This window comes from Callorhinus ursinus, unplaced genomic scaffold, assembly GCF_003265705.2.
Source record: "Callorhinus ursinus isolate GAN/ISIS: 27379988/994484 unplaced genomic scaffold, GSC_fseal_2.0 scaffold13, whole genome shotgun sequence".
NCBI lineage: Eukaryota > Metazoa > Chordata > Mammalia > Carnivora > Otariidae > Callorhinus > Callorhinus ursinus.
In genome coordinates, this window is record NW_027397075.1 from 13663825 (window position 1) to 13731862 (window position 68038).

The window sequence follows — 68038 nt, forward strand, 5'->3', positions numbered from 1 at the left end:
CCTGGTGTGCCTCGCCCAGGATGACGGTAACTGGCCTTCCTGAGCACCAAGCCTCAGGGACCAGCACTTGCCACATGGGCTCAGGTCACAGATCCTCCCAGAATGCCCGGTGGCCTTTCTCCTGACACGGTGTCACAGGGAGACCGAGCCGGGCACCCGCCGGTGCTCTGCAGACCACAAAGGAGACGCCTGGCTCTGGGAGGCAGGACTCTCTGGACTCATAACTAGATTCATCTCCCATCCCAGGCTGGAGGCCCTGGACCACGCAGCACCAGGAGATGCCGGGGCCCCAGGAAGGCAGTGACCTTGTGCCTGAAGCGGGGCTGGCACTGCCTCAGCCGGGAGGGGCGGGGCTGTAGAGATGTCCGGAGAATCCACAGTCACTCCGGGCTCCCTGGCTTCTGGCCTGGAGAAGCAGAAAGGACGTATGACAGGGGCCGGTGGCAGGGCAATGTGGAGTAGCCTTTTTGTCTGTTGGGCGCGACTGAGTGGTGGGCAGATGGCAGGGTCTTCATCAGCGTAGTGTTAGCCCAGAAACAAGACGTCATCCTTAGCAGACATCTCCCCTCCTCATCTCAGGACCCAGGCAACGGCAAGGCTCACAGACATCTACCTGCCCCCCCGACCCTGTTTATCTAACCCGGTTTGCAGTTCTGTTTCCTGGGACCCCTCCGAAGACATATGGCTTGAGGTGGTCATGCCCCGATTTCCAAAGTTTTCTAAGACCCCATTCATGAGAGAAGTCAGGGGTGCAATGCCAAAGAGGTTTTGGGGTGCCTTGTCCCCTGCAAGCCCTCCTCCCCAGTCCCTTGGCCACTAGACATAACAGCAGAGACCTCTTGGACTGTGACAGACGTGGAGCCCCCACCTCCAGGGGGTGAGCCCTCAAGGAAATCTGCCTGGTAATGGGTCACCTGACCAAGGCACCCCTGGGATCAGTGTCTCTGTATCCCTCCTGCCCCTGGCCCCCCAGTTCAGCCCTGGGACAAGCCAACCTCTGTTCCCCCAGCGCAGTCCTTCCCTGCCCTGCTCATCCTGTCCCACAGGGTGACGTAGCAGTCCTGGAGGAACATGGGGACCAGATTCAGAAAGGACAACGCCAAAGCCTCCCCTGGAAGAGCCATTCTGGGCAGAAAGAGGTTATGGCAGAAGCCCTAGCACAGGCCGTCCTGCCCAATCCACACACAGATCAGCTTCAGTGCACATCTCCCGGAGCCAGCCCACCTTTCCGGCTTGCAGGCTCCCCCTAGTCTGGGGATGAAATCCCGCAGCGCTGGACCCCCTCCTCACACCATATACAAATACTAACTTTAAAATACTCTTTAGGGGGGCGCCTAGGTGGCTCAGTTGGTTAAGCGACTGCCTCCAGCTCAGGTCATGATCCCAGAGTCCGGGATCGAGTCCCACATCGGGCTCCCGGCTCAGCAGGGAGCCTGCTTTCTCCCTCTTACCCTCTCCCCTCTCATGCTGTTTCTCTCTCTCTCTCTCTCAAATAAATAAATAAATAAATAAAATATTTAAAAAATAAAATAAAATACTCTTTAGGGGCACCTGGGTGGCTCAGTCGGTTGAGCATCTGCCTCCGGCTCAGGTCATGATCCCAGGGTCCTGGGATTGAGCCCCACATCGGGCTCCCTGCTCAGCGGGAAGCCTGCTTCTCCCTCACACTTCTCCCTCTGTGCTTTCTCTCTCTCTCTCTCTCAAATAAATAAATAAAATCTTAAAGAAAGGGGCGCCTGGGTGGCTCAGTCGTTAAGCATCTGCCTTCAGCTCAGGTCATGATCCCGGGCTCCTGGGATTGAGCCCCGCATTGGGCTCCCTGCTCAGCAGGAAGCCTGCTTCTCCCTCTCCCACTCCCCCTGCTTGTGTTCTCACTCTCTTGCTGTGTCTCTCTCTGTCAAATAAATAAATAAAACCTTTAAAAAAATAAAATCTTAAAAAAAACTCTTTAAAAAAAAAAGATAGGAGTAAAGCTTCATGACCTAAAATCAAAGATTTCTTCAATATGACATGGAAAGTACAGGTGACCAAAGAAGAAAGAGATAAACTGGACTCCATCAAACTTTAAAACTTTTGTGAATCAGAGGACATCATCCAGAAAGTTAAACGACAGCCCACAGAGGGGGAAAGAATTTTTGCAAATCATATCTTTGATGAGGGAATTATATCTGGAATTTATAAAGAACTCTTACAACTCAGTAACAAAAAGACCAATAACCCAATTTAAAAATGGGCAAAGGCTCCGAAAAAGCCTTTCTCCAAAGAAGATACACAAATGGCCAGTGAGCATATGCAATGCTCAACAGCATTAGTCATGAGAGAAACAGAATAAAACCACCATGAGACACGACTTCACACCACCAGGATGCACATAATAAAAGGAACACGCACAAAAAACAGACAAAACAAGTGTTGGTTTGGATGAGGAGAAACTGGAAGCCTCTAACACTGCTGGTGGGCTTGTCAACAGTGCAGCCATGTTGGCAGTCTGGCAGCTCATCAAAATGTTAAGCACAGAGTCACCATATGACCCAGCAATTCCACTCCAAGTACATGTGCAAGAGAACTGGAAACAAATGTCCACATTAACACTTTTAAGTGAGGGGCGCCTGGGTAGCACAGTCAGTTAAGCGCCCGATTCTTGATTTTGGTTGGGGTCATGATCTCAGGATCCTGAGATCAAGCCTCTCTTTGGGCTCTGTGCTCAGCACAGAGTCTGCTTAGGATTCTCTCTCTCCCTCTCCTTCTGCACCACCCTCCACGCCCCCCACTCTCTCTCTGAAATAAATCTTAAAAAAATTTGTATATGAATGTTCACAGCAGTATTATTCACTGTCACCAGAAAGTGGAAACAATTCAAATACCCATCAACAGATGAATGGATAAAAGATGGCATATCCATATAATCGAATATTGTTTGGGTATTCAAAAAAATTATGCTACAACATAATTTAAAAGATTATGCTGAGGGGTGCGTGGCTGGCTCAGTCAGTAGAGCATGCGATTCTTGATCTTGGGGTCATGAGTTCGAGCCCCATGTCAGATAGTAAATTGTAATCTTAATTAAAAAAAACTTTAAAAAATAAAAATAAATAAATAAAAGATTATGCTAAGTGAAAGAAGCCAGTCATAAAAGACCACATATCATATGGTTCCATTTATATAAAAAGACCGAGGGACCAATCTATAGAGTAGAAAAATCTATCCTTAAGAGATAGTAGATGCGTGGTGGGCTAGGGGTGGGGGGCGGCTAGCGGGAGAATGAGGAGTGGCTGCTAGTGGGGATGGTTTCTGCAGTGGGGAAGGCAATCTTCTGAAACTGACCATGGAGATGGTTGTGCAAGAAGAATTGTACCTTGTGAGAGAGTGAGATGCACAGTATGTGAATTAGTTCCATAAAACTATTAGAATTAGGAAAAAGGGAAATGAAGTCTACAACCAGTGGTCCCCCAACTTCACCATACCTTAGAATCACCGGGGTTCTTGTGACAAATGCACAGTCCTGGATTACTCCACTACCCACCCCCATTCAAGGGGTCTGGAGAGGGGCTGGAGAATCTACATTTTTTACCAGTACCCCATCTGATTCTGATACTGTGAGAGACACGGATGACGCCATGGGCCTTTCACTTGGGAAATCTGTAACTGCTAGTTGATGGGTTGAACTGCTTGTCAATCTCTCCATGAACAGGAGTGGGTACGTCCTTCAGGCTGGATCAGTCTCTTTTCTGGAGTCATCCTTCTAGAAATTTTCTAGGTATGGAGGGAAGACTTGACAGGCAGCTATTTTAAGCCTAATATATATTTTTTGAAAGTTAAATTTCACTCAATGAAAGTTCACTGAATGAATAGAATTTTTATTTTATTTTATTTTTTAAAGATTTATTTATTTATTTATTTGACAGAGAGAGAGACAGCGAGAGAGGGAACACAAGCAGGGGGAGCAGGAGAGGGAGAAGCAGGCTTCCTGCCGAGCAGGGAGCCCAATGAAGGGCTCGATCCCAGGACCCTGAGATCAGGACCAGAGCCAAAGGCAGACGCTTAACGACTGAGCCACCCAGGCGCCCCTATTTTATTTTTTAATAACAAAATAAAGTAAAAATAAAACACAGGGCTCACGACCCTGAGATCAAGACCTGAACTAAGATCAAGAATCAGATGCTTAACCGACTGAGCCACCCAGGTGCCCCAAATGAACAAAATTTTTAAAAGCGAAGTAGAAATGAATTAAAAAGAGCAAAGGCCTTAATAGTTCACTTCCCTCACTTGACACCCTTCCTCTAATTCTGAAATCCGGTGGTTTGAGATCACCATTGACCTCCAGTCACCCATTCATCCTAACCCGCTGTCACGACATGGGTCTGCACAAAGCCAACCCAGAAGTGTCAAGACGGCTCAGTGCGAACCCCAAATCATACAACGTTAGGAACTGGCAGCAGCCCCTCAGACACTCTGGGAAGCAGAATCACGGCCTAATGGCCGTAACCTCTGGAACCTACAGGATGAAGTCTGCAGATGGGATGAAAGTTACTGAAGTAGGAGAGCAGCTTGGATGACCCGGGTGGGTCCAATCACAAGGGTCCTAAAAAGTACAAGACGGAGGCAGAAGAGAGAAGGAGAAAGCGGGGTAGAAGCAGGGGCAGAGAGACCAGGATGGTGCTGGCTTTGAAGGAGGAGGGAGCGGCAGGGAGCCAAGCAGGAGGCGGCAGGGAGGCCTCCAGGAGCTGGAGAAGACAAAGAAACAGATTGTCTCTCCTGGAGCCTCTGGAAAGGAACACAGCTCTGCCTGCACCTGGCTTTAACCCCCTGAGACCCACATCGGACTTCTGACCTCCAGAACTATGACTGTTAGGAAGCTGTGTCGTTTAAAGCCACTACATTTGTGATAATTTGTTACAGTAGCAATAGGTAACTAATACAAGGTCTGATCCCTTGTTCCTGAGGCTCTGGAAGGCTTGAACCCTGCCTGGCCACTGACAAGGGCTCAAAAGAATGACCTCCACACATATGGGAGAAAAGTGCCACCAACATCCACCAGCACCTGTGTCCTCAGCCACCAGGACAAATCCCTTACCCTCTCCGGGTTGGTTCCACCTGTATGATGGGAATAGTGGGGGATTTGGCAGAGGTTCTTAATAGCGGGTAGGCAACCGTACGCTGTTTCCAAAAGTCCTGGGGGTACTGGCAGCTGCACCCCAGATCATCACTGTCCCACGGGGCTCACGGAGGACTGTGATTGGGCTGCCGGTGGGATGACGGGCCCACTCAGGTGCGCAGGTACACAACCTCACACGGAGAGTTTCAAGGCAGCAGGAATCCAAAAAAGGTCAAGGACTGCTACTCTAGTCCGTAGGGGAGAGCCTGCCCACAGTGGGATTTTCAGGTAACGACACCTCCTTCCCCTCAGCGCCCTGGCTCTTAGGTACCTGTGCTCCTCCTCACACATTGTAATTTGTCATCAGTCCTGTCTGTGCTGCACCCAAATGGCCCCTCCTCTCGGCTCTCCTCCCCTCCGGTTAGTACCACCACCTCGTCAGCAAGCCTCCGGGGTGTCCCACCCCCGTGCCCCAATATCTCACAACTCCAACTGCCAGAGTGGGACGAGGCTGAGGATGGCTGCAGGGAGGGGGGCAGTATTGGGTGTGGTCAAGGAAAGGCAGACCAATGTGGGGATCCTTGACTGGGGGTGTCGGGGCTCAGTCCGGAGCGGGGTGGGATGGGGGGAAGAAGGAGCCAGGAGGAAGGAGGCGGCCTGAGCGCCGGGACGCAGAGCCGGGTGACCCCCCTCCCAGCATCAGCAGCCCTCGGGACCCCCGGGAGGGCCGGGCCACTCCGTGGGACCTGAGACCCTCCCCGGCCCGCTGGGGCCCGTGCTCACCGGGCACCGGCAGGGCGGCGGTGGCAGCGGAGCGCTCCCTCTCCGACGACCGAGCCGCGGCAGGTCCTGCAGCCTCTTGCCTGGGGCCCCGCCTCGGTTCAGGCCGTCACCTCAAGCTGGGGTCACGGAGCGAGCATGCGCAGCAGGGCCGGGCGGGGGCATTCCTTGGGTGAATTTCGCTGCTCCGATTCTTCGCCGCACGGAGCCCAACTGGTGGCCTGACCAATCCGCGCGCGGGGGCGGGGTCACGGCCCGCGAAGGGGGCGTGGCCATCTCGGGATTGGACGGCAGCGCCCGGGGGCGGAGCGCCAGCTATCCTACGGCCTGGAATCGAGCTCTGCGCGGGGCTCTCCCAGCTTCAGAGGGTGGGTTTAACTGAGACCCCGGGACTTCCCCCCGGGTTTGACGCCTGCTAGCGGCGAAGGAAACCAGAGTTTTCGTTTGAAGGCCTCAACATCGCCTGTCACTTGCCTGAGCGAGCGGAGGCTGTTATGCTCATTGAAACCGCTGGCTCCGCTCAACCCAACATCCTAGACGACGCAGCATCCTCGCCACCGGCCCCTCCCTCGCCCATCCGCCCCCTCTCCCTCGCCCACCGGTCCCTCCCATGCCCACCATCCCCTCCTCCCTCGCCCACCGGTCCCTCCCTTGACCCTCGGCCCAGCCCCACCCACAACCGATGGACGCTTGTTGTTCTCCGACCACCTACTGCGGTGGGGACCGGGACCACGGCGGGGAGCTGCGGGTCTCGGAGCTGCGGGCTTGGGCGCTGCTTTCCTGGACACTTGGCGGGTGGCGGCCTCAGCGGCCCTAGCATCAGCCCAACTGCTGCCCGCTGGCCCCTCACCGGCCCCAGGTGCGGAGATGTCCCCGCCTCCACTCCGCAGGACGCCCCGGGCCCTCTGCTCACCGCGACCCTCCCCAGGCCCGCGAGGACCCCTCGATCCGCCCGCTCCCCTTCACCAGGCCGGAGCCCCCAGTGTTCCGGCTGCGCGTCCTCAGCCTTTGCAGAGTGAAGACGCTGCTCCTCTCCAGAAACCCCCACGCTGTCCTGACACCCCCGCCCCTGCGCCTCCCTCCTGTTGCCATAAAGCTGCTGCTGGAAGTGCCCCCGCTCCCGGGCAGGTGCAGGTGCAGGTCCCGTGGAGCCAGCCGGTCCTCCGACTCCTGGCACCCCTCGGCGCGCCCCCCTCCCTGTTCTCCATCAGCTCCAGATCCACAGGGACGTATCAGGGACCCAAATCCACAAAGACCCCTGCTCCGGGGTGCTAGAGCTTCTGTCTGGGGGACCCGGCGAGAAGCAGTGGGTACAATGAGTTGCGTGGGCGGTTACAGGTGGTGCGTGCGACAGGGGTGGGGCGCTGCAGGTGGTTACGGAGGAACCCTGTTGGCCGGATCGCCTACGCCCACCCCTGCGGAAGGCGGGTGGGAGCCGCTGCGCGCTCCTTCAGCTGGGGAGGGTCCGGGACCGCGGCCGGCGAGCCGCGCGCGCCCCCTGCCGGCCGCTGGCCGCCTCGGACCGGGATGTCAGGTCGCGTGTACAAGGGCGCGGGGCTGTTCGCACCCGGTTTCTGAAGAATTCGAAGACCTCCTTTTTTAGGCGACCGACTTCCTTTCATCGCAGTTTCGCTCTTTGGCCTACCCCGAAGTGACACAGATTTAGCCACAATGCTTTTTTGAATTATTTATAACTAACGGGGAAACAAATGTGAAGTGATTCAAGTGTTCATCAAGTGATGAATGGATAAACAGATGGCCGTGCTCACAATGCAGTGTCATTCAGCCAAAGGACAAATATTGCCTGATTCCACTGACATGAAATGTCCACAATCAGCAAGTCCATCTAGACAGAAAGTATATTAGTGGTTGCCCGGGGCTTGGGGGAGTTTTGAAGGGAACGGTGGACTATTGATGGGTGTGGACTTCCATTCTGGTGTGATGAGAATGTTTTGGAATTAAATAATGGTGACATTGCCCAGACTTGAGGATACACTGAAAACCGCTGAATTGGGGGCACCTGGCTGGCTAAGTGGAGGAATCTGCAACTGGATTTCAGGGTCCTGAGTTAGAGCTGTACGGTTTGGGGGAGAGTACTTAAATAAATGAACTTAAAAAAAAACAAAAAAAACCCTTGGGGCGCCTGGGTCGCTAGTTGGTTAAGCGGCTGCCTTCGCCTCGGGTCATGATCCCAGGGTCCTGTGATGGAGTCCCCCATCGGGCTCCCTGCTCACTGGGGAGCCTGCTTCTCCCTCTGCCTGCCACTCCCCCTGCTTGTGCTCTCTCTGTCAAATAAATAAATCTTTAAAAGAAAAGAAACCCCACTGAATTGTACACTCTAAAATGGTGAATTTTATGGCATGTGATTTAAATTCAATTAACATATAGTAGATTATTAGTTTCAGAGGTAGAGTTTAGTAATTCTTCAGTTGCCTGTAACACCCAGAGCTCATTCCTTCACCCAGTTACCCCATCCCCCCCACCCCACTTCCCTCCAGCAACCCTGTTTGTTTCCTAGACTTAAAGAGTCTTTCAGGGTCGCCTGGGTGGCTCAGTCCATTAAGCGGCTGCCTTCCACCTGGGTCATGATCCCAAGGTCCTGGGATTGAACCCCACATCGGGCTCCTTGCTCAGCAGGGAGCCTGCTTCTTCCTCTCTCTCCCTCTGCTTGTGCTCTCTCTGTCAAATAAATAAAATCTTTAAAAAAAAAAGTCTTTCAGTTTGTCTCCCTCTCTGATTTCGTTGTTTGATTTTTCCCTCCCTTCCCCTATAATCCTGTTTTGTTTCTTAAATTCCACATGAGTGAAATCATTGGTATTTGTTTTTCTCTGACAGACTTATTTCACTTAGCATTATACCCTCTAGATCCATCCACATCATTGCAAATGGCAAGATTTTTCTTTTTTGATGGCCAAGTAATATTCCACTGCATATATGCACCACATCTTTTCTATCCATTCATCTGTTGATGGACATCTGGGCTCTTTCCATAGTTTTGCTATTGTGGATGCTGCTGCTATAAACATTGGGGTGCAGGTACCCCTTCGAATCACTACATTTGTATCTTTGGGGTAAATACCTAATAGTGCAATTGCTTGGTCATACGGTAGCTCTATTTTCAACTTTTTGGGGTTAAATCTCAATTTAAACAGAAGAAATGAACAAAATGCAGCTTCATTAAAATTGCTCCCTCAAAAACGGTTTGTACTGGGGAGGTGGATGGGAGAATGGGTGAAAGAAAGAAAGGAGATTCAGAGGTACAAACTTGTGGTTTTAAGTGTTGGGGATGAGAAATACAGCACAAGGAATAAGGTTGATAATGTAAGAACGTTGCTTGGCGACACTGAGCACAGGTATCGTGGTGAAGACTAATGGATGGAACTGTTGAACTAATATGGTGGACACCTAAAGTAATATAACATTGTGTGTTATATTTCAATTAAAAAAAAAAGAACACAGGATGTAGGGTAAATAAGATGGACTCAGGATGCCAACCACAACACTTAGTAAGTTGTATGGCCTTGGGCAAACAACTAATTATTATGAGCCTTAATTTCTTTAAAAGAAATTGGAATTCTTTTTACTTTAGAGGGGATGTTGCATAGAAATCATTTAGCACATGTCTGGCACAAAACAGTACTCAATAAATGTTAACATTTAATATGCCTTATGTAAATACATCTCTTTTCAATCCTGTGGGTATTCTATGAGGTTGTTATTATTAGCCCATTTTATGCATGAGCAGATGGAGTCTAAGAGAATTTGAATGGTAAGAGAGCTAATGAAGGCAGAGTCAGGAAATAAACCTAGGGAAACAAACCTAGGTTTATCTAGCTAAAAAAAAAAATGTTTTGCACATCCACAATTACATTTATATATTATCTTTTTAAGATTTTATTTTTAAGTTATCTGTATACCCAACGTGGGGCTCGAACCTACAACCCGGAGATCAAGGGTTGCGTGCTCTACAGACTGAGCCAGCCAGGCGCCCCTCAATTATTTTACACAATTACATTTTAAATACTAAACAGTGAAACTAACATATCTTTTGTTCCTTGATTTTAGACATGCATTTTCTGCATATTTTCATTATCCGTTTCACACTAAAATCACTAATTGTTTAAATACCTGCAAAGGTCACTGATTTATTTTGTATTGATCCTGACCTCATTGGACTCAGGGGGTACTGGCTCCACTTTGTGTATAGTTTTCAATCAGATGTTACATGTGTCGAAAGAGTCATCCTCTTCACAAAGGCGAAGAAGGCACGTGTGTACTCCAGCCGGTGGGCTGACGGAATCAAATTACCAATGTGCCTTAAGCTCAGGCACACACGAGATGGTTCTCATTCCTAAAAGTATTCAGTGTCAATCTGGGGATAAATATAGCTTGAATCTTTTTTTTTTTGATAGCTTGAAATTTAAGCCAGACTATTGTTGATGTGCAAGCTAGCGGATGAGGCCACAAAAATCATTCAATTTCCTAGTTCATATTTTTCAAATAAAGTAGGACTGATGAAAATTTTGGGTCATGTGATTTAATACACATATGATTCAAATTACTAATGTTTGTAAGCATATTCTGGTTGTTGTCATTGATTAGTGGAGGCTAAGGAGACAGGACAAATAAATGCCTTGTGAACACAGGTTAGATCCTGCACCAGAGAAGGACATTATTGGAAAACCTGGCAAAATTTCAGTAAGTTTGAGAGTTTAGAAATTTAGTTAAAGGGTGGCTCAGTTGATTAAGTGTCTGACTTGGGCTTGAGCCATGATCTTCGGGTCCTGGGATCAAGCCCTGTGTTAGGTTCCCCACTCAGCAGGGAGTCTGCTTCTCCCTCTCTGCCCCTCCCCCACTTAGTGCACACTCTTGCTCTCTCTCTCTCTCAAATAAATAAATAAAATATTTAAAAAAAAGTTTAGGGGGCACCTGGGCGGCTCAGTCAGTTAAACCTCTGCCTTAGCTTGGGTCATGATCCTGGGGTTCTGGGATCAAGCCCCAGGGCTCCCTGCTCAGTGAGGAGCCTGCTTCTCCCTCTCCCACTCCCCCTACTTGTGTGTGCTCTCTCTTGCTCTCAAATAAATAAATAAAATCTTAAAAAAATAAAATAATAAAAAATAAAAAAGTTTAAAGGGATTGTACCATTGTTCATTCCTATAATTATACTGGCTATGTTAGATCGTAATATTAGGAAAAACTAGGTGAAGGGTATAACGGGAAATCTTTTTTGCAACTTTTCTGTAAGGCTAAAATTATTTCAAAATTAAAAATCAAGAAAAATTCTACTTCATGGTTAAGATATTTTCTATACTTTATCATAGAAATACATACATTTATAGTTTGATCTCCCTTGTGTGTAAAAAAGCATACAGGGCGCCTGGGTGGCTCAGTCGTTAAGCATCTGCCTTCAGCTCAGGTCATGATCCCAGGGTCCTGGGATCGAGCCCCACATCGGGCTCCGCACTCAGCAGGAAGCCTGCTTCTCCCTCTCCCGCTCCCCCTGCTTGTGTTCCCTCTCTCGCTGTCTCTCTGTTGAAAAATAAATAAAATCTTTTTTTTTTAAAGTGTACAGTTATATCCCCCAAAAAGGTACATTCAAATCTCAGTCCTCCCCCCGCCCCAGTAGCTGTGAACTTGACAGTATCTGGAAATAGAGTCATTACATATGTAAAGAGTTAAGGACTTCAGGATGAAATCATCAGAGATTTATGGCGGCCCTAAATCCAATGAATGATGTCTTGAGAGAGAAAAGAAAGGAAGATGGGGGCCGTGTGGCATTGCAGGCAGAGATATGGGATGCACCCACAAGCCGAGGATGCCAGGAGCCGCCAGCATCTCGAAGAACCCGGGAAGGAGCCTCCCCCTAGAGCCTTCAGAGGATGCCTTGATTTTGGACTTTGAACTCCAGAACTGAGAGAGAACAAAATGTTGTTTAAGCCACACAGTTTGTGGTAATTTGTGACAGCAGCCCCAGGGGACTAATACAACTACCTGGATTTGTCTGCACCACGAACACTGGAAGAACAAGGTGCAATCCACCGGAAGTGAGGTCTATAATTGGAGACGATGAGACAGGAAAATGTCTTTACTTAACAGTTTCCTTTGTAAATTTCTCTTCCATGTGAAATGTTTACTAGATGATGATTTCATCTGTTTGTTAACTGCTAAGAACTACACACACAAAATAGAGTCCTTTTGCCATTGTAATCATATTTGAGTGTATGATTCGGTGGCACTAATTATGTTCACAATGTGGTTCAACCACCACCACGGTCTATTTTGCAAAATGTTCCCACCCGAACAGAAAATCGTTCCCCATGCCCCCCAGCCCCCTAGCCATAGGACAGGAAGATAATAAATTGGTGTGCTGCGTTAAGCCGCTAATTTTTTTAAAAAGATTTTATTTATTTATTTTGATAGAGAGAGAGACAGCGAGAGAGAGAACACAAGCAGGGGGAGTGGGAGAGAGAGAAGCAGGCTTCCCGTGGAGCAGGGAGCCCGATGCGGGGCTCGATCCCAGGACCCTGGGACCATGACCCGAGCTGAAGGCAGACGCTTAACGACTGAGCCACCCAGGCGCCCAAGCCACTAATTTTGTGGTAGTTTGTTAACGGCAGCAATAGATAAATAATCTAACCTCATTCATTCATTCATTGTGTTCATGGAGCACCTGCGTTGGGCCAGGCACTGAGGAAAGGAAAGGGAAACAAACAGTAGCAACTCTCTGTCCTCCCGGAGCATAGGTTCTGGGATGGAAGGAGATGGTGCCACTGTCGCTCCATGATGATGGGTTGGGGGGGGATCAAGTCATGAGGGGAGACAGGGAAGGCGCCAATCACTGCTTGCTTTCTGCTGACTTCTTATTCCGTGCTAAGGCAGAACTAGAAACCTCATTTCATCTCCCCACCAGCCCTTGAGAGGGCTGTGCTGTGATTCCCATTGTACAGACGGGCCCAGAGAGGTTAAGGAACTTGCCCAAGGTCACACAGTAAAGTGCAGAACTGGGATTTGAACAAGCACTGTAATGCTTCCCTATGGCTGCCAGGAACCCGCCTGCTTGTTTCCACCTAGACTGGGCACAGTGGACAGCCGGTATTACCTCTGGGCTCCCACAGAGGCCTGAGCATGCCCTTTGGTCCCATGGCTGCTTGCGTAGACTCTTCTGTGGCCCTTGGGGTGCCTGGCAGCCTTGGAGTTGCCATAGCTGAGCATTTAGTGTGCGTGCACCTCTGGGGAGTGCAGGGGGCCCCTGGGGAAGCTGTCAGGGCAGGGCCTATGAGGCAGTGGGGTGAGGGTGTGATGAGAGGTAGTGGACATGGGCAGGCCAGAGTGATGTTACCCAGGCCCCTCAGCCTCCTCGGGTCCCCAGAGGGATTCGGGCTGTGAAGTAGCATCTCCACAAAACAATCATGGAAAGACAAGTTCAAGGAGACCCACACCACAGAGGTAGCTGGATGCCCCACATCTGTCCCCCCAGGTCCCCTCAGCCTTGACCTCTAAGGCCTGGGTCTGCCCGGCCTCTGCTTCCATCTCCTATCCCACAGGGACCCGTGTCCATTTTCGGCTGCAGACACTCCAGCTCAGAGCTCTTTCCTTGGCTGACCCTGGCCCGACCCGCGGCAGTTTTTATATTTTTGCCTTGTACTTTGAGCAACTGCAATTCTTCTCTTCTTCAGACTTACAGAGTCAAGGGTCCTAGAAAACCATGCATCCCGGCTGCTGGTGCCAGAGCCTGGAGGTGATTTGGTAGCCCTCTGTCCAGCTCTTTGGTGCCTCGTGTAGCTCACCAGTCCTGCGAGCCCCTGCTACGTGCGCAGGCCTGTCCTGGGCGCTGGGAGGGCGGCAGCAGCAGGCCACGCAAATGTGGGCTGTTACGACTGGGTGGGAGCAGGGGACATCTCGCTTTGGAGGGGAGGACTGTCAGAAAGGAGAATGGCCAGGCCATACGACCAGCCTGGCCCACCGCCCCTGCAATGATTGCCCTCAGAAGCCGGAGCACCAGCTCTGCAGCCAGCTGCCCAGATGGTCAGGGCTCAGCCAGTGACCGAAGTGTCTCTATTCCCCGCCCCCACGTCCAACTCAGGACCACAGAGAAATCCCGCTATGCTCCCCCATCTAGGCACACAGGACACCCCCTTCTAGTCAGCCGCCTCCAGCTTCTCCAGGTGCCCCTACCCCCTCCCGTAGAGCTTTCCCACCTTCAAGTCTCTATCAGACACAAGTGACATGGCAGAGGCGACAGAGCAGTGGAGAGTTCCACAGACCTAGGGCTGGAGTTCACCCTGCCTGGCCAGTGCAGAGAGCTCAGCAAGAGACCCCCTGGATTAGCCACGTCCACATCTGGAGGGGGCGGGTTTCATCCTGAAGCCAGTTGTGGGGGGCAGGGGTGCAGCAGGTCTTATAAACTGAAACTGATGGAGACAGTGAAGGCTGGAAAAGAGGTTACCAGGCCTGGTGCCCTAGCCATGCTGGGGGTCCCACTGCCCCCTTTCTGGTCCAGGGCAGCTAGAAAGGGAAACCCCAAGGACCCCACTTAGTGAACAGGCTGATTTTCAAGGCTGAGCGGCTCCAGGGATATGATACCCTGTGACATTACTTGCTACTAAGAAATTGATATTTGGTCTCTGCCTGTGGTTTCTGAAGCAGAGCTCCCCAAACCCCTGCAATTTCCTGAGTGATAGGGGTGCTAGGAGCATCTTTGGTTCCAATATTTGACCTTGGACCCTGAGGAAGGGCTCCTAAATCCCTTGGAATTTCCCGGGTGGCAGGAGCAACTTTTGTTCTAACGTGGGCGCTCTGGGTGGGCCCCTAGAGAGCTTTGCGAAGGAGGGCCAGTCACCAGAAAGGCTAAGTCTCCATTAGAAACTGGGGACCCTCCTCTGGGCGGGGGCGCGGGGACTGAGATAATGGTGGATCATGCCCACGGGATGAATCTCTGTAAAAACCCCTGAACCACGGGATTTGGGTGGGTGAACACGCGGAGCTGCTGGGAGGATGGCGCACCCAGAAGGGGCGAGTGCATTCTCCCTCCCTCCCCCACCTCCCCCCGGGGTGTTCCCAAGTTATATCCAGTAAGTGAACTGTTTTCCTGGGTTCTGGGAGCCCTTCTAACAAATTAGCGAACCCAAGGAGGGGGTTCTGGGAACCTCTGATCTGCAGCCAAGTGGAACAGAAGTTTGTGGGTAACCTGGGGTCCCACTGTCTGAGATTGGCATCTGAAGCAGGGGGAGTCCGGTAGGACTAAGTCCTCACCCTGTGGGGTCTGGGAGAATGCCTGCTGGTGTCTGAATTGAGCTAAACTGGAGGAATCCGTCTTGTATGCACAGCGAATTAGATGATTGCTCAGTGAGGAAGATCCCACACATCTGCTGTTGGAAGTGTTGGTGCGTGAAGAGAAACAGACTTCTTTTTCCTTTTTCAGGCCCTGATTCGGTGGAGGCCCCAGGAGGGCCCTGGGGGTCTGAGGCCCCAGGTCTCCCTGGCGGCTCAGGAGCTGGGTCTCTGGGGAGTGGGAGCCCAGCTCTGGAAAGGAGTTAGACACACAGGGAGCACCCAACAAATGTGTGTTCAGTGGATTTTGTTTTTGCCCCAAAGTTGACTTTGTTCATACCTGAAATGTCAAACACGCATAGTGTGCTGCCTCACAACATTACCGTTCCTGAGGAAGGGGGCCCTCCCCTTCTGTGGGGGGCTGGGGGGGCTGGAGGGGGAGCTTAGAGAGGGTTCCTGTCAATACATTTCATGGTTCTTGTTCATTTCATCTGCAAGACAAGGAGGGCAGGCAGGGCCCAGACTCACTAGGGAGGAGGGTGGGGTAGCCAGTTGGGAGGGGCTGCTGGGCCTCAGGCCAATGGAGGGGTCCCCCATCTTCTCCTGACCTTACCTACACCTCTCCCAAGCCATCCCGTGTCCCCCCTGTAAGTCATGTGCACTCCACCCTACCCCAGCCAGCCTGGGGCCAGTGCTAATCCCAGGACTGCTCTGACCTACTCCATGGGCTGGTGGTCTCTGCAACAGTGGTACCCGTGGCAGGAAACACAGTGGGCCGCACTGCAGACCCTGTGGTGGGGGTACAGGACCCCAGGCTGACTCCACAGGATGGAGACAGGGAGGGGACTGTGGGGCTCAGCGTTCTAGGCTGACTGGGGCAGGAGCCAGAGAAAAGACAGGGACCCCTGAGAGAGCCTGCCCCACCAAGCTCAGTGGGAAGAACAGGCTCCAAGGCAGATGCTGGCCCTGCTCCACCCTCTGCAGTGACCAGGTGGCGGCCCCAAGATGGTGACTTGGCCACTTTGAACCCTACTTCCCTCAGGGCTCAGGGACCGCACCCTCCATCCCAAGGCTGGTGGAAACACTCACAGGGTGAGCTGGGCATGCTGCAGAGGCTCTGGTGGCACTGTCCCTCGGACTCCCCCAGCATGGCTCTGGCCAGGCCTGGGACCCCCAGCAGGGCCTGGAAGCCAAGGGGTCCCTAGCGTCACCTGAGAATGCCTGGCCTGTTGCTGTGAATGCCCCATCCTGGGTTGGGGAGGGGTCTCAGCCCAGGGGGAAGTGGTGTCCTTCCCCACAGACCCCTGGGGCCTTTAATCATCCTAGGTGAGCCTGGTCAACAGGGGGAAATGACCAGGGTCCTGGTTCCCGTCCCAGAACCGGTGGCTGGGCGTGGCCAGGCCTGGCTGAGCGTGAGGGGGAGCTCAGGTCTCAGCATGGTGACAGCCACCGTGGGCCCTCCTCCTGCTGTCATCAACTCAACGTGTCAGAGCTCAGCCCTGTAGGGAGGACCCCCCATGCTGTCTTCCTTCCTACATACTCCAAATCTCCCAGACCCCGGGATGGTCCCAAAGGCCAAGGCCAGGTGTCAGCCTTACAGCCTGAAGGGTTCACCTGTACAAGAGACCGGGGTGCTGAGGGTCCTGGAGCCTGTGCAGCTGCCTCAGGCCCATTCTCTGCGGGGGCCTGCGGAGGTCCCATGACCCGCCTGGCCTCTGGCTTAGGAGTCACCTCTGCAGGCCTAGGGGTGTTCACATCCCCCTCAGGACTTTTTGCTGGGGGACCGGGCATGGGGGGCCCTCACTGCCCCCAGGCCCAAATACACCAGGAGCCACCATAGGCTGCTCTCTATCCACCCCACATCCTGTTCTCCTGGGGCCCCCCCGAGAGGGTGGGGCGGTGGCAGAGGGAAGAGGGAGGTCCGCCTGTCCTGCCTAGGGATGGTGACCGCTTCTCCAGGGGCCAGCTTCCTGTCCCCGGACATTCTGGGGAAACTGGCCTCTGAGAAACTCCAGTGGCTGCCAGCCTGTTCCCCTCCCTTCTGCCCCCCCCCCCCCCCCCACTCCCCCCCCCCCCCGTGCTTGCAGCCCGAGGCTTGGCCCATGGGCCCCTCTCCTCTGCTCCCTGGGCCATCTGGGGACACCCACCAATGGCCCCCTGCCCCCTCTCTCCCTGTTCCCTAGGCAGTCTCATCTAGATGCTCATAATCCTGACACCCTTCTCCCATCTTACCACTCCCAGCAGGACTCGCGGGAGGCAGCCTTAAGTGGATGCTCTTGATGAGGACAAAGTACAAGCGGACAACCTGCAAACCCCGTCCCCCACTCCCAGGTGGGACACTTGTGACATTCCTCAGGCACTCGGGGGCTGCCCTAAAGCTAAGGGAAGGAAAAACCAATGGTTGACTTACAGAGATTACAGTCCAGCCAAGACACGAGTCTCCCTCAGTTTACAAATGTCTCAGTGATTTACAAGAAAAAAGCATTCTTTTTTTTTTAAGGTTTTATTTATTTATTTATTTGACAGACAAAGACAGCAAGAGAGGGAACACAAGCAGGGGGGAGTAGGAGAGAGAGAAGCAGGCTTCCCACGGAGCAAGGAGCCCAATGTGGGGCTCGATCCCAGGACCCTGGGATCATGACCTGAGCCGAAGGCAGACGCTTGACGACTGAGCCACCCAGGCGCCCCAAGAAAAAAGCGTTCCTGGGGGCGCCTGGGTGGCTCAGTCGTCAAGCGGCTGCCTTCGGCTCAGGTCATGATCCTGGAGTCCCGGGATCGAGTCCCACATCGGGCTCCCTGCTCAGCAGGGAGTCTGCTTCTCCCTCTGACCCTCTTCCCTCTCGTGCTCTCTATCTCTCATTCTCTCTCTAATAAATAAATAAAATCTTTAAAAAAAAAGAAAAAAGCGTTATCAGTAACCTGATTTACAGAAGGAAACTCTCAACGGTCCTGATATTAATACGCCTTGCTAGAGGGAAAAACCACCTTACCTTGACAATGGCCAGGCCTCTAGTATCTTATAGGTCCTCTTTAGCAGAGAAGTTCTTTTGAAAACCTCCCTTTTTCTTACATCCCCCAGCTCCCAAGTATGTGATCAGCCACCCATCACAACCCCGGGGCAGCAGCTCTTTCTGCCCACAGGTCTGTCCCCGTGCTTTAATAAACCACCATTTTGCACCAAAGACATCTGAAGAATTCTTTCTTGGCTGTTGGCTCCGGGCCTCACCCCATCAACCTCACCTATATTCCAAAGCTACATCAGTCTGCTAGCAGGTGACGGTAGGGCAGGGTGGGGTGGGGGGCTGGGTGCAGAAAGGAGCAGCTCAGGCCCTCAACCTGCTGACATTCCCTGCCCAACCCCCCCCCAACCAGCCAATTCCAAGGCCCACATTGCAAGGCCAGGATGCCCCAGCTGACCCTAGTCCTCACCCTTGTGCCCCCTCACCCCTTCCCTATTCAACCTAGGCCTCCCTTGGCTGAGCACCCCTCTCCAGACTCCACCTCCCTCCCTGCAGAGACCCTGTTCATCCCCTGTGCGAAGCCGCTGTCCCAACCTGACAACAGACCCCCTGTGGGACCCTGCATCTTGATGGAGCGGCTCTCCTGCCCTGGTCCTCTGCCAGGCCACCTGGCCTCACCTTGAGAAGGGGGCCACGTTCTCTCCCTACAGGCTCCCTCAGACTCTGGCTGGGGCAGACCTGGAAATGGACTTGAGAGTGGCATTTCCTGGCTCCTCCCTCCTGTAGCTTCTTAGAAAAGCAGGGGTTTTGCTGAACCCACGTGACTGTTTGAGGTCCAGACAGTCCTGGTTTCATTTCATTTCATTTCTCTTTCACGTGCTCTGAAATAAAAGCACTTGGAGGGGTGCCCGGGTGGCTCAGTCATTAAGTGTCTGCCTTCCGCTCAGGTCATGATCCCAGGGTCCTGGAATCGAGCCCCGCATCCGGCTCCCTGCTTGGCCAGGAGCCTGCTTCTCCCTCTCCCGGCTTGCGTTCCCTCTCTAGTTGTCTCTCTCTGTGTGCCAAATAAATAAATAAAATCTTTTTTTTTTAAAGATTTTATTTATTTATTTGAGAGAGAGAGAAAATGAGAGATAGAGAGCACGAGAGGGAAGTGGGTCAGAGGGAGAACATGTGGGACTCGATCCCGGGACTCCAGGGTCATGACCTGAGCCGAAGGCAGTCGCTTAACCAACTGAGCCACCCAGGCGCCCTAAATAAATAAAATCTTTAAAAAATAATAAATAGGGGGGCGCCTGGGTGGCTCTGTCGTTAAGCATCTGCCTTCGGCTCAGGTCATGATCCCAGGGTCCTGGGATCGAGCCCCGCATCGGGCTCCCTGCTCCGCGGGAAGCCTGCTTCTCCCTCTCCCACTCCCCCTGCTTGTGTTCCCTCTCTCGCTGTGTCTCTGTCAAATAAATAAACTCTTAAAAGATAATAATAATAAATAGTCTTAAGTATGAAAAAATTAAAAAAAAAAAAGGCAGCTGGAATGTTCCTAGTGTGGGAGACAACTAAAAACTCCATGTGCGAGTGAGGGAGAGAGCGAGAGAGCTACCTTCTGGGCAGGCTAACCAACATGGCTGCGAGAGAAGGAGCCCAGGTGAAGCCCCTGACAGCAGGGCTGGCTGGTGCTGGAGATGGCGTTAATACTGGCCATCTGAAGAGTTCTCTCAGCTCATTGTGTAAACCTGGCTTCAGGTCAGGCCCCTGTGTCCAATCCCTGTCCCACAGTCTGCATCCCCTGCCCAGTACTCATTATAATCCCTGGAGCCAGTGTTTTTAGCTGAAGACCCTTCCCCTGGGAGCTTGCAGCCTGGGGCCTTCAGTCCTGGGAGACTTCCTGGAGGAGGTGACTCTGGGCTTGGGAGGGCAGTGATTGAATTGCCCTTTAGCAATGACCATCAGGAAATTTTAAGGAAGAAAACGGTTTATAACTTACTAGACCTGGAGGTTCCACAGTGCACCTGGAGCCACACAGTCAGGTAGCTGGGGAGAGGGAGGGATGGGGAGAGGGGGAGAGCCGGTGTGGGGGAGAGAGATAGAGAGAGAGAGGGCACTCATAGGCAGGCCGGGGCTTCTGCTTTTATTGGGATCAGGAGTCCGAGGATTTTGCAGACTCACTCTATTGCTGAATTTAAAACAAGAGCAGGAATTTAAAGCTGGGTAGGGGGTGGACAGGCGGCCCACATGGTCGGTTATTGAAGCCAGACTCTCTGAAACAGCAGCCCAAGTGTGGGGCCTGAACTGGCATTTTCTAGCGTGGCCAGCAACACGTTTATTTGAGATGGCCTTTGAAGTCGACGCCTCTTGGAAAGGGATGCCTCAGTAATCAAAGTTTAAGTTGGGCACTTGGATCACAACAGAGGGAAAAGCCCGTCAGGGTTTACACTCCTATCCACACTCCGATCTGCTCCAAGTCCACCAGGACGCTATGGGGGTAGCTAACACGCTGCAGGCAGGGTTGGGCACGTTGTAACACAGAAAGTGCACTACCACATTATGGGAGCAAATCGTATAAAAATTACACAGGCAGGAGTCTGGAATGTAGTCTGTAGCCATCGTCCCAAACTTGAAGTGGGGGGCCAGCTCAGGCGATCTGTGCAGGGATATGGGTAATACCACCAGATATTTTAACATCTTGGGCCATTTAGTGTGTGGGGTGACCCAGGCGGGGGGGGGGCCACTCAGGCGGTAAAGGATTCACCCGATGCAGAACGGAGATAGAAGTTGATAGAATAAACCACAGCGGAGCAGCGGAGGGCAGGACAGCAGAAGAAAGGCTGTCTGTGGTGGGGGCTGTAGATAAAGGGGAAGGTGAGGAGGTATGGGAACATATGGAATTTTCCTTTTGGGGGTACCTGTGTCTGGGAGTAAGCAGCCCATTGGTCAGCTAGGGCTTACGGGTATTTTGAAGGCTGCCTAATGGACCTGTTTGCAGTCAGTCAGGGAAGTGGGGGTCACTGTGGGCCTTATTCAGGACTCCATTGCTCAAGCTGGTTGCCTGAAAGCGGCCTCTACACCATGTGAACAGGTTTGAACCTGTCCTGAGCTGGTAAATTGTTCCATATCTCATCGAACCAGTCTGAGTCCTGAGAAAAGGTCAGTTCAATTAAAGGTTGTGTCTCATTTCAGGAGGTGGTGATGCAGGTGGACTCCCCAAGTTAAACCTACAGTAGTCCCCCCACCCACTTATCCACAGGGACACACTCCAAGGCCTCTAGTGGATGCCTGAAACTGTAGATAGTACCGAGCCCTGCATATACTATGCTTTTCCTATACGTATATACCTCGGACAAGATTTAATCTATAAATCAGGCAAAGAGATTAACAGGAAGTAATAATAAAATAGAACAATTATAGAACAGTTAGAGCCACAGTACTAATATACTGTATTATAATATATAAATTATACATAACATAATAACAATAAACCATGATAGAAGTTATGTGAGGGACGCCTGGGTGGCTCAGCAGTTAAGTGGCTGCCTTTGGTTCAGGTTGTGATCCCTGGGATCCTGAATCCGGCCCCCTGCTCATGGGGAAGTCTGCTTCTCCCTCTCCCTCTGCCCCTCCCCCACTGATGCTTGTGCTCACTCTCTCTCAAATAAATAAATAAAATATTTTTTAAAAAAGAGTTATGTGAATGTGGCCTCTCTCTTAGAATACCTCATTGTACTATACTCAGCCTACTTCTTGCGATGATGTGACACAGTACCACAAAGATGAATGTCTGGTGCAGACTGAGCTCTGAGGGCAGCCAGTGGAGGAGACTTCTAGGTCTTCACAACTCGGGCTCGAAATGTCTTCACAAGGAGGGAGGGCAGGCAGCGGCAATCTGGCAGATTTTCCTGGTTTGCAGTTTGAATGTCTCTGGTGATCCTTCTGAGGGGCCCACAGGCAACAGGCGTGAACACTGTCCATACGTGAGCTGTTGTGGTTTCTCTGAAGTCTGGATCAAGCTGTCCCCCATTAGCTTGCGTGGCTGGGGAAAAGGACAGTTTTAGTTCTCAAGGATTCCAAGTCAGAGGGCGGGAGAAAAACTGGAAATGCTAAAAATTTGGAGGGTTGCAGCCAAATATTGGAGGACAGTGGAAGAATTGAGGATCTAGTCTAGGTGAAGACAAACCCCCAAAGATCATTACCAGCATTAGAAGAGATCCGTAAAGGCGTATTAACTGAAACATGACTGTTCCCTCCACAATCACCCCGATTTTATCAAAGATAACCATAGCAAGACCGTTTTGTTTTCGAATTCAGTCTAGTTTCCATAAACTTGCCTTGATTATTTACCTACATGCAGCAAGAAGAGTGACTGACCACTGAGGCTCTTTTAAGTCGGGTTTGCTGGAACCTTTCATAAGGAATCTCACATTGAACTTGGAAAAGCCTTTCAGGCTAAGAAGCCAAGCCAAGAACTTCCTGTCAGACTTCACCTGGAATACCTTTAGATTTCGGTGAATTCCTCTCTTCTTGAGGTTCCTGGGTCTGTCAGGAGGCGACCTTCCTTACTCACATGATAAGGCTGCTGGGAACCCCATTAGCAAGGTTATCAGGCTGATTTTTTGGCTTTATTGGCTCTGTAAGGCCAACCTTACTTCCTTAAAGCTGTCTGGTCATATCTGAGTCTACTCACATACTCACATCTTTCTCAAATACGACATTCCAGTCAAAACTTTGGTAATATGACCAGTGTTTCCAATAGTGTCCTGTTACAAAGGGAACAGATTCTTATTGAACTTATACAAATGAATATGTTGCTATGAAAATATAAGAATACTTGGAGTTTCCAAATTCTGGGGGGATCAGGTAGGGAGAAAAAGTAATTGTTTCATCTTTGTTTACAAAGGTAGATTTTACAAATTGCTATAGGTCATAGCTGGTGTAAGAGAAAGTTTCCTTAAATCTGAAAAACAAAAGATTAAAGAACCAGCAATGTTTCAAACAAAAGCCATAAAAATTTATAATCATCCCTATCAGTTCTGTCATTCCCCTGAAATTAATTCTTGTTGATCTTGATCTTTTGTTGACAGTTTTATGAATCCAGGTTTTCTTTAGAGTTGTGTAAATTCTTTCGCAGTTGAGTGATGTGATCGGAATTATCAGAAACCCATATTCTAGAGTGTCTATCAGTCCTTTCCAGGAATTTTTCTGAAGATGAAACAGTTTTGCAAAAGCATCAGAGTCCTACAATAACTGTCTGTATATGACAAAAGACTTAAAAATGGCCACGGTTAAAGATCTGATGAGAGTTTGTTACAAGGCAATTGACAAGGAAATTTGACTATTTTGGTGACACATTTTAAGATGATAACTGGAATAATGACTGATAATATTATATATCAGACTTTTAGGAGTTTCATATAATTTCTGGAACACTTATATTAATAACATATCTATATTAGAATATTAATAAAGAGTGGTTCCTGGGTGGCTCAGTCGTTAAGTGTCTGCCTTCGGCTCAGGTCACGATCCCAGAGTCCCGGGATCAAGCCCTGCATTGGGCTCCCTGCTCCGCAGGAAGCCTGCTTCTCCCTCTCTCACTCTCCCTGCTTGTGTTCCCTCTCTCGCTGTGTCGCTCTCTGTCAAATAAATAAATAAAATCTAAAAAAAAAAAGAATATTAATAAAGAACTTACAGCACTATTTCTTATTTGAAATACTTCCCATGTAATGTCACATATCAAATAAGACTAAGTAGTTTAATGTCTCCCTTCTTACAAGGACAGAAAATAAATCTTTCGAGATGTTCCATAAGCATTCTTGAAAAATCACGGGGCGCCTGGGTGGCTCAGTTGTTAAGCGTCTGCCTTCGGCTCAGGTCATGATCCCAGGGTCCTGGGATCGAGCCCCGCATTGGGCTCCCTGCTCTGAGGGAGGCCTGCTTCTCCCTCTCCCACTCCCCCTGCTTGTGTTCCCTCTCTCGCTGTGTCTCTCTCTGTCAAATGGATGAAATCTTTAAAAAAAAAGAAAAAGAAAAATCCCCAAATTATTTCCAGGTCAAAAGACTTCATTTAGAATTTTATTTCGGGGGGTGCCTGGGTGCAGTTGGTTAAGCATCTGACTTGATCTCAGGTCAGGTCGTAGTCTCAGAGTCCTGAGACAGACCCCTGTGTTGGGCTCCACACTCAGCGTGGAGTCTGCTTAAGATTCTCTCTCTCTCTCCCTCTGCCTCTCCCACTTGTGCTCTCTTTCTCTCTCTAAAATAAGTAAAATCTTAAAAAAAAAAAGAAATAAAAAAAGAATCTGATTTTGGGAAGTTTGTCAAAAATATCAAAAGGTTTTGGGCACTTGACTAAATAGGATCACAAATAATTATGAAACAATACTTACCCTTTAACCAAAGTAACAAGATTTCAAAGGCAAATATAGGTGACATAGATCTGAGCAAAACCTAGGTCTTTTAATATGGAGAAGACCCAGTATACTCAAGTAATCAAAGACTTGATGATACAGATAACAGGAAGCACAGGAAATTATTTTGATAAAACACAGGATCTTGGTTTTCTAGGCAGATTACTTAAAAGGTAAAGAAAACCCTGATAATCTCTTTTCAGGAGCAGATCAATAGTTCAGGAAAATTTTGTCCTTTGAGCAGATGAAAGAATTAAGTTTTAGTTTAATTTTTTTATTTTACGATTTTATTTATTTATTTGTGAGAGAGTGCAAGAGAGGGATCATGAGCAGGGGAGAAGGGGGGAGTGGGAAGGGCAGAAGTAGCCACCCAGGTGCCCCTAAGTTTTAGTTTTAGATTAGTATACTATCACTACTAAAGCCTATTTTTATTTATTTTTTTATTTTTAAGATTTTATTTATTTATTTATTTGACAGAGAGAGAGAGAGACACACACAGCAAGAGAGGGAACACAAGCAGGGGGAGTGGGAGAGGGACAAGCAGGCTTCCCGCCAAGTGGGGAACCCGATGTGGGGCTTGATCTCAGGACCCTGGGATCATGATCTCAGCCGAAGGCAGTCGCTTAACCAACTGAGCCACCCAGGCGCCCTAAAGCCTATTTTTAAAGATTAAAAAAATTTTGGGGGTGCCTGGGTGGCTCAGTAGGTTAAGTGTCTGCCTTCGGCTCCAGTCATGGTCCCAGGGTCCTGGGATCGAACCCAGCATTGGGCTCTCTGCTCAACAGGGAGTCTGCTTCTCCCTCTCCCACTCCCTCTGCTTGAGTTCCCTCTCTCTCGCTGTGTCTCTCTCTGTTAAATAAATAAATAAAATCTTAAAAGAAAAAAAAATGGGGGGGTGCCTGGGTGGCTCAGTCAGTTAAGCGTATGCCTTCAGCTCAGGTCATGATCTCAGGGTCCTGGGATCGAACCCTGCACTGGGCTCTCTGTTCAGCGGGGAGTCTGCTTCTCCCACTCTCTGCTCATGCTCTCTCTCAAATAAATAAATAAAATCTTAAAAAATTTTTTTTTTTTTTTAAAGTAATCTCTACACCCAACCTGGAGATCAAGAGTGGTAGTCTCCGGGGACTTAGCCAGCCAGGCGCCCCAAGCCTATTTTTAAAACCCTTATAATAGCCATTCCATTTTTAGCCAACTTGACCATGCAAGATCCCCTGTCCCCCAATTTCTCTTTCTCTTCTCAACTTTCTATGTGCATAGTTTGTTCTTTATTTTCCTCTTTCTCATTCTGAAATCATCAGCTTTACTTTAGGACAGAATTACTGTGGGGACACCTGGCTGGCTCAGTCGGTGGAGCTTGTAACTCTTGATCTCGGGGTTGTGAGTTTGAGCCCCACGTTGGATGTAGAGATTACTTAAAAATAGGACAAAATTACTTTCTTTTTCCTTATTATTTCGAATAGTTTATTTTTTTTTAAAGATTTTATTTATTTATTTGACACAGAGACAGCCAGAGAGGGAACACAAGCAGTGGGAGTGGGAGAGGGAGAAGCAGGCCTCCTGCTGAGCAGGGAGCCCGATGTGGGGCTCGGTCCCAGGACCCTGGGATCATGACCTGAGCCGAAGGCAGACGCTTAATGACTGAGCCACCCGGGCGCCCCTCTAATAGTTTAAGTGACATATATTAATTAAATGACATATATTATTAACGACATACATTAATTAATTTCTAGTGCAAACTAAGAAGTATGCAATTTCTTGTGAAATGCTACACAGAATCTTTTAGATTATCAAACTTATGAATATATCTCTTAATTCCTAGGAACATAACATTTCCTCATAGTGCAATTTTTCCCATTTAAAATGTAGCAATGTCACCCTATAATTAAGGGGAATGCCCTGTGAAGAATAATTCTGTGGACTCAGGGTCAAATGGGGCCCCTTGAGGATTGGAAATAGAGGGTCATTTCGGTCACTATGATCACAGAAATGATCAGCCCATTGGACTATGCCAAATGTGCACAGGAGATGGGCCTCATCTTAATGTTTGCTGTTCCCTGTGAGCCTTGGCAGTGATCGTGGTATGGGCATGGCGCCAGGCAATAAATATCCAAGTGAAGAGACGGTATGAGTATTTGTGGCTCTGGGGGGCTTTGCCTCCCCTTTTCCCTCTGCCCTCTCACTAGAGACCTTGATAGCCCTGTCAGCTTTTCCTTTGGTGGCAGGGACGCCAGAAATTTTTGGATGATGTCACTGTAAGCCTTCTTTGCAGGGGGCCGCTTTCCTTTCCAGGGTGTTCCATGAGACCTCCCTGGAGTTAGTGTAGGCCTCCCCCCGAGTGCCATGTGCAGGGCCTTTGGGAAAAGCCCCGGGCCTCTGGAGTGGTATACGAGTCTTAGCATGTTGGTATGCAGGGCACTGAGCAATGCCCAGAAGCTTCTAGGGGTTTGCGTTGCTCAAGGAGCAGGTACGCCTCCTCAGGCTTCTTAGGAAGTGCGGGCACCAGCTTTTCAGGACATTTATACTTGTCCGTTAATTATTTAGCAATATCACAGCAGGAATAGGATCCATGTCAGGGGATGAAGAACAACAGCAGTGAGTGAGGTGGTGGCCCAGAGACTGTGGCCTTTGTCGTACTTTCCCTCTGGTGCCAGCTCTGGTTTCCAGTTGCAAGGCTATGTGACTCTTCTGGGTAAGGATGTGGAGTCCGGGCATGGCCCACTGACTGTGGTTGCCAGCATATGTCTTGCATCCTGCTCACCAGTGAGAATCTCTTCCCTGCTCTTTCAGCCCTAGCCTCCCCTGGGGCAAGGCCACTAGCCTTGAGATCCAACCCACCCTCCTTAGCTCTCCTTGGCCTTGAGATGTGGAGCATCCTCACACACATTAATAGTCAATTAAGGCTTTATAATTAGTGGTCTAATCATCTCGGTAGACCACATGGCCTTGATCACGCTGCTCTGGGGAGATCATTGGATAATTACGGCAGCTGTGCCCTTTTGGGGTTGATTCCGCAGGCAACACAGGACAGAGGCAATGTGCAAAAGCACAAAACAACATGAACAGCTGCCTGCGAGTGGTGCTAGTTTTCCAGACGGTGCTACCCACCTGAGTGAGTTAGGCTGTTAGGAAGCACGTTGCAGGTGAAGACATTCCCCTCAGTTAATTGCAAGGGCAATCACGCAATCCTACCAACTTCGTTGTGGCTGGACCAGCCCTTGTGGTTCTTATTATGATTGCAAGATGACCTTCAGCAATAACCATCAGGAACCTGTGGGGGAAAAAAAAGTTTATTACTTCAGGACAAGGAAATTATATAACACACCTGGGGCCACGCAGTGAGGTCTCTGGGGTGGGGGAGAGCCCGAGCTTGGAAGGGTAGGCTCACAGGCCCGGGGTTCTGCTTTTGTTGGGGTCCAGGGTGCAGGCCTAGGGTTTCACAAACTCACTTATTGCTGAATTTAAAACGTAAGACCAGGAATTTACAGCTGGGGGGCCAGGGGGATGGACAAGTGGCCCAAGTGGTCAGTTACTGAGATCAATCATTTTATTTAAGTTTATTTTTTTAGTAATCTCTCTACCCAACACGGGACTCAAACTCACCACCTGGAGATCAAGAGGTTCATGCTCTTCCAACAGAGCTAGCCAGGCGCCCCTAAAGTTATTGCTTTGATTTTTTGAATTTTTAAATTTTTAATTTTTTTTAAGATTTATTTGAGAGAGTGTGCGTGTGCGCACTTGAGCAGTGGGAGGGGCAGAGGGAAAGGAAGAGAAAGAATCCTCCAGCAGACTCCCCAGCTGAGCATGGACACTCATGCAGGGCTCAACCCCAGGACCCCGAAATCACAACCTGAACCGGAACCAAGAGCCAGATGCTTAACCTACTGAGCCACCCAGGTGCCCCAAATTACTGTTTTTAAAGCTGTAGAAACTCCCAAATCTTAGAGAACGTCCATTCCAAGAAGGAAGGAGTGGCGAGGGGACAGTACTGACCTGGGCCAGGGCGTGCTGCACAAGGCTGCCGCATGCGGCAGAGGAGGCAATGCCCTAAATGCTGCAGACAGGGACTGTCCCTGCGGCCTGTGGCAGGTCTTCCCTCATCGGGCTCCATTAAAATTAAAAACCTTTGTGCATGAAAGGATACTAGCAAAACAGGAGAAACAACCCACAACATGGGAGGAAATAATCACAGATCAGAAATCTGATACGGAATTAATACCCATAATATATAATGAATTTTTGTAACTAAATAGCAAAACAAAAACCAAAAAAACCAAACCAAAACAAAACCGAGAAAACCAACTTAAAAAAATGAAAGACTTGAATGGACATTTCTCCAAGGAAGATATTCAAATGAACAAAAAGCACCTGAAAAGAGGCTCTGAGTCCTCAGAGAAATGCAAATCAAAGCTACAATGACATTGCACTTCACACCCACTAGCATGGCTGGAATCAAAAAGACAGATTAACAAGTGTTGGCGAGGATGTGCAGCATTGGAACCCTCCCTTGTCCACTGCTAGTGGGGATGGGAAATGTTGCAGCCCCAGTGGAAAACAGTGTGGTAGTGCCTCAAAAAGCTTCAGTGGGTATTGCTGGGTCACCTAATCCTAGGTGCACATCTGAGAAATAAAAACATATGTGCACACAAAAAGTTGTATACCAACATTCATAGCAGCATTATTCACATAGACAAAGGTGGAAACCCAAATGTCCATCAGTGAATGAATGGATGAATACAGTGTGGTCTACCCACTCAATGGAATACGTTCGGCCATGAAAAAGAATGAGATTCAGCCACCTGCTACCACGTGGATAAACCTTGAAAACATGGTGCTAAGTGCAATAAGCCAGACACAAAAGGAGAAATATTGTGTGATTCCATGCATGGGGTACCTAGAACAGGCATATTTATAGGGACAGAAAATAGAATAGAGGTTACTGGGGCTGGGGGAAGGAGGAAGAAAGGAGTTATTGTTAACAGGGACAGCGTTTCAGTTCAGATGATGAAAAAGTTCTAGAAACGGATGGTGGTGATGGCTGCAAAACACTGTGAATAGACTTAAAGCTACTGAACTGGACACTAATGGTTAAAATTGTATATTTTATGTTATGTACATTTTACCACTACACTAAAATACCGTTTCTCACATCAGCTTAGCAGAAATTGGAAAGTACAGCAACCCATTTTGTTGGCGAGGCTGTGGGAGAGCAGGCCTTCTCATATTTTGCTTCTGGGAGGAATCTACGTGTCTTTACCTTTTTTTTTTTTAAAGATATATTTATTTATTTTACCACACAGGTCCACTCACCCACCATTCCTCACACTGGCCGAGTGAGAGAGGGAGGGAGAGAGAGAGAGAGAGACTGCGTGTGTGGGCAGGAGGTGGGCAGAGGAACAGGGAGAGAAGCGGACTCTCTGCTGGTGTGTGTTGAGGGGAGCCTGCCCTGGGGCATGACCCTGAGATCAGGAACTGAGCCAAAATCAAGAGTGGCATGCCCAACCCACTGAGCCACCCAGGCGCCCCACTTGTCTTTACCATTTGCCTTAGCAATCGTAATTCTAGTTTACCTTAAAGGTACACCCTCAACAATATGAAAATGCCTTTGACCTGGTTACTCTTGGCAGCCTGGTTGGTGATTATAAAATATTGGAAACAATTTCGATGTTCATACATAGAAGAGTGGTTGAATGAAGTGTCCATCCACATATCTCTGTGCACTGATGTGGAATGATTTCCAGGCTCTGTTGCTAAGTGTAAAAGGGGAAGTGTGAAGGAGTATATATAACGAGCTACCTTTGTGTACAAAAGAAGGGGATTAAGAAAATAAACATTTGCCTCCTCACTTGAGTATAGAGAAACCTAGGAAAGAAAACCCAGAGAGGACTGAGATTGATTTTAGAAGGTAGTTGGCAGGAATTGAACGGAGAGAGGGAATGAGGGAGAAGCCATTTCTCTGAATAGACCTTTTTGTGCAGACCTGACTTTTGGAACTATGTTATCGTTTTACATATTTGAAAAGATAAAATAAAATCTTCCAAGGATGGGAGAAAAAAATCCCCAAATTTAATACAAACAGAAACAAATGAACCAAAGCATTCTTTCAAAAGAATAACATAAACACACTCAAAGGTGAGAAAAAATAAAAGCAGTAACTCAAGTTAGTATTTAGAGCATATACCCCCAGCCTAAAGACAAAAAGAACTCTAAACAAATATTTAATTCCAATTGGAATTGGTAGGCCTCACCCTACCCCCCCCCCCAAATACAGATGAAAAATTCTGAAGCTACTTTTTGGAATTCTAGCAAACTGAGCACATAAATAAAAGAAACCAAGTACCCCCGGGGTTGGAAAACGGAGTTACAAATACTGAGTGGGAGAAGAAAGAATGAACCCTGCAGGATTAGCTTGGAATTAAAAAACTCTTGGATGTACACATCCCGTCCATTTCCCAGCTCTGTTCTCCAAGAAGTAATGATGCCACAGTAACTCTAATTGTATAGCAGAGAAACCACACTGACCACCCTTCATAAACACACAAACTCTGGAAAGTATGTACCTCTTCGTGTTATGCAGGGAACACAGAATCACTTCCGTGGTCTCTCCTGCCCAAAGTGTGGAACCTGAGTCTAAACAGGATGAAACATCAGACAGACCCAACTTGAGCGACATTCTACAAAATAAATGGCCTGTATTCTCCAAAAATGGCAATGCCATGAATTGCAAAGAATTATGAACTGTTCCAGATTAAAGACGTCCAAAAAAGACATGACAAGTGAATGCAATGGATGCACGATTTTGAATTTTTTACTATGAAGGATTTATTGGAGCAACTGACACTTCAATAAGGCCTGCAGATTGTTGTGTTCAGTCTTATTTTCCTGATACTGAAAACTGGACTGTGGATATGCAAGGGAATTCGCTGTTCTCCCCATAAAAAGGGGTGAACATTCATCCATGAGATTGTCACGAGCATCAAATCAAATGTGCTGATTCACATACTGAATTCAGCACAAAACACTGGGTAAATACAGGGAAGGATCATCATTGGTGATAGGATCTCACAGGACAAGGTGGGTTTTAAGAAACGACCAGCTCGGGTGCAGAACGACTAGGCTTCAACAGGGTCCCCTGGGTCACTCGGAGGGGTTCCGCTCACGGAAGCGGGATCCACAGGTGCCCAGGTTCCAGGAGGCAGGGTTCCAACAAGGCCCCGGGCGCGGCCAGCGGGTCAGTGCTCCCACAAGAACCAGCGGGCGTTCCAGTTCCAGCTCCCGAGAGCCGGCAGATTAAAAAAGAAATTTGGTAATAGCCAATACAGAGCCCCAAACTCAAAGGACGGCCGCTGGATTCTGGGACTTTCGCCCACTGGGTCCCGGTGGAAGGTGCCAGAACCCCGAGATGACTGGCACCGCCAAGGGCGAGCCCAAGGTCGGCTGGCCGGCGGCAGGCTCTGAGCCCAGCTGCTTTCAGCTCTGTTTTGAGACATCACAGCTAGTTCTCCGGCTTAAAAGTCATTAAAATGGTCATGGGAGACATTCTGCATGGGGTGAAAAATTAAGGGTGGTTGTGACGTTTCTGCCCTGCCACGTTGAGCCCGTCCCGGGTTCTGCAGGAGAACATGGCGTCGCCGCCCGGCCGCCTTACCCACACAACTTGTACAAAAATCATCCCCAAGGGCAGCCAGCCCGGTTCAGCACCGTTTGCAGCGTGGAAGCTGCCAAACACATCTGCCAGCTAGTGTGGCCTTTGCCTCAGGCCCTGGGCCTGAACCTGGGCTCTTAAGTTAGGGGCGTGCCTGCCGCTTGGGGTCTGCGGGGGCTTCTCCCGGGTGCGGAAGGCCGGGTGCGACGCGGTGACAGGCACACCCCGAGGGGGCCCATGATCACAGAAAAGCAGCTCTGTCGCTGGACTCGGACCATCAATTCCAAACATGGGGAGACAAAATGGCGGCCGTGTCCCCGGCAGAAGCCACATACGGGTTCCGCGGCACGCAGGACCTACAACTCCCAGAGTGCTCTGGGTCGAAAGTGGGAGGGCGGGGAGCGCGCTAGCGTCCCTCGATGTGGCGCTGGGCCCTGTGCCCCGCCCCCTCCCAGCGGAAACCCTGTGGAATACGTGGCTCGCTCCGGCCCGCTCACCCGCCCTTCTTCGCACTGGCCGAAGGGATTCGTAGTTGATTGGCAGCGGTGTTGACCCTCCTTCGGGTCTTAAGAAACTACAGTTCCCGATGTAGCTTCTGCGCCTGCGCACAACGCCGCAGGGCGTACTACGGTTCCCGGCGGGCCCTGCGACGCGCGCGAGTGCGTGCTGACGCACTTAGTTGGTCGTGCTGACGTGCAGCGCGGCCCAGGCGGGGTGCGAGTGGCGCAGTCGGAGCCCGCTGCGGCCCCTGAGGAAGCGAGGAGGCGTCGGTGTCGGCTGAGGCGGGCGGACCGGCAAAGCAAGGCGGCAGCTCCAGGCCCCGAGGGACTCGGGAGCTTGAGCAGCAGCAGCGGCAGCACCTCTCCCCCTCGGAGGCGGCGGGCGGAGGAGGCGGCGGCGGCGGGTGAGAGGGTGAGGGAGCGCGCGAGCCGGGTGGGGGAGGGGCGGCGGCCCCCGGCGCGAGGCCAAAGCGCGCGGAGAACGGTCCAGGCCGCCGCGCGCACGCGCGCTCGCCGCCCCTAGCTCACGCGGACGCCCTCGCTCGCCTGCCTCCCCCCTCCCCCTTTGCCTTCCTTCGGTTCCTGTCGCGCGCGGGCTTTTACTGCCCTCCCCCTCCCCCATGGCAACGGCTCGCGCCGCCGACTGCTCTCGGGCTCGCGCGCGCTCGCGACGAGGGGGGGGGGAGCGCTCGCCTCGGCTTCTCGCCTCCCCCACGCGTGCGGCCGAGGAGGCCCTCCCGCGGCTGCCCCTTCCGACATTTTCTCGGCGGGGAGGTGGCGGCGGGGGCCTGTTCCCGGATCTCTTTCTCCGAGCCTCTCCGGCCTTCGGCTTCCCCGTCCCTCCCGCGGGCCTGCCGTCCGGCGCGGAGCCTCCCAGACTCCTGGGCGCCACGCAGCCCCCTCCCCCATGCCTCAAGGCCGAAAATAGGCCTTGGCGGCCCCGCCGCTGCAGGGAGCCCTGGAACTAGGTGCCGCGCATATTTTGGCCTTTCAGGCTTGTTACTTTCGGTCTCGAAGCGGCGGGGAGAGGAGAGCTCCAAACCTTGGTTTTCTTTTTTCTTTCTTCCTTTTTTCTTTTTGAAAGACGTGTTCAGCTCAGGTACGTAAAGGCAGACTGTGTACTTTCCTTAAGTGTTTTTTTGGTTTTCCACTTTTTCGTCGTCGTCTCAAAAGTTATGTTAAAGCTGGGGAGGCCGTTGGAGCCCTTCCTTGGGAAGAAAACGCTGGGCGCCGACTCAGGCATTATTTGTCACCCAACCCTTACGAACCTTCGTTTCCACTCCCGCTTATTTAAGATGTCGTCTGGACCAAAAATTCAAAAAGAGCGTCTTGTCTTTTTAAGTGTGTGGGTTTAGGTTTTGTTTTAGAACTACTAAAAATTCTGGGGGCTCCATAGTGTCCGCCCAGCTACCGAAATGCCCCCTTACTGCGCTTACCTACGTCCATTTTCCTGCACACCCACCTCGTTTTTGGTGCGTTCCTTTTCTTGAGTATCTCAGTGTTGAATTTCCAGATTGCCTTATATTTTTTTGTTAGTTTGGCGTCGTGATTAAATTTCCCAACAAAAGAAATTCTGTTGTCTTGCTTTGCAGCTTATTTTTATTCTTTGATTTTAGCTTGGGTAGCTTGAGTGCTCAGTCTGTGGGCCCAAGTCAAGAATGCCTGTTTAAGTTACCTGGTTTTGATGATTTTTCTGTGTGTTGGTGTTCCTCTTTGGTCTTTCCTTTTAGTTGTTTTGAGGGCTGTTTTGCGGGGGGGGGGGGACTTGTTTCTTAAAAGTTCTACAATTCGTTGTTTTAAAAACCCTTTCCTTAGCTATTGGTTTTCCTTCCTAAGGGAGTGGGAGGATTTTTGTGTGAGGTGGTATGGAAGTGTGGGTGAATGGTTAAGCTAAAGAATTAATTGTATGTCAGAAGCATTCTGTAAGGGAGGCAGAAATTAGGTGGGGTTTAGAGAGGCAAAGAAGGGCCTAGGTTTAGAGTGGGGAGGGTTGGTATTTGAGAAAACAAAAGTGAAGGTTGGAAGATAAAGAAACTGATTTCTTGTGCTGTAAAGAGATTTTTCTTTTTTTTGAGTGTGCATTTCTACTTTTCCTAGATTAGCCTTATTTGTTATTCCTTTACCTTAGTGTTGTTTTCTTTTTGTTTTCAGCCCTCTTGAGTGCTACTGGGATTGGGCAAGGATCCAGCCTTTAGAGTTTGGGGATAGAGGTACAAGCAGTTCTGGAATTGGGCAATTTTCCTTCCATTCACTGTCTCCCCATACTTACATTTTTGTTGTTGTTTTAGTACATTCTTCCAGGTATTTGTGTGCTGTTTTTTTATTCCTGGAATTTTAAAAACGTGGCATTTCTTTTTATTCAATTTTATCTATTAATCTCTCCATTTGTTCCTTGATCTTTGTCTTGGGGTAGTTTTCCCTCATTTATGCTTTCTGAAGCTGTCTTTGACAGGATGAGATGGGGAAAGAAATAAAGTGCGTATAGTAGGGAAAAGGAATAGAGTGTGCATAGCTAAGAAATCTAACCAGAAGAATGGGAGCTTGAGGGCTCTTCAGAGCCATGCTGGGGTTGGGACAGGTTGAGAAGATAGAACTTGGTAGAATGCATGAAGATAAAATGAGAGGGATAAGGAGGCCTGGAAGAGAAACTCTAGGAAGTGAGATACAGGGGATTGATAGGGAAAGCTGACTGATGTTAGTGGAGGGGGCTTCTGATTAAGTTTAGGGCAAGAAATGCAGAGGGTATGGGAACAGTTGGAGCAGAGGAGGCTGATTTGATGTATTCAGAGCATTGAGTTGAAAACAGGTGATGTTAAAGAGGAACTAATGAGACTCGGGTGAGCTGCAAATCATGTAAGAAATCCAAAGGGAAGGAATTTAAAGGAATAAGATACCAGGTGAGGTAGTTGATAGGAACTTATTGATAATTGGAATCAAGGAAATGGCCTCTTACCTCTGGGAGGAAAAATACAAGAGGATCTTACGTCCAAGATTCTGTGTTTCTGATATGCTTACTGCCCTTTATTCTTGAATGTGAGGGTGTACAGGACACTTGGCTTACGTCAGGAACCAATCAGTCCACTTGTTCAAATACGTAGGGGTCGTTTAGTCTGTTTTGTTTTCATAACAGTGTAGTCTGAAATTCTCAGGTCAGTTCTTAGAAGAATCTTTGAACTTGTATTGTGGGCCTTAGTTGCCACAGATCTGTGGTGGTGGTTGTGTGCTGTTTGGAGGCCTGAGTAGGTTACCAGATGTTAGGGATTAGATTAGTTGGTGGTGGAGACAACACTTGTGCTTATTGGGGCCAAGGGAGAATAAAGAGGCAGTGTGGAGAAATTTGAGAGAGACGGGTTTCTTGTTTTCTTAGGGTGGAGAAGAACGTCTAGGTGCAAACAGAAATGGAAATAGCTCTTGCCTTTTGGGGGGAAAGGCTGTAAGAGCTGGGCTGTGATTTTAATGGAAAGTGTGGGAAGGGTAAGGAAGGGTTTTTGTTAGGAGACCAGGAGGATTATGCAGCTAAAAGAGGTTTAGTGTGGAGATTCGTGTTGAAATAGATGAAGCAGAACAAGGATTTGGGTGGTGGTAAGTGGTTAGTTTGGGGTCAGGGGCCTGACCCGTGTTTCCCCGCTCCCCCTCAGGAGCGGTGGTGCCCCCCCGGGCACGGGGCCATGTACAACGGGATCGGGCTGCCGACGCCCCGGGGCAGCGGCACCAACGGCTACGTCCAGCGCAACCTGTCCCTGGTGCGGGGCCGCCGGGGTGAGCGGCCTGACTACAAGGGAGAGGAGGAACTGCGGCGCCTGGAGGCTGCCCTGGTGAAGCGGCCTAATCCTGACATCCTGGACCACGAGCGCAAGCGGCGCGTGGAGCTGCGATGCCTCGAGCTGGAGGAGATGATGGAAGAGCAGGGGTGAGGGGAGGGCTTGGGGAGAGCCAAGCACTGAGTGAGTTGCAGAGCTGGGGGAATTAGGTGGGATGTAGGGAGCTTAGGGTTGGCTGAAGAGGCCTGGAGAGGAGTTGTAGGAGGGGAGGAGATAAAGGAGCTAGAAAATGGAAAGGAGTTAAGGGACAGCTCAAGGTGGGAGATGAGGAAACTGTGTTTGCGACAAGAGGAATCCTTAAGGAGTCTGAATTATTTAGGTGGAGGCACGTGGGGAAAGAGAGGAACCATACAGAAACAAATGTGCTTTAAGGGGAGGTGGGAAAGCAGGTACCAGGGAAGAGAAGATCTAAGGTATAAGCTGACAGGTGTTGTTATTGGTAGAGAAGAGGAAGTAAATGGATTGAAGGATTAAGGCCTTGGAAAGTACACGAAGGCAGGAAAACAGGAATTGGAATAATACCTGCATAAGGGGGGATCATGAGTTGGGTAGGGAAGTGAAATTTTGGAAAAGGGGCACAATCAAGCAGAAGACCTTTTAGAGCAGTGGTTTTCAAACTTCAGCAGTGGCACCTTTTTTATACAATGTACTTTTGGAATCTCAGGAAATACCTGTTGTTGAAGTTGGGGAGGAGCAACTGGAACTCTGCTTAACTTTCCTTTTTTGGCCCCTGGAGTGTAGCATGTTTAAAATCCACTGTTCTAGAGGCTATAGTAAGCGGAGAGAAGAAAGATAACAGGAAGAGATCAGAAAGATTTAAGAGAAAGGCCCTTTGGGTGACAGTGAATTGAAAAGTTTTATGTGTGCATGGGAAGGGATTCTCCTGGGAATGAGGAAACTAAACCTGGGACTGGGGAAAGTGCCTAGTCAAACTTTAACCCTGAAGGGATTTGTTCTTTAGGTACGAGGAACAGCAAATTCAGGAAAAGGTGGCTACCTTTCGACTCATGTTGCTGGAAAAGGATGTGAACCCTGGGGGCAAGGAAGAGACCCCAGGACAGAGGCCAGCGTGAGTGTTTTCACTGTCACTTATTTTCTCTGGATGTTAAATAGCTGCTTCTGTTATTCTCTCTTCTTGTACATTCTCCCTGCTCTCATTTTCTTTTCCCTGGCCCATTTGGCTGCCTACAGATGTGTGAATATGACTCTGTTCTTTGCTCAAACTCCTTCTGACCTTTGTCTTTTTTTTTTACCCCCTAGGGTAACTGAGACTCACCAGTTGGCAGAACTGAATGAGAAGAAAAATGAGAGACTCCGTGCTGCCTTTGGCATCAGTGATTCCTATGTGGATGGCAGCTCTTTTGATCCTCAGCGTCGTGCTCGAGAAGCTAAACAACCAGCTCCAGAGCCTCCCAAACCTTACAGGTACTCAAGGCCGAGAACCTGTCAGCTTTTCTTGATTCTAAGTACTCTGTTACTTGTTTTTGTGAGGGTTTTTTTGGACTATTTCTTATCAAACTGTTCAGATTTTGTTTTGAAGTTGAAACGTCTTAAGATTTGTCTTAGCACTCATCCTGCATCTTTTCATCTTTCTCCAAGCCTTGTCCGGGAGTCCAGCAGTTCTCGCTCACCCACCCCAAAGCAAAAAAAGAAAAAAAAGAAGAAAGATAGAGGACGGTAAGTTAGTTGGAAAGTTACACTAATAGCCAGAGCACTAATCCTGTCCTTTTCTTTCTCTTGCTGAAAATAGTTCTTGGATGCAGGTGAGAGTTGTCAGGGAAGATGGAGTTACCATTCAGATTTCAGTCCGAGAATGAATACGTTTCTTCAGTGGGGAAGGGTTGATTGTGCAGTTCTGCCAACTAAGAACTAAGCAGCGACATCTTAAGTTGGATTTTCTTTCTCATTTTGAGATTTGTTGCTTTATGCTAGAGGTAGTTAGGCCTCTTGGAGAGTAAGTCTGAGACCTTGGTGCTGTTAGGCTAGCACTTTTTTTTTTTTTTTTTTTTTTTTTGCGCTTAGAAGAAGCCTCTTTTGGAGGTGGATTATAAGTGGGAAGGTCAGGGAAGGAGCCGAGCAGAATGACTTTGTTTTTGAACCCGTCTTTAGCAGGTCAGAGAGCAGCTCTCCTCGACGAGAGAGGAAGAAGAGTTCTAAGAAGAAGAAGCACAGGTATGAGGTGGGAGTACGTGGAGTGATTGGAGAGGCTTGATGAGTCCAGGCGTAGGTATTGGTTCATGTTTTTTCTTCTCCCCTCCTTCCCCTTTAACAGGTCAGAGTCTGAATCCAAAAAACGGAAGCATAGGTAAGAGCTTTTTGGGGCATAAGGGGCATAGTGGCACATGGAATGGTGAGCCACGTTGGCCTTACCTGTTCTCTAGGGGGTTTCTTGGAATATAGCTCAATTCTCAGATCTTGCGCTGTTAATTCCCTGATTCTTTCCATTTTACTTTCAGTTTTATTTTAAAATTATTTTTAATAATCTCACTTTTATTCATCAGGTCTCCCACTCCAAAGAGCAAACGTAAATCTAAGGACAAGAAGCGGAAGCGGTGAGTGAATTTGTGCGGATTGGAGGGTAATTTGCTTAGCAAGTAGGCGAAGATTCCTTGGTAGGGGATAGGGGAGAATTAGTTGTGTCCTTGAGAGATGGTAGAGGGTTGAGAGTTGGATGAGGATCTAGTACAAGTGTGACAGAACCCTGAGTTGTGGTCTTCCTTCAGGTCTCGAAGTACAACACCAGCCCCCAAGAGCCGTCGGGCCCACCGTTCAACATCTGCTGACTCTGCTTCCTCTTCTGATACTTCCCGCAGTCGGTAAGGGGTGGTCCAGGAGGAAGGGAGGGAGAGGGACTTGTGGGTTAATCAATTTAATATTTATTGAGCGCCCACGGTGTGCTAGGCGCTGCACAGACCATTCGGAAGACACGGTCCCTGCCCTCTAGGAGCTGACAGGCTAAAGCAACAGGATGGACAGACATATACATTTCCCCTTCTCTTTTTTTTTTTTTTTTTTGTTTATTTTGTTATTTTTTGTTTTGTTCTGATGTATATGGACTGCCAGAATAGGGGGGGTGGTGGTTTGTTCGTGGTGTCTGGGGGAGGAAGGAATCCTTACCCTGGCTTCCTTAATCGGGGAAGGCTTCCTGAAGGAGGTGGGCTCAGAGGTGAGTTGTGAATGAAGTGGGTAGGGAATGGGCAGGGTGGAGGGTTGGGGGAGGTTGGGGGAGGTGAGTAAAGGGGTAGAGGGAGAACGTTTTTGGGGACTGTCTTGGGAAGAAAAGGACCAAAGTGAATTGGACTTGAATTTCCATATGAGTGATTTGAGTCGTGTGTGTAAGAGAAGGCTTTTTGGAAGAGGGTTTGTACATTCAGGAAAGGTGGATGGGAGCTGGGGAGGGGGTTCTCTGTTCTCCCCTGAGCTGATGTCCTTCCTCTTCCCTGCCCTCAATTACCTTCTTCAGGTCTCGAAGTGCAGCAGCAAAAACGCATACAACTGCCTTGACTGGGCGAAGTCCTTCCCCTGTTTCAGGGCGTCGAGGGGAGGGAGATGCACCTTCTAAGGAACCAGGTACCACCAACATAGGGCAGCCTAGCAGCCCAGAGCCCTCTACAAAGCAGCCTAGCAGTCCTCATGAAGACAAAGATAAAGACAAGGAGGTATGTTGCTGAGTTAATGGATGTTTTTTGGGTTGTAGGGTTAGGATGGATGTTTGAAGTGAAGGAGGGAAGTGAAGTTTTTCAAAGAAGTGAATTTAGTTTTTTTTATGCGTTTCACTCTTAGCTATTGAGTTTTCTTTTACATTGGCAAATTTTTAGAATTATATCTTTTAAACTTGACTGGTTATTAGTAGGTTTTATATCAATGTTTTATACTTTTATGTATAGCTTGGGCAAGTTTTTTTTGGTTATATTTAGTTTTAGTACTTGTGTATCTCTATTTTGTTAAATGCTGGTTGTAGCTAAGAGTTTTTAACTCACTGGGTTGCTGCCTGCAATTTGAAAACACTACTGTATTTGTTTTTTCAGTATTTGTCATTTTGTGGTTATTCTGATTGAGTCCTATTCACGATGTTTTTGTGCTTCAGCTATTACATAAATTATTCTTTGCTAAATTCTTAGCTTTTTTGTCCATTTTCCATGTCATCCAGAATTCCTTTCTAAACTACAAGCTGGATCACCACAAAAATTTCTTTTATATTTAAAGTTTTTATAATTTGGTGTGTTTTTCCTTTTCTGTAGTTCACTGTAGTCTTACTTACATAAATCATGTCATCAAATTTTTTCTTTTGTTTTTTTATTTAAGTATTTTTTTTTAAGATTTTATTTGAGAGTGAGAATGAGAGAAAAAGAGCACATGAGATGGGGGAGGGTCAGAGGGAGAAGCAGACTCCCTGCAAAGCAGGGAGCCCAATGCAGGACTCCATCCAGGGACTCCAGGATCATGACCTGAGCTAAAGGAGTCACCTAACCAATTGAGCCACCCAGGCGCCCTATTTCAGTAATTTTTTCAAGGGTGAAGTTAGATGTCTCCCACTTTGGGAAACCGCTTTGTTTCTCCGTTTTTAAAATGCCTTTTTTTTCTTAATGTTGTTATGGCATTTTGTTATGGTTGTTACAAAATACCATGCATTAGTTGTTTGCATTGTGTTTTTTCCTAGATAAGAGTTTTAAAGTGACAGCTTTTCCATATTTTTGTGTTTTCTCCACTTTTTGTATGATCTTTTGTTAATGAATGAGGGCCTGTGGTGAGGAAAGGGATCAGTTGGTGTAATGGGGTGTGCAGAGAAAAATTTCATTGAGAAGGGTGTTGGGCTCTTACAGGTGAAAGGAAGTTTTGGTGCTTACATTCCTATCCATACTTTTTTCCCCCCGCTCTTAGAAATCTGCAGTTCGACCTAGCCCCTCTCCGGAAAGGAGCAGCACAGGCCCAGAACCACCTGCTCCCACTCCGCTCCTTGCTGAGCAACATGGCGGCTCCCCACAACCCCTTGCAACAATCACGTTAAGTCAGGAGCCAGTGAACCCCCCATCTGAGGCTTCCCCACCCCGGGGCCGTTCACTAACTAAGTCTCCTGAGAAACCGCCCCAGTCTTCTTCAGAGAGCTGCCCACCATCCCCTCAACCTACCAAAGTTTCTCGACATGCCAGCTCTTCCCCCGAAAGTCCTAAACCTGCACCAGCTCCTGGGTCCCGCCGAGAAATTTCTTCTTCTCCCACATCCAAGAGTCGCTCACATGGCCGTGCAAAGCGGGATAAGTCACATTCTCATACCCCTTCTCGAAGAGTGGGGAGGTCCCGTAGCCCTACTACTACTAAGAGGGGACGATCTCGGTCTCGAACCCCTACCAAGAGAGGTCATTCTCGGTCCCGATCCCCTCAGTGGCGTAGGTCCCGGTCTGCACAGAGGTGGGGAAGATCCAGAAGCCCCCAGCGACGTGGCCGCTCTAGGTCTCCTCAGCGACCAGGCTGGTCTAGAAGCCGAAATACACAGAGAAGAGGCAGGTCTAGATCAGCAAGGCGAGGCAGGTCACACTCTAGATCCCCAGCCACTAGGGGCAGGTCTCGTTCTAGAACTCCAGCCCGTAGGGCCAGGTCTCGCTCTAGGACACCTGCCAGGCGGAGATCACGATCCAGAACGCCCACCAGACGTAGGTCTCGCTCTAGAACACCGGCCCGGCGGGGCAGGTCTCGCTCTAGAACACCTGCTAGGCGCAGATCTAGGACCCGATCACCAGTACGACGGAGGTCTCGTAGCAGATCACCAGCCAGGAGAAGTGGCAGGTCACGCTCTAGAACCCCAGCCAGACGTGGTCGGTCACGCTCTAGAACCCCAGCCAGAAGAGGGAGATCTCGGTCTAGAACACCCGCAAGACGAGGACGGTCTCGGTCTAGAACACCCGCAAGACGAGGACGGTCTCGGTCTAGGACACCCGCAAGACGAAGATCTCGTAGTAGAAGTGTAATTAGACGGGGAAGATCTCACTCTAGAACGCCACAAAGAAGAGGCAGGTCTGGTTCATCATCAGAGCGGAAGAACAAATCCAGAGCGTCACAGAGAAGGAGCAGGTCCAACTCAAGCCCAGAAATGAAAAAATCTCGCATTTCTTCAAGGCGGAGCAGGTCTCTTTCTTCACCACGGTCCAAAGCAAAATCTCGCTTGTCTCTGCGGCGAAGCCTTTCAGGGTCATCTCCGTGTCCTAAACAAAAGTCTCGGACACCACCAAGGCGCAGTCGCTCTGGATCATCCCAACCAAAAGCTAAATCTAGAACACCACCAAGGCGAAGTCGGTCTGGTTCTTCTCCTCCTTCTAATCAGAAATCTAAAACACCATCAAGACAGAGTTGTTCCAGTTCATCTCCTCAACCTAAAATGAAGTCTGGAACACCACCAAGGCAAGGGTCTGTAACAAGTCCCCAGGTAAATGAACAATCTGCTACGCCACAAATGCAGAGCCGTTCAGAATCACCTGAGCCTGAGATGAAATCTACAACGCCTTCAAGACATAGCTGCTCTGGGTCCTCCCCTCCTAGAGTGAAATCAAGCACATCTCCAAGACGGAGCCGATCTGAGTCGTCATCTCCACAACCCAAAGTGAAGGCAGTAACGTCACCGATCCAGAGCTGTTCTGGCTCCTCTTCTCCAAGTCCTAGCAGGGTGACATCCAAAACACCTCCAAGGGAAAGCAGATCAGAGTCTCCTTGCTCCAAAGTGGAATCTAGACTGTTGCAAAGACAAAGCCATTCTAGGTCCTCCTCACCAGATACCAAAGCGAAACCTGGAACACCACCAAGACAAAGTCACTCAGGATCTACTTCGCCATGCCCTAAAGTAAAGCCCCAAACTCTGTCGGGACACAGTCTTTGTGGATCAAAGTCACCATGTTCCCAAGAGAAGTCTAAAGACTCATCAGCACAAAGTTCTGGATCCTTTTCTCTCTGTCTGGGAGTAAAGTCTAGCACACCACCAGGAGAGCTGTATTTTGCCACCACCTCTTTGCAACAGAAAGGACAATCTCAAACTTCACCAGACCCTAGATCTGATGCTTCGAGTCCAGAAATGAAACAGAGTCACTCTGAGTCTCCATCTCTGCAGAGCAAATCTCAGACACCTCTTAAGGGTGGCTGGTCCAGGTCCTCATCTCCAATCACTGAGCTGGCACCCAAATCTCCAGCAAGACAAGAAAGAATCGAATTGTCAAGTCCTAGGCTAAAATCTGGAATGTCTCCTGAACAGAGCAAGTCTCAGTCTGACTCTACCCTATATCTTGCAATGGACTCTAAATCTCTTCTGGGGCAGAGTAGATTGGAGCCTTCTGAATCGAAAGAGAAAACAGGCTTACTCCTTCAGGAGGATATTACTGCATCATCTCCTAGACCAAGAGACAAATCAAGTCCTCTTCCATTGCAGGATAAGCCTGATTCCTCACCAGTACTCAGAGAGACTCCTAAAACCCCATCAAGGGAAAGAGGTGGTGGTGTTGGATCATCTCCAGATACAAAAGACCAAAGTGCGTTAGCTAAGCCAAGCCAAGATGAGGAATTAATGGAGGTGGTAGAGAAATCTGAAGAAGCCTCAAACCAGGTCCCCTCCCATTTGTCTCCGGAACTTAAAGAAGTGGCTGGAAGTAATTTTGAATCATCTCCTGAAATAGAAGAAAGACCCACTGTGTCTTTAACTGTTGACCAAAGCCAGTCGCAGACTTCTTTGGAAGTGGAAGTCCCTGCAGTGGCCTCAACTTGGAGTGGGCCACATTTTTCTCCAGAACATAAGGAACTGTCTAATTCTCCCCCGAGGGAGAATAGTTTTGGGTCACCTTTAGAATTTAGAAACTCAGGCCCTGTTGCAGAAATGAATACTGGATTTTCTCCTGAAGTTAAAGAAGATTTGAATGGATCTTTTCCTAATCAGCTGGAGACAGATCCATTTGTAGATCTGAAGGAACAATCAACAAGGTCCTCTAGACGCAGTAGTTCTGAGTTATCCCCAGATGCAGTGGGAAAAGCAGGAGTGTCTTCATATCAGAGTGTTTCTTCACCAGTACTTGATGCAGTACCCAGAACACCATCAAGGGAAAGAAGTAGCTCTGCATCTCCTGAACTGAAAGATGGCTTACCCAGAACCCCTTCAAGGAGAAGCAGGTCTGGGTCTTCTCCAGGACTGAGAGATGGGTCTGGGACTCCCTCAAGACACAGCTTATCTGGGTCCTCTCCTGGAATGAAAGATATACCTAGAACACCATCCAGGGGGAGAAGCGAATGTGATTCTTCTCCAGAACCAAAAGCTTTGCCTCAGACTCCTAGGCCAAGAAGTCGTTCACCATCATCCCCAGAGCTCAACAACAAGTGTCTTACCCCCCAGAGAGAAAGAAGTGGGTCGGAATCCTCAGTTGAACAGAAGGCTGTGGCTAGGACTCCGCTTGGTCAGAGAAGTCGATCTGGATCTTCTCAAGAACTTGATGGGAAACCAAGTGCATCTCCTCAAGAAAGAAGTGAATCAGACTCTTCTCCAGATTCTAAAGCTAAGACACGAGTACCGCTTAGAGAAAGGAGTCGATCTGGGTCATCTCCAGAGGTCGAGAGCAAATCCCGACCTTCTCCTCGGCGCAGTAGATCTGGCTCATCTCCTGAAGTTAAAGATAAGCCAAGAGCAGCACCCAGGGCACAGAGTGGTTCTGATTCCTCTCCTGAACCCAAGGCTCCTGCCCTTCGGGCTCTTCCCAGACAAAGCAGGTCAGGTTCATCAAGCAAAGGCAGAGGCCCTTCTCCTGAAGGAAGCAGTAGTTCAGAGTCGTCTCCAGAACACCCACCCAAATCCAGAACTGCTAGAAGAAGCTCTAGGTCCTCACCAGAGCCCAAGACCAAGTCCCGTACTCCACCTCGCCGTCGCAGCTCTCGATCCTCTCCTGAGCTCACTAGGAAGGCCAGACTCTCTCGAAGAAGCCGCTCTGCATCCTCCTCACCAGAAACCCGTTCTAGAACTCCCCCAAGACGCCGAAGAAGTCCTTCAGTCTCTTCCCCAGAGCCAGCTGAAAAGTCGAGATCCTCACGCCGCCGGCGCTCAGCTTCATCCCCACGTGCTAAGACAACTTCAAGGAGAGGCCGTTCTCCTTCACCAAAACCCCGTGGGCTCCAGAGGTCCCGTTCCCGCTCAAGGAGGGAGAAAACCAGAACAACTAGACGTCGAGATAGGTCTGGATCTTCTCAGTCAACCTCTCGGAGAAGACAGCGTAGCCGGTCAAGGTCTCGGGTCACTCGTCGGCGGAGAGGAGGCTCTGGTTACCACTCAAGGTCTCCCGCCCGGCAGGAGAGTTCCCGAACTTCTTCCCGACGCCGAAGAGGCCGTTCACGGACACCCCCGACCAGTCGGAAGCGGTCCCGCTCACGTACCTCACCAGCCCCATGGAAACGTTCAAGGTCTAGGGCCTCTCCCGCCACTCACCGGCGATCCCGGTCCAGAACACCTCTGGTCAGCCGCCGTAGGTCCAGGTCTCGAACCTCACCAGTCAGTCGGAGACGATCAAGGTCCAGGACGTCAGTGACTCGACGGAGATCTCGATCCAGAGCATCCCCAGTGAGTCGAAGGCGATCCAGGTCTAGGACACCACCGGTAACCCGCCGTCGTTCAAGGTCCAGAACACCGACACGCCGGCGCTCCCGTTCTAGAACTCCACCAGTGACCCGGAGAAGGTCTAGATCTAGGACACCACCAGTAACCAGGAGGCGATCTCGAAGCAGAACTTCCCCAATCACTCGAAGAAGATCGAGATCCAGAACATCCCCAGTTGCCCGTAGAAGATCTAGATCTCGCACGTCTCCAGTAACTCGAAGGAGGTCCCGCTCTCGAACCTCTCCAGTGACACGCCGCCGTTCTCGGTCCCGAACACCTCCAGCTATTCGGCGCCGCTCTAGGTCTCGGACCCCACTGTTGCCACGCAAACGTTCTCGAAGTCGCTCTCCACTTGCTATCCGCCGCCGTTCTAGATCCCGTACTCCGCGAACAACTCGGGGCAAACGGTCCTTAACGAGATCTCCTCCTGCCATCCGAAGGCGTTCTGCATCTGGAAGTAGTTCTGATCGTTCACGTTCTGCTAGTCCCCCGGCAACAAGGAATCATTCTGGTTCTCGGACACCTCCAGTAGCACTCAATAGCTCCAGAATGAGCTGCTTCAGTCGTCCTAGCATGTCACCAACACCTCTGGACCGCTGTCGATCACCTGGAATGCTTGAACCCCTTGGCAGCTCTAGAACACCCATGTCTGTCCTGCAGCAAGCTGGTGGCTCCATGATGGATGGTCCAGGTCCCCGAATTCCTGATCACCCAAGAACATCCGTGCCAGAAAATCACGCACAGTCTAGAATTGCACTTGCCTTGACAGCCATCAGTCTTGGCACTGCTCGGCCGCCTCCATCCATGTCTGCTGCTGGCCTTGCTGCAAGAATGTCCCAGGTTCCAGCTCCAGTGCCTCTCATGAGTCTCAGAACGGCCCCAGCTGCAAGCCTTGCCAGTAGGATTCCTGCAGCCTCTGCAGCAGCCATGAACCTGGCCAGTGCCAGGACACCTGCCATACCAACAGCAGTGAACCTGGCTGACTCGAGAACACCAGCTGCAGCAGCAGCCATGAACTTGGCCAGCCCCAGAACAGCAGTGGCACCTTCTGCTGTGAACCTTGCTGACCCTCGCACCCCTACAGCCCCAGCTGTGAATCTAGCAGGAGCCAGAACCCCAGCTGCTTTGGCAGCTTTGAGTCTCACCGGCTCTGGCACACCCCCAACTGCTGCAAACTACCCCTCCAGCTCCAGAACACCCCAGGCCGCAGCCCCTGCAAACCTGGTGGGTCCTAGATCTGCACATGCCACAGCTCCTGTGAATATTGCCAGTTCAAGAACCCCTCCTGCCTTGGCACCTGCAAGCCTCACCAGTGCTAGAATGGCTCCGGCCTTGTCTGGTGCAAACCTTACCAGCCCCAGGGTGCCCCTCTCTGCCTATGAGCGCGTTAGTGGCAGAACCTCACCACCGCTTCTTGATAGAGCCAGATCAAGAACCCCGCCGGGAGGCCCAGGCTCCAGAACCCCACCATCTGCCCTGAGCCAGTCTAGAATGACCTCTGAGCGGGCTCCCTCTCCTGCCTCTAGAATGGTCCAGGCTCCCTCACAGTGTGTTCTCCCTACAGCTCAGGATAGACCTAGGTCCCCTGTGCCATCATCTGCTTTTTCTGACCAGTCCCGAGCTTTGCTTTCCCAGACCCCCCCTGTAGCAGGGTCTCAGTCCCTTTCCTCTGGGACAGTGGCCAAGACCACGTCCTCCGCTGGTGACCACAACGGCATGCTCTCTGGCCCTGTCCCTGGGATGTCCCATCCTGAGGGAGGGGAACCACCTGCCTCCACGGGGGCCCAGCAGCCTTCCCCGTTGGCCGCCCTGCAGCCAGCAAAGGAGCGGCGGAGTTCCTCCTCCTCCTCCTCCTCCAGCTCCTCCTCGTCGTCGTCCTCGTCCTCCTCCTCCTCCTCCTCCTCCTCTTCTGGTTCCAGTTCTAGCGACTCGGAGGGCTCTAGCCTTCCTGCTCAACCTGAGGTAGCAGTGAAGAGGTGAGGGGCTTGCCTTTTACGACTGATTGTACGGGGCAGGTTTGGGGGATGGATGGTGCGGGGGAGGGAGAAGCCCTGTCCAGAGGTTCTCTGCTCTTTGAAGGAGGTACGGGAACCTTGACCCTTAAGCTGGGGGTAGAAGAGAATGCTGGGGTTGGGGGTATGGGGCGGGGGGAGGAGCGGGTCAGGTGAAAGTCTCCAAAGGTTCATTCTCTAGAGGATAATGATGAGTTTTCCGTCTCTACAGAGGACAGAACTAGAGGAAATGGACTTAATTTTACAGCAGGAGGGATGGCAGTTAGACCTCAAGAGGAACTCCCTGGGCTGGAAGGATCTTCAGAGGTCATCCCATCCCTCTCCCTGCCTCCAGGCAGGACGGCCCCTACCCCAGCCAACCCGCACACACGGGGGCCTCCCCAAACTGTGGCTCTCCGTGGAAGGAGACCACCCAGCTCGCCTTCCACACCTGAGCCCAGGGGCCTTATTCCTCCATCAGGGACATTCTTGAGGTTTAGCCTTGATCCCTTGTGCTGCGGGCCCCAGCCTGTTGCTTGTGTTAGCAGAGGTTGGGTCAGCTCGGGCCACCGCTCTCCAGAGAATGCGCTCACTGGCTCTTGGCTTGGAAAGCGCGCAGGGCCTTTCTGCGGCACCCCTCCCCCACTGCCGTTCCTCCAGGCCAAGGAAGGTAGGGTTGGGGCTGGGGCAGCTTGTCTCCTTGTGACGCTCTGCTTCTCCCACAGGGTGCCCAGCCCAGCCCCAGCCCCAAAGGAGGCTATTCGAGAGGGGCGTCCTCAGGAGCCAACCCCAGCCAAACGGAAGAGGCGCTCTAGTAGCTCCAGTTCCAGCTCCTCTTCCTCTTCCTCTTCCTCCTCCTCTTCCTCCTCCTCTTCCTCCTCCTCTTCCTCCTCCTCCTCCTCCTCCTCTTCCTCCTCTTCGACTTCTTCCTCCCCCTCCCCTGCTAAGCCTGGCCCTCAGGCCTTGCCCAAACCTGCAAGCCCCAAGAAGCCACCCCCTGGCGAGCGGAGGTGAGTGCTGCCTTGCTTGAGATGGAAGGGGTGGGGGGAGACCCTGGGTGTGAGATCCCTGCTGGGAGTCTCAGGCGGACTGTGGCGTCTGGTTAGGTGGGAGGAGTTGGGCTCTGCTCTCCCTACCACCTTCACTGTGCCCTGTTGTGGCAGAGGGCTGCACCGTCCAAGTGGGTGCTCCAGTCAAAGTTGTGGAGTCCTAGGTACCGTCCTTTCCCTGCCCCTGACATGCAGCCTGTTCCCTGCTCCCAGGTCCCAGGGATACGAACTTTTAAATCTCCCCATTGCTACTGCCAGGGCTCCGGTCTGGCCACCGTCATCTTTTCCCGACTCTGTCCACAGCCTCTTCCCTGTCTCCCTGCCTCCACGCCATTCTCTTCCACACGTAGCCAGAGGGATCTTTCTAAAACGCACATCTGGTTACTTCCCTTCACTCCACAAATCCTTCCGGGACGCCCTGTGGCCTGCAGGATAAAGCCCCACCTCTGCGGGAATGGCGTGTGAGGCTCTTCACCAACTGGCCTTGCCTGCCCTGTGTTCTCCTCTCCTGCCCGCCCCCACACATGCCCTGTGCTCCAGCCACACCCAGCGCCTTGCAGTCTAAGGAGAACCCCATGCCTTTGGACATGCTGTTCCTTCTGCCTGGAATTCCCTTGTCCGCCTGGTGAACTCCTCGTTCTGCAAGACTCCGCTCAAACAGCACCTTCGAGAAGACTACCCTGCCCCTTCCCTGCCCCACATCCCCTCCCCCCGGGTCCCCAGACCCATTGTACATCGGTCCTTGTGGGGCTGCTTCCCATACACGGGGCCAAGTGGGCCTCCCTTCACCACCAGACTGAGCCCCTCCAAGGGCAGGGACTGTCTTTTATCTTTGCATCCCCCGCTGCACCCCGTGCCCTGCCAGTTGGGGCACTCGGTGGATGGTGTGCGGGCGGATGGGTGAGTGAGCAGACAAAGGTGGGTCTGAGGCTGGCCCTGTGTGGTATGAGGTTTGGTGGTCAGGACCTGGGGGGTGGTCCTGAGTGCCGGCTGGTGGGTTTGGAAGACTCTGGTGCTATGGGGACTTACTCTGCTCTCTAGGTCCCGTAGCCCCCGGAAGCCAATAGACTCCCTCCGAGACTCTCGGTCCCTCAGCTACTCGCCTGCGGAGCGCCGCCGCCCCTCACCCCAGCCCTCGCCACGGGACCAGCAGAGGTAGGGCCTCCTGTCCTAGCCTGGCCAGTATGGCTCTGTGAAGAATTTTGAAAAGGTCCAACGGTACCAGAGGTTGGTGTTGCCTTGTGTGTGGTCTGATGGGTGTACTGTGTCGTTGCAGCAGCAGTGAGCGGGGTTCCCGCAGAGGCCAGCGTGGGGACAGCCGCTCCCCAGGCCACAAGCGCAGGAGGGAGACGCCTAGCCCCCGCCCTGTGCGGCACCGCTCCTCCAGGTGCGTCGTCCTGGCACTCCAGTGCTTGGTCCCCTTCTGAGTGCCCCAGTACTGGCTGGTCTCTGCACTGATTCCTTTTTTCTGTTGCAGGTCTCCTTGAATCCTTCTGGGGGGAATTCCACCACACCCCAAGTTCTGGAGCTGCAGGGAGTGTCCCCTTTCCCTAGCAGAGCCATGGGGAGGGGTCCTTGTCTGCCCCCCTTTGAACCCTGGCAGCATCTTGGGGGAGGGTTCTCTCCTTCCCCTCCCCCCTTTTTTCTTTGTTCCTGTGAAATGTTAATCTCTGTGAGTTTTTCCTGGTTCATGTTTTGGGGGGTTTGGGGTGGGTGGGAATGAGAATGGGAGTTGCGGGAGGGGAGGATACAGTTGGGGACACCCTGGTCTTGAGTTAGAAAGGGCCTGGGAGGCAGTGATGCCCCCTTTTACCTGAGTTCCTGGGGGGGCGGTGGTTTGGAACTTGGGAGCTTTGTGTGAGGTGTTCCTGGAAGGAAGGGGCAGGAGTGGAAATTAGTTGGCCCCTACTGCCCCCCAGTGAGGTTGTGGCCCCTCCCCCAACTTTTCTTCACGTTTCTTAAAGGCATTTTGGTTTTTTAAAATCTGTACAGCAAGAGCAACTTTTTCTGTCAAATAAAAATGAGAAATGCAGGAATTGGGTCTATACATGGTTTATTAGGGGTGGAGAGTTGTTCTCCTACTCTGCTCCCCCTCCCTCCAGTGCACTCTGTTGGCCTCAGACGACATGTGTTGGGTGGATCTAGGCTTTGGGTCCTCCTTGGAGCCCAGTGTAAAGCCCACACCCGGGCTGCAGCTTACTTTTGCTCCTGGCTGCTGCTGCTTAGCTCAGAAGCTACCCAGGAGCCTGCCTAGTGGCAGGAAGTCACTAAAGGAACCAAAGCCCCAAACCTTGGATCTCCAGGTTCCTCCCAGTCCTCTGCCAGTGGCCTCAGAGGGGCAGGTTGGGGTGGGGGTGGACAGCAGGGTCCACAGAGCTTGTGGTCTTTCAGAGCTTGTGGTCTTTCAAGGTGGCCTAGCAAGCAAAGAGGCCTCTGAGGAGTTGTCTTGCAGGGAAGCAGACCCATCCCAGGGAAAGTGATGCCTGAGTCAGGAGAGGGTGCACAGAAAAAGGCAGCAACCAGGCAGACACCCAAATCTCTTTTATTGGGGGGGGTGGCACTGGGGGCAGGCCCGGGGCCTTCTCACTGCACCGCTTGTTCATTGGCGCTGCTTCCTGAGTCCTGTGGCTTCATCACATCGGGCAGCTCAGGTGGGCTGGAGAAGGGCTCGATGCGCAGGGCCTCGAAAGCTTCATCTGGTGGACAGGGGTGGGTGGGTGGGTGGGGAGAACTGGAGGAAGCAGCCACCTCTGTCTAGCTTCTGGTGTCCTCTGAGCAAATCCCCACCTCTGCAGAGTCTCTTCCATGATCTTACTAGAATGAGTCCCACCCCTACAGGCCCAACCTGGACTGCCCATCACCCCCGCATCCAAGTCCGTTTCCTCACCCTTTTAACACCTACTAGTGACACTGTGCGCAGACCCTTACCCATTTGTCTCCCCTCACCTAGAATCTCCACCATCTCCTTGTTCCATTCACACCTCCTCTCCACTAAGTACAGATTTTTTAAGTTCAGACTGTTCTTCCCCTGCTTAAAACCTTCTAATAGCTTCCCATCACACTGAATAAAATCTCAAATCCATTGCCCTTTGTCCACCTGTCTCCTGTGTTCCCCACAACAACCTCTTTCCTGCCTCAGAGCCTTTGTATTTGCTAGTCCCTAGCCTGCCACTCTGAACGGCTGGTTGTCTGGGGGCATTCAAGGGGTTGACCCAAAACACTCCTCAGAGAAGCCTTCCCCAGCCACCCTACTAGTCACTGCATCCCAATACCTGTGCATTGGTACAGCAGAATTTACCTAACACTAGCCAAAATGGCCGTTTCTTTTGACCAAGCTGCTTTCCCCACTAGAACAGCAGCTCCAGAAAGCCCTGTCTTGTTCCTGTCACCTCAGCACAAAGCAAACAAGCCCCATTTCCTAACTTTACTCCTGCACTTTCTTCCAACAGGGAGACTTCTCTGCACCCGGCTCAGGGTTCTCAACCAATTAGGCCCCCTTAGGAAAGCTGGCCATGTCTGGCAACAGTTTCGGTTGTCATAACTTGGCAAAATGGGTAGATGGCCATCTCTAATAGTGGCCAGAAATGCTAAACATCCTGCAGTGCACAAGACACCTCACACACAATTACCTGACCTCAGATGTCCACAATGCTGAACTTAAAGACCCATAGCTCAGCTTAACTAATTCAGCTTCGAAACCACAAATCTGCAGTGACAATTCTTGCCTTCATCATTTCTCCCATTTTTGGGTAGGTCTGGACAATGCCATTTAACACTTGATTTGACTGAGCAGCCAGTTTGGGGGGTAGGGTAAGTTCTGTGCTGCTCTTCCAAAAACTCTGTAAGGAAAACAACTACCCACGCAGAAGTGCATTTTTGCAACAAAAGTAGCCCAAGGGAGGAACAAAGAACAGCCGGTCCATATCAAGACCACAATCTCCTGCCCCAGTGGTGATGCCACCTAGGGTCTAGTCACCCCCCACATTCAATGCCCTAACTGGGGTCATGGGGAAGAACAAATCCCCTCCCTGTGTTGTGATTTTTTTCATCAACAAAATATGCCTGCTGACCTCTTCCAAGAGTCTCTGCAAGCCTACAGGAGACTGCCTTTAAGAGGAAGGGCTACGTCCTCCAGGAGAATGTAGCCAAGCCTTGGCTTAGGAAGCAGAATGGGAGATGTGCTTTCAGTCCTCACCTGCCCCCCTCAGAAGGGTACCCCTGTACAGGGCCTAACCTGTGCAAAGTCTGCACCAGCTGTGCACCTACTTTCATGTTACTGAAAGGGTGAGGGGACCCACATGAAGGCCCTTAAGATTTCCATTTCCTGAGCCCCTCAGGCCAAGGCGTGGGGCCCTTGGGGGCTCACACCGCCTGTAAGGCTGCCCTAAGTGTCACACACCTCTATGGAGATGGGAACTCCAGCCAGCAGAACGGGGGGTGGGCAGCGTGAAGCAGCTGCCCAAGGACATGGTCATTGAGGCCTGGCAGTGATCCTCATGAAATTCAAAAGTGTGGCTAAGGCTATACACTCGCTCAACCTTCACTGCACTTTTTGTCACAAGAAGCCAGAAAAATTACTAATCAACCAAGTTTACTCCACACAACTTGAACACTACAACCCCTGTTCAAGTTTCTAGAGACAATAAAATCCAAACCTCTCTTTTTCTTGGGGGAACGAGGTACACTGGAGAGCAGTGAACCACCCCCACCCTTGGGTTTCTAAGCACTGGGCAGGGGGCATGTGGTTCATGAGAGCACAGTCCCTGGGGCAGGCAGGGACTGGACATGAATTCCGGACCTGGCAGTCCCAGCAAGTGACCTAATTTCCCGAGGTTCACTCACTCATCCTTAAGATGGGCACAACACATGTCTGGCATGCACAGAGATGGTGGGAGATTTAAGTGATGCCCCGTAAAGACTGGCATGGTGCCCAGCTCAGGCAAGGTCCCAGCCGTCTGCATCTGAACTGTAGCTCCCTACATGACTGCTGGCAAGACTCAGTTTCCACGACTCCCAAGTGGGGATAGCCATACTTCCCTCTCGGGGTACCAACTATTAAATGGAACAACAGAAATAAAATGCAAAGCACAGGACCCAAAACTCACTAAAACCTCTAAACAGAAGCTGGTATAGTGATTAGGGATATCTGAATCCTTCCTACAAGCATCTCCTCTGCCTTTTTTTCCCTTTGTGGATAAACAAATACACAAGATACTGCCTGCGCTTTATGGACTAGAAAGCCACTGCCCTGGAGGCTGGGAGGAGGAACAGCAGGCTCCCCAGTGACCCCTTTCTTTGGCTGTTTCACCCCGCCTGGCCGCCCCGCTCACCTGCTCGAAAGGCCAGCCCTACAGTGGCTGGGGCCTGCGGCCGTGCTGTCTGACTGGTGAAGCCACACTCTCCCAGTGTCTTGCCGTCATCCAGAAGCTGGTCATCCTGAGGAGAGAGGCAGGCAGGGTGTTGGGAGAGGCCCCGGGAGGGGTGAGTCCCAGACTTCCCTGGTCAGCAACTACCCTGAAAGTCAGAAGAAGAAAGATAGATGGCCCCAAGTGGGGCCCAGGACCACCCCCAGAACGTATCAAACACAATTTCCAGGGCTACACAAGACTTTCCAAATCAGAACTTCTCAGGGTAGGGCTCTGGAATCTCATTTGCCCTCCCAAGACTCCAGGTGCTTCTAATTTCAAGAGTCAGTGACCCAGTCTCTCCTCTAATTTCAAGAGTCAGTGACCCACTCTGTCCACTAGTAGACCTGATTTGAATCCCAGCTCTGCCACCTTGGACAAAGCGGTTGATCTTTTGATGGGCAATTTATCTGTAAGATGGGAATTACTGGAACTCCCAACTTGTAATGCAGCCAGGAGGTTTCAATGATTGAAGTAGACCCAGAAAGCAAGGAATACAGTACATGCATGGAAGGAGCACAGGCAGCAGGGAAGCCTCCTCGGACGCGCGGCATAAGAGACTTCCAGAGACTAACAGAGGCTCAGTTTGGAAGGAAAAGCCAGTTTCCGTTTCCAACGAGAATGAGATCAGTGCACTTAGGTGAAGGGCCCCATGCTGCTGGACACGTGAATTGGGCCAAGAGCACGGACTCCCCCATGAAAACACAAAGCCCCAAGCCATTTTCTCTACATAACTGCAGTTGGTTAGAGGGGAAATAACGAACTTTCAGAGCATCGGCAGGAGCTTGGGGAGTAATGCGCTCGTTGGGTGGAGGCCTGCTGGGCCGCTACTCACCCCGACACCCTCCGCTTGTCTGTAGTAAGGAGTGGGGATGAAGGGGTGCGCTTCTGACGGGCCCGAGGGGCACTAAGGGCAACGGGGTTCAAACCCCGGCTCTGCCGCTGACCTTGGGCTGAACGGTCACCTCGCCCAGCCTCAGTTTCCCCAGCCCGCCGCCGCGGTGATGAGACACGCCGCCAGCCCCCCGAGAAGCACCCGGAGACCCCCGCGCGCCCCCCGGGGCCGCCTCGTCTCCACGCGGGGGAGTTCCGGCCACTGTTTACACCAACGACGCGGCCGCCCCGCAGCGCCCGCCCCCGCCCGCTCGGGGCCGCACCTTGTACAGCCGCTGCTCGTCGGGCGGCCGCTTGAGGATGCCCTCGACGATGCGCTTCAGCTCGAACACAGTGCTCGACTCCTTGGCGTCCGTGAAGATGGTGGTCTTGTGGCGCCGGATCATGAGGAACACGTCCTGGGAGCGACCGGCTGGCGTGAGCGCGGAGCCCAGCCGCCCCCGCCCCCGCCGCTGGCCGCCCCCACCCCCAGCCCCGCGCGGCCCGCCGGCCCCCGCTGCCCCCGGCCCGCCGCCCCTCCCCCCGCGCCCGCTCACCATCGCGGCGGCTGCCTGTCCCCCCCTCGACGCGCCGGCGCGGCCGCGCTCCGCCCCGTTCCCGGCAGCCCGCGCGTCCCGCCCCAGCGTGCCTCGCGTCGGCGGCCCCGCCCCCCCCGCCGCCGCCATTTTAAGTGATGCGCCTGGCGCTCCATCCGGCTGCGTGTCCGGCCGCCATCTCGGCGCCGTGGCGTGGTGGGCGTGGGGCAGGGGTCCGGCGCGGCAGGTGGCGGCGCCATCTTGGGAGTGGCAAAGTTGAGGCGCCCCTCTTGCAGTCAGGGGGTGGTCTGGGTGCAGGCTCGGCCCTTTGTGGGGGGAACGTTGGGAGCTGACCTGGCGAGTGTAGAGTACCCCCACATCCCAGGGAGGGTCAGTGAAGGTCGGCTCATAATTGAGGGGCTCCCTGGCCTCCGTTTTGAGGGGGTGATAATTCTGGACCTTCTGGCTGCTCCCGTGGGTGGGCTGTCCTCATTTCCACGCCCAGCCTTGGCTGGACCTTGTGGCCGGGAAGGACCCCAGGAAGCTGCCCTGGGCGTTAGAGAGTGGGCGGGGAGAACTCCCAGGGAAAACGCCATAAGGCTCGGGATGCCTCAGCCGGTGAAGCCTCTGCCTGCAGCTCAGGTCATGATCCTAGAGTTCCTGGGATGGAGCCTCGCGTCGGGCTCCTTGCTCAGCAGGGAGTCTGCTTCTCCCTCTTCCTGCTGCACCCCATGCTTGTGCTCTGACAAATAAAATCTTTTAAAAAAATGCCATAAGGCTCTGCCAAAGTTGGTGCTCACTCCCCAGGGTGAGGAGGAAGGAGGAGTCCCCCAGCCCAGGGGCTTGGGCAGCTGCCCCCCCTCGCTGCGTGCGTCCACTCGGGCTCTGGAAGTGCCTGTAGACTTGGTTTCCCTGGCTGGCTACCCTTCTATGGGGTTTCCCTACCAACAGTCTAGGCCTTACTTCTTGGGTGTGGGGACACCGTCCTGCCTTACCCCAGGCTGCAGTTACACTGGAGGAAGGAAAAGAGGTTTTTTCTCTTTCATAGCCAGTACTGGGAGGGAGAGAGCCTCAGCTGGGCCGCTGATGGCATGTGTCAGACATGCCGGGGCACCCAGTGAGCCGGTGGATGGCCCTGGATGCCAAAAAGTGCTGCCGATGTTGGGGGTTGCAATTTGACTGACAATTCTTCAGAGTGGGCACAATCTGAAGATGCTGCTGCCTTGGCCCTGAATCGAGCTGGTGACTAACGACTATTAACCTTAAGAAAATAAAACTGCCAAGTTATTTTACCAGCAAAACTGGGCTTATGTGGGGAAAGCAGAGAATTATAAGCCAGGACGAGCAAGCTGCAGCAAAGCCAGAGGCAAGTCCGCAGAACAAAGAGAAACTCTCATATAGAGAAAAGGGGAAACTGGGAGGGCTGTTATAAACAAAAAGTTCTTTGGAATAAAGTGAGTTTTAATAGTAGCTTTTTCTTTTCTTTTTAAGATTTTATTTATTTGACAGAGAGAGAGATAGTGAGAGCAGGAACACAAGCAGGGGGAGTGGGAGAGGGAGAAGCAGGCTTCCTGCCGAGCAGGGAGCCCGATGTGGGGCTCAATCCCAGGACCCCGGGATCATGACCCGAGCCAAAGGCAGACGCTTAACGACTGAGCCACCCAGGCGCCCTAATAGTGGCTTTTCATTGGCTGGGCTGTTGCCTGCCTCCTGCTGGGTTAGTAAAGCAGCATGCACCTGCCAGGTGTGACTTCCCCCTGGGGCTGCAATTGATGAGCGAGAAGGCTGAGAGCGCCCCCTGCTGGCCCCGGGGCTGTGTTCTAAATGAGGTTTCCTTTCACTAATTTTCACAGGGCGGGCTGCGTGCTCAGACCACCGGGGATTCAAATACTTGGTCCCGGCGCTGCCTGTGCAGCTTTGGGCAGTTAACTTCATGAAAGTCCAGTTTCCTCTTCTTTAAGATGAGAGAACAGCTGTTTGTAAAGTTTGTAGATTTTCATCAAGAATTGGTACTCAGTAGGTGTTTCTAAAACTGTAACCGTAATTATTTTTGACTTCTAGCCTCTGCCTCCTCCAGAGCTCCCTGAAGTCCTCTCCCCTCCTGTGACTCTTCCCTCCCTGACCCTCAGCAGCCCTGGCTCCCTGCTAACTCCCCTGCCCCTGACTGACCTCCACCGCTGCTTCTTCACCCGAGTCAGGAGGTGGTGGACGAGTCACTGGTGCGGAGAGTCCTTGGCTCAGGCCGAAGATTTTCATCTTATTCTCAAGCATCTTTGGGTACAGAGATTTGGAGGCTTTAGATCCTATACTGCTGAGGAAGGAGAGCGTGCGGCAGGGGAGGGTTGTGGCCCATGGGGGCCAAGGAGGTTCTCAGAGGCATCCAGCCGACTTTCCAGAATGAGGCAGGTAAAGATGGAGTCCAGGGGTGTAGGTAAAGGAGGGGCCTCCTCTTCGCCCACGATGTTCTGGCCCAGCTGCACCCTGGCCTATTGTCCTGAATGTGCACACTATTGCCACGTAGTCACCTGCCTTATTCGGTTTGTCCTGGCCGGTGTCACAGCTCAGGATGCCTACCAGGAGTCATCCTGAGTGGACCCACACTCCAACCCTCTGAGGATCATGCCTGTCTCCACCCACCCTCCAGCCGACTATCTGAGTTCAAACATCAGCTTATTGACTATGATCTTAGGCAAGGCACTGAGCCTCCACCTGTTTTCCCATCCATGAAGGGGATACACAATTGGACTACATATGGCATTTGGGGGGCACTGATGAGCTAATGCACACACAGCACAGTGCTGGGGTTTGGGTAATGACTGGTGTCTGCTTACAGCGATCTCTGCTGTTAGAGGTCACCCAGACTAGGGAAGGTGGCGAGTAGGGTGGGGGGCCTGCCCAACATGAGTCCTTCCCCTCAGGGTGTCTCTCTGAGCCCCACGGTACCATCCACTTGGTGGGTTGGTTGTAGGAGGTGACTGCAGGCCTTGGTGTCATTGTGAGTGCAGTGGGAATGGAGTCAGGAGGGGCTGGAGGGGGAGTAGGGGCTGACCCCCCAGAGCCCCTAGCTCTGTGGTTTCGCTGGGGGCAGGTCTGCCCTCCTGGGAGCCATGACAGACAGAGTGGGAGTCTCAGGATGGTGGGTGAACTGGCTGGCCAGCGGCTCTTGGTTCTCTGCACAGGAAGGCTGGCTGGGCCCTTTCTGCCCTTGCACCTCAATCACCCGGTGCTCATGCCGGGGACACTTCCCTGGCCTTCAAACTAAGCCTGCAGGGTCTTGGCCTGATGGGCCTTCCCCTCCTTTTTTTTTTTTTTTTTTTTAAAGTATCGATGACTAGATAGTAATTATCACGACTGGTAGTTTCTGGTGTACCTCTCATTTGTAGAGTGTTTACAACTACTTTCATCTCCGCAAGGGAAGGTTCACAACTCAGTGTGGAGTTTGAGTCAGCTGCCCAGCTTCGACCTGGTTCCACCTCTTACCAGCTGTGGGCCTTAGGGCACGCCACTTAACCTCTCTGTGCCTGTTTCCCCATTGGTGAAAGTGAAAACGAGAACACCTCGTGTGTGTTCTGGGAGCAACCGAGAGCGTGCTCGCGCCGGGCACAGCAGCCGTGCTCGGCGGGCAGGAGTGTGAGGGCCTCAGCCCTTCCAGCAGCCACGACAGGTTGCGTGGCATCAGTTCAGAGGACAGAAGGGGAAACCGAGGTCAAGTCAGTACTCTTGGGAGTGGCTAGGCCATCTGGTTGCAGCATCCCCAGCCAGAGCAGTTGGGCAGCTAGGAAATGCCCGCCTGCCTTAGAGAGGAGCCCAGCGTCCCCCATGCCTGGACTACCCAGGACCACCCCTGCCAACCTGGTGCTCCCCTCCCCGCGGCACAGTCTCCCGACCTGTCACCTGGCAGGGCGCATAGCCGTGGCTGATGCAGGGCCACGTCACCACCCCCCTCCCACGCCCCCACTGACCTTGCTGACAGACGGGACGCACCAGCACAGGGGGGCGTGCCCCTGAGCCTGCTGGGCGAGGAGATGCACTTGCCTGGTCTCACGAGGCTGGCACACCAGGAAGGTGCTGGAAGAAGGGGAGCCCGGAGCCCCGCACTGGCGGGAAGCAAGGGGAGAGAGTAAAGGGGATTGTAATCTCCCCTCCGCCATTCCCAGCTGCCTCCGGATTCAGACCACCTGGGTGGGAATCTCAGCCTACCATCTACCAGCTGCGTGACTTTGGCTCTTAGCTTTCTCATCTGAGAAATGGGTGTCAGGTGAGGATCCCAGGAGGCGGTGCCGGGAAGCCCGCTGCGTGGCATCTGGTAAGGGCTTGATGAGGAGCAGCTGATTGTCATTTGCTGACCTTTCCCTTCTAGGCCCAGCTCCTGTCCCTCCAGCTCTGACTCCCTTGTTTAGCTCCCAGGTTATACTTCTGAAACACGGGGCTCTCTGAATGGGGAACCATTACTCAAATCACAGCAGGTCCAAGGCTGAGACAGACTGGCTCCCAGGCCCTGGCTTGTGCCCATCTCAGTGCCTCAGGAGGTGTCCTGGGGAAGGTTCCTTAGCTGGCCCCATGCTGAGGGAGGGAGTGAGGATGGCCAGCATCAACCAGCAGGGGCCACCAGGGTCCCCTTGCTGACGTGCCCATAAGCCATGCCCCGTTCTGGGCACCCTGCTCCCTGATAACCATCCCCCAAGGACAGCGAAGTGCTTCCCCAGATGGATGGCCCTCAGCTGGGGGCGGGGAGGGGGGGAGAAAGCAGTCTGGAGCTCCCTCATGGCCCAAGTCTGTGGGCCCACCCTGCCTGCCTGGCCCAGCCTGGCAGCGACCACTCGGGGTGCAGCTACCTTCCCTCCTGGGAGGGAAGGGAGGAGGTGAGCCTCAGGCCTGCCCCCCGGGGCTGCACCTTTGATGATGGCCTCCCTCCTGCCCCCTGCCCCCACTGTCCCTGTTAGCCTCAAAGATTAGGCTTTGGGGTTTCCAAGTTTTGTTCAGTTTCTTGTTCCTTCTGCAGTTCTAGACACTGAGCTGTATCTATTGGGATGGATGGTCTTCGGCCTGGGGATGAGCAGATGGCACGGAAGGGACAGGAACCAGGTCCCAGGCACACAAGGGTGGGCAGGGAGCTGCAAGGGGCCTAAGCTAGTTTGAGATGCAGGTGTGGGGCGGGTTCTGGGTCTGTGGGCCCCTTGCCACGGCTGGGACACAGCCCCAGACTTTCCCCAGTGAGGATGGCTGTAACCACAGAAACAAGCACAGCAGAAGCTCTGGCCAGGCCTGTCTGGGGGCTCCTGGCCCCTCCTGGGTAGAGGGCATGATGCCAGGTGCCCCAGGCTCCTGAGCCTTTTAGAGCCTAGGGCTCACCCACCCAGACCCTGGGGGCACCTCCACTGCAGTGGGGCAAGATCCAGATTCATTTTCTATTGCTCTGTAGTAAACGACCACCAACATAGCAGCCTACAACCACCCAAATTTATTAAATCACAACTCTGTGGGCCAGAAGTCTGGGTGGGCTCCACTGGGCTCAAGGGCTTGGCCTGTGGGGCGGCCTGGTGGGGCTCTCATCTGGAGGCCGGCGGGGAGCTGGGTCCCAGGCTCATTCAGCATCTTGCTGTTGTAGCAGTGAGGGGCTTCCCCGCTGGCTGTCAGCTGGGGTCTGCCCTCAGCTCCTGGAGGCCGCTCCATCTTCAAAGCCAGCAATGGAGAAGCATCTCCCTGGGGCTGAATCCCTCTCACACTTTGAAGCTCCCTGACTTCCTCCAGAGAAAGGGGGCCCGGAGGCCAGACCAGGCACCAGCTGGCTTGCCTGTCTCTGGGGACCTGGGCCCAGCCCCCCGCTGAAGCTGAGAAGGGTAAATATGAGAAGGAGGGGAGGGGGGCATGAGGAATTGTGAGACAGCCCCCCCCGCCCCCTCCAAACGGGAGACTCCTGGAGGAAGGTTGGCGGTTAGGGCTTGGTGAGCCCTATGGAGGAGGCAGGGATGGACGGATGGATGACACCTTAGCTTTATAAGGCCTGTGAGCCTCAAGTTGGAAGGGGCAAGGTGTGGGGAATGGGCAGGTCCTCAGAGGGACCCCAGCCTCTGGCTCCAGGTCAGTGTTACTGCATTAGAGGCTAAGACGAGCCTGAATCCAGGGGCTGTAAGCGGCCACGTTGCTGTAGACCCCTGGACGGTTGGGCAGGGCACAGCCCTTGCCCCAGCTCACCACGCCCACCAGGACCCAGCGCCCGGATCTCACGCAGGTCAGGGGTCCCCCAGAGTCACCCTGCAGGAGAAAGGCAAGCTTAGGTCTCAGCCCTTTGAAGATTTGGGATGGCAGTCCCAGGCCCCAGTCCCTAAGGCAGTGCCTCTGGGTTAGGGGCCAGGATGTACAGCCCCTGGGTTCCAGGGAGGGCGGGCGGGTGCTGGATCTAGACTCCAGGGGTCCAGGCAGGTTCCCGCACCTGACAGGCATCTTTGCGGCCCTGGATGTAGCCGGCACACAGGTTTCCGGGCAGCACTATGTGCTCCGCGCTGGGCACGTTGGTGCCCACGTGGTAGAGATGGTCACAGGTGCGCGCATCCAGCAGTGGCACCCTTACTCCCTGCAGAGGTCGCCAGTCTGGAAGTGGCACTGGCGGGGCGGGCGGGGTGGGGGGGGAAAGGGGGGCTTCTGAGAGCTGGGAGAGGCAGGGGCTGACAAGCCTGACCCGCCGGGCCAGGCAGGACTAGCTGGGCTGACTGGGAGGAGGAGGATTGGGTCCCCGGAGGTCGCGCTGAGCCCCGAACTGCGACAGCGCAGGGCTGGCCTTCCGGGTCAGAGGGAGGTGGAGAGGGATCCCGCGTCCCTCCCCGCCAGGCCCCCGTGCCCCGCCCCCCTGCCTCACCTCCCGGCCGCAGGCTGCCCCAGCCGGTGACCCAGCACGGTGTGCCCGGGGGCGGGCGGGCCCCGGGCTCGGGCAGGCAGACGGGCTGGATGCGGGCGCTCAGGGGCACCGGGCGGCGCAGCTGCAGCAGCGCCAGGTCGCCGCGGGCGCGGTCCTCCGAGTAGTCCGGGGGCAGCAGCACCCTTCGCACGGGCGCCGAGAGCGCGCGGGGCGAGTCGGGGCCCAGGTGCAGCGCCCCGAGGCGCACGCGGTACTCGGACGGCAGCGTCGGCCTGCGCGACAGGGGGCGGCGCTGCTCACGGCGCCCCGGGCCCCGCCACACCTGCCCCCTGTCCCTGGGTCCCCCGCGCCCCGCCCCTCCGCTGACCTGGGGAAGCAGTGCGCTGCGGTCAGCACCCACTGGGGGGCGATGAGCGAGCCCCCGCACACGTGCGCCCCGCGGTGCTGGATGCTCGCCTGCCACGGCCACTGTCCGTCCCGGGCGTCCCGGCCCCCCACGATCCGACTCGACACCTGGGGCTGCCCGCAGGCTGCAGGAGACAAGGGGGACGCGAGGGAGGGCGGAAGACTGGGGGCCTGGGAGGTGGGTGGGGTCGGGGAGACACAGGGCCAACGTCAGGGACTCTGAGGCTTCCTTACCTGCAGACTCCAGCGTCCCTATCCCAGCAGCTCCTGCAGGAGGAAGCAGGGAAGGCACTGGATTACGGACTTGGTGTCAGATAACGGGGGAGGGGGAGGGATGTCAGAGATTAGGAAGGAGGGTGAAACATACTTGTCGCACTGACCTGGTGCCAGGCTTTTGTGCAATCAACACGTTGGCCTGGTTACCTGCTTTAACCCTCCCCAGGGCAGTGTGAGGTGGGGACTCACATCTCGGACACACACGGGCACATTGGAGCTTGGAGAGCCCACGGTCAGTGATGGGGAGAAGGTAAACCGGTGAAGCCAAGGTTAGGGTGCCCCGGAGTGCTCTAGGGGAACCAGGCCAGAGAGGGGTGTGATGGGGCATCTGGGAACCCCCCAGCCCCTGCCCCCCACTCACCTAGCAGCAGTAGGAGCAAGACCCAGAGGCAGGAAGGCCCTCTCATTGTGTCTTCAGAGCTGGGCCTGAAGGGCAGCACGGCTCAGGGTGGGAACTCTGGTCAGAACCTGCAATGAGACGAGAGGAGGGTCCTAGCCCAGGCCCCAGAGGCCCTCTGTCTTCCCTCAGCCCCCGGTTGGTCCTGGACCTATCCCCGGGGGCCCAGTTTCTATGCACTTCCCTCTGCCCACACCCCAGGGACTATGCCTGTCCCCCCAACCCCTGCGAGATTTGAGCACCCTCGGCGTCCACAGGAGCCCTGGCCACCACCTAGTTCCATTGCCTGCCGGCCGCCCCCTCCTGCCCTAACGGCCCCTGCACCCTGCTCTTACCTACGTGGCTGGTGCCCTCCCTGCAGACTGGGCAGGGGGAGGACCTGGGGGCTTAAAGAGCCAGAGGGGGTGGGGGCCTGGCCAGGGGGTGATTAAGGAGCCAGGGCGGGGCCTCAAACAAAGATGCTTTGAGCAGCACTTTTGAGGTGGCAGGAAAGGGACACCTGGGTTTGTCAAAGGACACCTGGCTTGGGCCACGGTGCTGAGAGCTGGGGGTGGGAGCCTGCACTCGGGCAGCCAAGGGTGGGGGCGGAGGGCTGCGGTCAGGCCAGGAAGCTCTGGAGAATCCTTGGCAGCTCATCTCTGAACCTGATCCTAGCTCCTGGCTCCCGTTAGGGCTGGTCGCAGAGCTTGTGAACACTACCGTTCTGTCCAGAAATCCCAGCACGGCCGCCCACACGGAACCCCACCCAGATCCCGCTCTGCACTAATTCGAAGTGGGGGATGGCTGGTTGAAAGCCACCAGCACTCCTTGCTTGACCAGAAGCAGAAGCGGACTTGACCTTGGGGAACGGCCCTCTCTTGAATTCGGTGTGGCCAGGACAGTGAGGCTGCTAGCCTCGGTGAAGCTGGTAGATGCTGGGAACAAGGGTCGGCAGAGGGGTGGGCCCGGACTGTGTCCACCACCCAGAAGGCTCTGGAGCTCCTTTCTGCCTGGTCAACTCTGCTCCACCCCGGCCTCCTGAGGCGCCTTCCTGCCCGGCCATAACTCCATCCCAGGCATGTCACTGTGTGTGGTGACATGTGATGGAGGAGGCCTGACTCACGGCTGCTCGTCTCCTCTCTGTGAGGTGGAGTCCGAGCGTCTATCTTGGCCCCGGCTGCCAGAACAGAATGCCAGACTGAGCTACTGAAACAAACATTTCTCACAGTTCTGCAGGCTGCCGAGTCCAGGAACAAGGTGCTGGCACGGTGGGCCCCATTCTGAGACCTCTGTTCCTGGCACGGAGGCGGCCACGGCCTCTTCCCTGCCTCCAGGAGGGAGAGGTGTTGGGACGCAGAGGGAGCTCTCTGACGTCTCTTCTTATAAGAAGGGGGCCTAGGGGATCAGAGCCTCACTCTCAGGACCCATCCTAACCCTGGCCCCTTCCATAAAGGGCCGATCTCTAAATATAGTCATGCTGGAGGGTGGGCTTCAAAACATGAATTTTGGAGGGGACACAGACATCCAGTCCATAATGGTCCTTGAGGGCCAGAGCAGTGCCCAGCGTAGAGCATGCACTGTGGGCGAGTAGGGCAGCAGGCTGGGGGTGAGGGCAAGGGCTACGGGAGAGGGAACTTGGCACCCACCTCTCATGGGGATGGAGGGAGGGCAGCCCCAGGACTGACCCCTGCGGCCCCTGCTCAAGCCCGAGGTGTCTGGTACCGGGCTGTGACCCGCTCTCCCTGCAGTGCCCAGGCCTTGTGGGTGGGCTCCTCTTCTTTAAGAGGCTGTTTTGAAGAAGAGCTGGGTCAGCCCAGGCCCCACCAGGGAGCCTGGCTCACTCAAACGCGATAAAAGCGCGAGGAGAATAAAAGAAGCTCCCTCCTGTCCTCCCAAGACTCCTGACCTTTTATGATCTGGGGTTCAGCTGCCCCCGGAGGGCCTGGTGGCAGTGGGGCTGGAGGTGTTCCCTTTGGTGCAGCTGGAGAGCCTGGTGGGAGAGTGACAGGGGAGTCTGGGGACACACAGCCAACTCTGTGGGCAAACTTGAGGGCGGAGCTGACTGGCTCTAATGTCCTCCCATAAATTATCTTTCTGACTCAACTAACCGGTGGGGGTCCTGTGGTTTGCCCCCCAAACCTGAATAGTCCGGACCGCTGGAGCAAGATTTAGGAGTTAGGGAGTGCTGCTAGGGTGACTGGGGGTCCAGGGAGCCCCCCGGGGCCGCAGAAACCTCCGCAAGGCACAGACTCCAACATGCAAACATGTTTATTAGCAAAGGAACACAGGGAGACGGGGCCTGGCTTAGCAGATGGCCCCACTCTCCTGGGCTCTGCAGGGCTCAGGCCAGCTGCAGGAGGGAGGCAGGCCAGAGCAGAGGGAGGAGGAGCGCGGGCCGGCAGGGGGCTGGCCTGGGAACACCGTGGCTGTGAGCCAACAGCATCCGGATCCAGTTGAAATATACACTGACGTTGGTGTAGACACCCGGCCGGTTGGGCCTCCCGCAGCCTGATCCCCAGCTCACGATTCCAACCTGAATCCACAGCCCTTTCTTTTCACAGGCCAGGGGTCCACCTGAGTCACCCTGGGGAGCAGCGCGGGTGAGCCAGGCCTGGGGCGGGGCCCGAGGGGCTAGGGGAGAGGCGGGGACAGCAGGAGGGGCTGTGGAGCTGGGCAGACTGGGTGCAAATCCCACCCCCCACCCCGGAAGTGAACAAGCCTCAGTTTCTGCATCTGCAAAGTGGGGCAATAGTCCCTAACTGCCCCCCCCATTTCCAGGTGAGGATCAAAAGAGGTACAATGAATGCAAAACAATGCTTGTCTCACGGGCTAGATAACTAAGATCTCCTGTTGTTTTCTCATGAATAAATGCTGAGGGTGGGTTGATGGGCATCATGGGGGTTGCTCCCAGGTCCAACGTTGGGAGGGGTGGTGCCCGGTTCCAGCAAGGCCCTTCTTAGGGCAGGGGCACTCACTTTGCAGGCGTCCCGGCTGCCATCCTCGGAGCCAGCACAAATCATGTCATTCAGGTCGTTACTGAGGAAGCTGGGCTGGTGTAACAGGTAGTCACACTGGGAGTTGTTTATGATGGAGACCGGCACTTCATGGAGAATGTAAGGAGGGGGCAGAGCTGCCAGGGGTTGGGGTGACAGAAAGACAATGACTTAGCCCCTCCTCTGCCATCTGGGACAGGGAGTGGGGTCCCTGGGACACCCAAGGTGCCTGGGACATTGCTCTTGATGACTCTTCTGCTCTAGCCCAGCACCCTGCACATTATGGGTGATGAACAACATCACTGAAGGACCCAATGGATGGAGAGCTGAGGCTTGGTTTCTCTCTCTGTAGAATGGGGATGACAGCCCCTGCCTAAGCCAGTGGGGTGGTCCCTTGGCCACAGCATGCATGGGGTAGGGGTGGGGCAAAAACATACTGAGATGGTTTAGGATTAACATACTATATCTGCAAGATTCAGGTTGAAAATGCCCCGGATTTGTTAAAAGATGTGAATCTATACCCCAAAGAAGCTGAACAATCTCCAAGTAGGATAAACACAAGGAGGTCCACACTGAGATATATTTTCATCAAACTCTCAAAAAACAAAGGGAGAATTTTGTAAACAGCAAGAGAGAAGCTTCACATCAAGTGAAAGATCTTTAACAAGATTAACAGCCAAATGCTTTTCAGATACAGGGAGGCCAGGAGGCAAAGGGATGACATATTCCAAGTGCTGAAAGAACAGAAGAGTCAACCGACAATTCTGTATCTTCTGTATTGAGCAAAACTATCCTTCAGAAAGTGAGGGAGAGTTTAAGAGATTCTCAGATAAACAGATGCCCAAAGGGTGCCTCCCAAGTAGACCCACCTGACAAGAAATGCAAAAGGGAGATCTTCAGGCTGCAATCAAAGGACACTGTGTCCTTTCATAGAAAGAGAGAGACAACGCTGGTAAAGGAGACCACATGGGTAAACATGAGAACGAGTGTTCTTATAGTTTTCATTTGTCACTTCTTTTTTCCCTTTTATAATTAAAGACACATGCACAAAACAACAATTATATATTTCTGTTAACGGTTGCACGATATGTAAACTTGACAATAAGAGCTTAAAAGGGAGGAATAGAGCTGTACAGGAACAGAATTTTTGTATACTATTGAAGCTAAGTCAGTATTAATTCAAAATAAATTGCTATAGGGGCATCTGGC

General features: G+C 52.4%; 5 protein-coding genes and 1 long non-coding RNA gene across 19 annotated transcripts in view; 1 reads left to right on the top strand and 5 right to left on the bottom strand.

The window, feature by feature from the left end:
• FLYWCH2 (FLYWCH family member 2) overlaps positions 1 to 6018 on the bottom strand; it is a 10017-nt gene extending 3999 nt beyond the window's left edge. The window contains exon 1 of the mRNA XM_025877365.2: positions 5879 to 6018. The gene's annotated coding sequence lies outside the window, so the exon portion shown is untranslated. The remainder of the gene's footprint in view (positions 1 to 5878) is intronic.
• Positions 6019 to 21478: 15460 nt separating this feature from the next.
• On the bottom strand, positions 21479 to 32728 carry LOC112828387 (uncharacterized). The gene is made up of 3 exons (XR_003209503.2): positions 32637 to 32728; positions 27603 to 27765; positions 21479 to 22129 (listed from the first exon to the last, which is right to left on the bottom strand). It is a non-coding gene; the product is annotated as an uncharacterized lncRNA (long non-coding RNA).
• Positions 32729 to 32876: 148 nt separating this feature from the next.
• On the top strand, positions 32877 to 51145 carry SRRM2 (serine/arginine repetitive matrix 2). 13 transcript variants are annotated; one of them, XM_025877403.2, is made up of 15 exons: positions 32879 to 33043; positions 36278 to 36549; positions 37422 to 37529; positions 37721 to 37885; positions 38060 to 38137; positions 38570 to 38632; positions 38733 to 38765; positions 38962 to 39012; positions 39184 to 39276; positions 39924 to 40119; positions 41342 to 48045; positions 48786 to 49070; positions 50151 to 50264; positions 50389 to 50496; positions 50587 to 51145. In XM_025877403.2, the coding sequence occupies exons 2-15, from the start codon at positions 36308 to 36310 to the stop codon at positions 50594 to 50596; spliced, it is 8250 nt and encodes a 2749-aa protein (XP_025733188.2). In that variant the 5' UTR covers positions 32879 to 33043; positions 36278 to 36307; the 3' UTR covers positions 50597 to 51145. The 13 variants fall into 13 exon arrangements, 7 of the variants coding, with proteins under 7 accessions (XP_025733190.1, XP_025733188.2, XP_025733185.2 ...); XM_025877400.2 differs by having other exon boundaries at positions 32880 to 33051; positions 50386 to 50496; XM_025877399.2 differs by having other exon boundaries at positions 32880 to 33043; positions 50386 to 50496.
• A 490-nt stretch (positions 51146 to 51635) lies between these two features.
• ELOB (elongin B) lies at positions 51636 to 56088 on the bottom strand. Its single transcript, XM_025877414.2, has 4 exons — positions 55945 to 56088; positions 55672 to 55806; positions 54440 to 54545; positions 51636 to 51805 (listed from the first exon to the last, which is right to left on the bottom strand). The coding sequence occupies exons 1-4, from the start codon at positions 56071 to 56073 to the stop codon at positions 51693 to 51695; spliced, it is 483 nt and encodes a 160-aa protein (XP_025733199.2). The 5' UTR covers positions 56074 to 56088; the 3' UTR covers positions 51636 to 51692.
• Positions 56089 to 61385: 5297 nt separating this feature from the next.
• Positions 61386 to 65826, bottom strand: PRSS33 (serine protease 33). Its single transcript, XM_025877391.2, has 7 exons — positions 65743 to 65826; positions 63822 to 63928; positions 63419 to 63451; positions 63147 to 63309; positions 62780 to 63051; positions 62357 to 62526; positions 61386 to 62178 (listed from the first exon to the last, which is right to left on the bottom strand). The coding sequence occupies exons 2-7, from the start codon at positions 63865 to 63867 to the stop codon at positions 62020 to 62022; spliced, it is 843 nt and encodes a 280-aa protein (XP_025733176.1). The 5' UTR covers positions 63868 to 63928; positions 65743 to 65826; the 3' UTR covers positions 61386 to 62019.
• A 290-nt stretch (positions 65827 to 66116) lies between these two features.
• Positions 66117 to 68038, bottom strand: part of LOC112828388 (testisin-like) — a 9542-nt gene continuing 7620 nt past the window's right edge. For both annotated transcript variants that reach the window (XM_025877407.2, XM_025877406.2), the window contains 2 exons: positions 66812 to 66966; positions 66117 to 66420 (listed from right to left, as the gene is read on the bottom strand). In XM_025877407.2, the coding sequence (XP_025733192.1) occupies positions 66178 to 66420; positions 66812 to 66966 (398 nt within the window). In that variant the 3' untranslated portion in view covers positions 66117 to 66177. The remainder of the gene's footprint in view (positions 66421 to 66811; positions 66967 to 68038) is intronic.

Coding starts and splice junctions, on each gene's coding strand:
- SRRM2 (XM_025877400.2), top strand. CDS start 36,308: ATGTACAACGGGATCGGGCTGCCGACGCCCCGGGGCAGCGGCACCAAC. Junction 37,530..37,720: donor ACCCCAGGACAGAGGCCAGC/GTGAGTGTTTTC, acceptor TTTACCCCCTAG/GGTAACTGAGACTCACCAGT. Junction 38,138..38,569: donor AAGAAGAAAGATAGAGGACG/GTAAGTTAGTTG, acceptor ACCCGTCTTTAG/CAGGTCAGAGAGCAGCTCTC.
- ELOB (XM_025877414.2), bottom strand. CDS start 56,073: ATGGCGGCGGCGGGGGGGGCGGGGCCGCCGACGCGAGGCACGCTGGGG. Junction 55,807..55,944: donor GACAGGCAGCCGCCGCGATG/GTGAGCGGGCGC, acceptor GGTCGCTCCCAG/GACGTGTTCCTCATGATCCG. Junction 54,546..55,671: donor ACGAGCAGCGGCTGTACAAG/GTGCGGCCCCGA, acceptor CTCTCTCCTCAG/GATGACCAGCTTCTGGATGA.
- PRSS33 (XM_025877391.2), bottom strand. CDS start 63,867: ATGAGAGGGCCTTCCTGCCTCTGGGTCTTGCTCCTACTGCTGCTAG. Junction 63,452..63,821: donor CTTGCTCCTACTGCTGCTAG/GTGAGTGGGGGG, acceptor TTCCTCCTGCAG/GAGCTGCTGGGATAGGGACG. Junction 62,527..62,779: donor GGGCAGCCTGCGGCCGGGAG/GTGAGGCAGGGG, acceptor CCGCCCCGCCAG/TGCCACTTCCAGACTGGCGA.